The sequence below is a fragment of the Prosopis cineraria genome, unplaced genomic scaffold (genome assembly GCF_029017545.1).
Source record: "Prosopis cineraria cultivar Desert tree isolate PC_DT_omini unplaced genomic scaffold, ASM2901754v1 PC7, whole genome shotgun sequence".
Taxonomy (NCBI): Eukaryota; Viridiplantae; Streptophyta; class Magnoliopsida; order Fabales; family Fabaceae; genus Prosopis; species Prosopis cineraria.
Window position 1 is genome coordinate 21,187,939 of NW_026555338.1, and position 72,089 is coordinate 21,260,027.

The window sequence follows — 72,089 nt, forward strand, 5'->3', positions numbered from 1 at the left end:
TGCAATTCTTTGAAGAAAAGTTGTGATTCTTTAAATAAAAGTTGTGAATGGGGTTTGTTATTTTGAGAATTTATTTTTCAATAATAGAAATTACACTTAAAAAATTGTGATTTCTTGTTCACATCTTGCAATTTATAAAACAAAAATTGTTATTTCTTAAGCAAAAATTATAATTGGGTTTTGTTTTCCAATAACAGTTGAAAAGTTGTAATTTTTTATTTAACTCTTATGATTTATAGAAAAAAAAATTATGATTAGGGTTTGTTATTTTTAGTAAGAGTAAAATAGTCTTTCTTCTTTAAAATTTATTGACAAAGGTCCCTAGCAACTGCATTTGAATTATGGTATTTTGAGGGACTTAATTGTCATTTGTATAATTTAGAGAAATTTTATTATCATTTTTTCAATTAAATTTGGATGGAGCTTCGAAAGAGCGATCAAATGAAGCTGGTTGTGATGGATTAATTCATGATACAAATAAAAATGGGTGTTGGTTGGGAGAGTTTGTGAATAAAGTTGGTAATTTAGGTAAAATTTGATGAGTCAATTCAAATAAACTTGAAAAAATTTAGAGTCAGGCTTAATTCAAATAGGCTTGACAAAATTTGAGTCAAGTCTGATCGAGTTTAGGCTTAGCCTGAATGCCTGAATAAAATAATCATTTTCATAAAAATATATATAATGTATTAAATATTAATTAATTCTTTTAGTTTTAGTTCATTTTATCCTATGATACCATATATTTGAGTATATTATTATAAATATTTCTTAAAAAATAAAAATATTTATACTGTCATATTTTTTACTTTTTATTTATAAAATAATTCAAAATAATATTTAAAATTTATTTTAATATTAATTTTGAAATTTTAAAACCCACATATTTTTTTAAAATTTTGAATGGTCTACATCATTTAAAATAAAAATAATAAATTTTAAAGTAAAAATTGAACTAAAATTAATTTTAAAAATAAAAAAATTGATAAGCTAGGTATTTGGGCCAACCCAAAACCCGAAGAGATTTAGGCTAGGTTTAATTATTCATACTTTTCCATAAGTTTGGGCTTATTCAGCCCTGCTCAAATAAACCAGCTCAAATATATCTAGCCTGTCTGAATTACTGTTTCTATTTGTGAATAGACTTGGAAGTTGCACAACTTTTGAGGTTAAATTATGGGTGGATTTTTTGGGCTTTCACATTTTTTTAAATATAAGATTATAGAAAAATAAATAAATCAGGTCATATGAGAAATTATTAGAAATTTGTTGGATATTTAAAAAGTGGTCATCTTCTTCAAGTTTTTTTTAAATGTTTTTTTTATATTGCATCCAACTTGAAAATTGGCCAGGCTGACCTTGACAAGCAGAGTTTTAAGGGAGAATAATAGTTAGATTCTAGAACACTGAATTAATAACAGTTAGGCTCCCTAATATAAATTTCTACAAAATAAATTATAAATATCAATTTAAAAAATTATAAAAAAATTCTGTTTCAATATGAAAGTTACATTTGATATTTAAATACTTTTTTTATAATTGAAATTTCTAAATTTGTAATTATCTGAATTGATATTTTCAATTAATTTTTTTAAAAAAACTGTTGAGACCTTAACTATCATTAATTTATATTTCTTGAGACCTAACTGTCATTTTCTCAAATTTTTAAGGGAGAATGACAATTAGGTTCCAAAAAAATGAATTAATAACGGTTAGGTTCTAACAAAATTTTTTAAAAAATGAAATATAAGTATCAATTTAAATAGTTACAAACAAAAATTTTTGTTACAATTTAAAAGTTATATTTGATACTTAAATATTTATTTACAATTAAAACTCCTGAATTTATAATTATCTTAGCTTGATCGATATTTTTAACTTATTTTTTTAAAAAAATGTGTCAAGGATTCCTCTATCACTAATTCAGTATTTTGGGATCAAAACTATCATTCTCTCAAATTTTAACAAACTTTTTAGTTTTTCATAACTTGAGCCCCAAAATCCTATTCTTCTTACATTTAGTATTTAAAAAAATTTAGCTCCAATTATCACATCTACACTCCTAATTTTTTTCCCCACAAAATTCAGGATTCGGCTTCTCTCTTTTAAGAGAAGCCTCCTCTGCCTCTCTTTTGAGACAGAGGTAAATCTGAATGGTCCAAATTTAATTTTTTTTATTTTTTATTTTTTATTTATATTTTTAAAATAAAAAAATATATATTAGAAATTTTTTTAATAAATATACTTATTAATCGACAGTCCAGATTTAATATGAATGATCTAAATTTAATATAAAAAATTTAAATTAACTTTTCATATATATTTTGGACAGTGCAAAAATATTATGAAAAGAATAATAAATTTATTAAAAAATTAATATTAAATTTAAATTATTTATATTAAATCTGAACTGTTAGATTAATAAGTATATTTATTAAAAAATTTTACAATTTTATATATATTTTTATTTTAAAAATATAAATAAAATATAAAAATATAAAATTTAAATCGTCTAAATTAAATTTCTACCTCAATAAAGAGATATAGAAGGCTTCTCTCAAAAGAAAGAAGCCGAGGCCCAAAATTCAAGAGATCGCATGAGAGGGAGCAGCAATGGACTTTTCACCCGGCCTGTTGATACAATTGAGATCCGACCCGATCTAAAATGTGGGAACAATTTCAGCCAAGAAAGGGAATGTTCTAACTAAAAAATAAGCAAAGCATGAATAAAAGAGCTGACCAATAGTGATGGCCAAGGTTGGCCATTGTTGGGTTGAGCAGCTAAAGTCCAGCTCAGAACATGCTCATTGCCGGTTTCGCCCACCGGCGAGGACGGCGACCACCATGTACGGAGGTTGTTCACCAAAAGCACCGTTGTGTTCGATATCATCGCCACAAACAGCGACGATAGAAATTCAACCATTCGTTGTGCCATCTCTGCATTAAATGCAAATCTGGTGATGGAGGATTATTTTCTGGGCATCTGGCGGGTTAAATTTTCTTCTGCTCCTAATATTAACCTGCAAAATTTCTATGACCTATTTCTAAAGTAGGATTTCATATATTTATAAGAATTAGGGAACCAATTAGGGGTTCCCACTTAGGATTTTAAAATTAAGAAAAAGTTGGGATAAATAAAAATGTGGAGGTGGAGGTGGAGGCAACATTCCTGGGAGATAGACAAATGTTGGGCCAAAGTGAAAATGGTAAAGGTTTTCTTCTTCTCAACGGTGCATGCCTTTTTGTTTTGTTTTTGTTTTTGTTTTTGTTCTTGTTTTTTGTTTTTTGGTCTCCTCAACGGCTAGTAGGATCGTTTTGATTTTGACACCTCAGACTCAGCCCTTCATTATCTTATCAGCTCATACTATATAATAAAATACAATAAATTTCAAAAATAAAAAATTTTGCTAAAAAATAAATAATTTTTTAATGCTTGCATATATCTTTTTATTAGAGAAAGCTTTATTTGAAATAGGATCAAGCAAATATGCTTTTGGCATATTTACTCGAACTCGAGATTATATGATAAGTTGATTCAACTCTCTTGATTAATTAAACTAAACACCCCTTGGAATTAAAAGTGTTTTTTTAATATAGCCACATCAAATTTTTATTTTGATTGTGCCTCCTTTTTTTTCATGATCGCTAGAGAAAAAAATAAAGATTTTTTTAGTAAAATTATTGTTAATTTGAACAGAAAATAAACTAGCTGATAAATCTTTCTTTTAAATTAAATATTATTATGCATACTAACAATAGAAATAAAAAATTAATTATTAAAGTATTATTGAATTAATTATCTAAATTTATAAGAGTGCAAAATCTTATAACTAGCGGCATCAAAAAAAAAATTATAACACATTCATATAAATTTCACCAAAATGAGGGGTCGTCGTGTATCCTCAAATGTATGTCATTTCACAATTACACAAGGTATTGAAAACAGCATCGGTCGTTGAATCAGTCAAGACATTAGATCAGGAGTTAACAGTTCAATTAAGGTTGACTCGAGAGTTAAACTGGAATCAAATTGGTCATAATAAAATAATATAATTCAAATAAAAACACATTAATTCTTAATACATTCAGCCATATCCAAGACTTAATATCTTATACAACATAAAATAATAATTCAAGTGATAATAATATTAGGTAGAAAATATAATAGTGAAACACTTTCTTAAAAAATAATAGGAATAAAATTTTAAGAATTAAATATAAAATATAATTAAAAAGAGATATAAATAATCATTTAGAATTAAAAATAAATAAATATCTAATATAAAATAATACACTGCGTAGTGCGTAAAGCCGTAAACATATAATATAGTTTTAGATTATAAAAATAAAATAAAATATAATTTCACAATAAAATAGCCATGAGCACTTTTTTTAGCAAGTGGATTTCAACGTTGTTTAGAAAGATATAAAGCAGACGTGTAGCAGTAAAAAAATAGGAAGAATTATGTTGAAGTTCCACATAAAAAAATTAATTATCGTGAGATCCGTTAATAACTGGCATTAGATGATTAATGTCAGTTGTTAACGAACTTCACGGTAATTAATTTTCTTATGTGAGACTTGTATGTAATGTTCTCTAAAAAGTATCAGCTAAGAATGACATGATATGTACCATCATTTATTTTAATTAAATGAAAATAAAAAAAATCTCTTCTTTCCCTATTTTGGGATGCCAGTCACATCAAACCTGTTACTTATCTCTGCTTTGATTTTCAGGTTTCACTCTTTCCTCTTGTAGCTGTTCAGCATTCTATATTGTGTTTTCAGATCTGCTTCTTGCTATTTTTCTATCCTCAGTTCGTCGACTTGTAATTGTTTTACTACTCAGATTTGCTTATCATTTATATCTAGATAGAGCAGCATATCTCCACTGCTAACTTATTCTTCACCATTGCTCCTATTCATCATCATCATCATCTTCTTCATTTTCTGACATCGTTTTGGAGCTTTTGGAAAGAGGTAAAAGTGACCCGTTCAACCTGCCCAACTTGTGGGGTTGAATGGGTTTCTCTAAGTTTTTCTCAAGTCATCTAGGTTGATCCGAGTTAACCTCTGTCCGGTCTATATAGCAAATCAGACTAGACATGTGCCCAGTTCACCAGTCCACCGATCTAACCGATCAGTTGGTTCAATTTTTCAAACCATGCCATTATACCTACGTAACATGACAATAAATAAATAAAGAGAGAGAGAGAGAACACATGAACAAATTTTTCTCTAATCCAATAAAATATGAACAACCAATTCACCATAGGGCAACAAGTATTATAGTCTTTTGGCCAAAAAAAAAACGCATGTATTATAGTCTGACTAAATATTTTCATTATTCTTTTATCATACACTCCATGCACAAATTCCACTTCCTTCACATAATCTTATGGATTTGTACCCATTGAGTAATATAAATTTACTCACTTAAGAGTTCCTCGTATAGCATAATAATAACTATTCAATTTAATGAAATAATGATAGAGATTTTATCATATAATACTGAAAGTGTATCATATCTTAAATTTTTTGGGGAGATAACATGTGAATATTGCTTTTTGATCATGGGGAATTTTTTTTCTTTGATGGCATGTTTGGATTAATAAGGATTTAGATTTGAACCAAAATCTCATTTGGATACACAACAATTTATGATTCAAATTTAAATTCACTTCTTATCATGTTTTTTTATAATTTTAACCATTTTAAATATCTCATTCTCTTCATGCTTTTATATTCCTCTATGACTCTTGTATCTCGTTCTCATTTCTTATTGATTAAAAAATAGAGGTAAACTTACAACTTACAATTTTCTGCTTTCATTTCTAATCTCAACTCATATCTCTTCTTGAAGTTTTTTAAAATTATTCAAATAAAAAATTTTAAATACATAAATTTTAAATGTGGCATTGGAAATGTAAAATTCAAATCCAAGATCAATACTACATGAAAAAAATATCTTAATAATTTTTAATTATTAATAAAATTTAATAGCTATAATTCAGACATCTAGTAAGTGAACTTAAAATTATCCACCAAGCCTAAATCCTAATATGTAGCTCATGTGGGAGAAATAAATTAGGTCCACATGCATCTTGACTTCAGCATTTTAAACAGTCGCTTCTTTTTCGAATAATACTGGAATACCATTAAAACATCAGAACATACAAACAGAACGTAGAGAACCAACCAAACATAAACGTACTCTCTTTCAGCATCTTCCACTCCTTGATTGAAAGTGGATGATGATGAAAGAGATAAAAAGAGGTTACCATTAAATGAGCATGCCTAGCTAAAGCATCAGCTTCTATTCGCACATCGACCATTTCCAGGGAGTTTCTGATGAAACTGAAACGCATTTTCTTTCCTTCTTCTTTTTGGGGGCGGTGCAAAAATAAATCAAACACCATGAATCCCAATCTAATTTGAAATTGTAACGTTGAAGTTAAGTGGCTACGGTCTGATTGACAAAATGCCCGAAAATTTTAATTGGGAAACTTACTGAGAAGTTTTCATATAAGGATTTCAATTACCTTAAAATCACATGAAATATACAAATTGCAGCTAAGTCCCAAATCTTACACAATTACAACTTAACAAAGAAAAATGATAACTTAATATTAAACCCACACCCAAGTTATCATTTTCCTTTGCCAAGTTGTAATTGCATTGGATTTAGGATTTGAGAGTATTTTATACATTTCATAAGACTCTTGGTAATTAAAATCCTTATAAGGGACCATGGAGTAATTTTTCCTTATTAATTCAGTTGTTAAAATCACATTATCGTCGACATGCAACAATACAATACACCACCACCACCAAAAGTTTTATCTTTTTAAGTAGGGTGGACTATATTAATTAATTACACAACATTATTGTACCCTCTTCTATTAATGAATAAACTTTTTAAGTATATTGTTAATTAAAATGTCTTATTCAATAAATTTATTTTCTTTACCGGCAATTCAATAAATATATTGAGATAAAAACATAGTTAAATATTATCTAAAATATTTTTATTTTTATACATATTATTTATATTTTATTGTTTTGAGAACTGTTTGACCACACTCCATACATGTTCCATGACTAGTACTTCCTTTGTTTTTATTTATAGGAGAAAAAAATTATATCACATAATTTAAGAATTGGTTAACTATATTAATTATGTTTGAAAATAAAAAATTGAACTAAAATATTCTTCATTAATTGTTTCTTATGAATGTGAATGATGAAATTATGAGAGATAATTTAAAAAATTTGTAATAAATACCTATTAAAAAATGTGATTTTGTTTAAATAAAAAAATAAATTAGAAGTGACAGTTTCTCTCGTAAACAAACACAGAGGAAGTACCATGACGTCATTCAATGTTTCTTGATTAAATTACTCTTTATGTCATTTCTTCTTGTTCAAGAATAGTGGTGCAATCCTTGAGGAAGCATGTACTCTTCGAAACAAGTTTTTAATTAATTATCTCTCTTCGTAGGAAGTTGCATCATGAGAAGTAAATTTCATAAAAATAGAAGGGGGGAAAAGAGTAAAATGCTATCCTAAGTTCTCTGTGCAGCACATCGTGGAGTTAAGTCCAGTTAATTAATTAATATTATATCACTAGTAGGATAAGATCATATCACTAGTACTCATTAATGTCCTAGAGAGAGGATAAATTTATTTTATAGGATCCTGTAATCTCCATTCATAGGATCCAACTATGTAATCACAATATTTTGAGGGAACTAGGATTGCATAATGTCATCCCTTGTACATTCTTAAACTCAACCAAACGTTAGGAACGGCAAAAACGCATCCTGATGCATGGAATCGAACCAAACAAGCTATGCTTATTTTCAATTTTTTGAATTTTTATAGGCACCAACTCATACTCTCCTATCTCAAAACCCTTCATAGAGAAGGCATGCTTCACTCATATTTAATCCCCCCACTTGTTTAATAAGAAGAACCTACTCCCAATTAACGAGAGATCAATGCAATGATATAATTACCTTTCTTTGTTTATTAAAGTAAACTTTGTTATTAATAATATAATATATAAGAGATTCCTTTTTTCATCTCTCTAGTGTTTGGTGCGCCATCTTAATTACTCTTCCGTATTTATAGAGGTCCTTGTAGTGTTATTAGATTTAATTAATTTTACAAAAAAGCACCCTGATGACATCTCTCTAGAGCTACAAGGCAAAGTGACTACATGATCTGATTAAATGGTTTAGGACTAATCATGAATAAATATCACCAACATTCAATATATGTTTTTGTTAATTAATGTTCCACATTTTTAAAATGTGAATATGACGTGTAAAGGGATTTTTTTTGGCCCAGATCAATCAGACTTCCCAAAAAAAAAAGCGCCTCTTTGCGGTGGAGAATATTAATAAATTAAAGGGTCAAACACATGATAGTACAGTGTTGAGTGTTACTATACTAATTGCTTTTGTTTTGCTTTTTTGTTTGGCCAAAGCTATACTAATTGCTTTTTTTTTTTTTACCAATGAGAATTTCCATTAAAGGAAAGCTATACTAATTGCTTTTGAATTGTTCAAATACTTGAATCCATATAATGAAAAGCCAACCAAAATTATCAACGGCTAAAATTCCAAAAGTCAGGTCTTTGTCAATAATTTGAAGGGAAGAGAGGCGCCGGGGGGGGGGGAATATGGAGAGACTAATCTTTTCTGTAAATTAATGGCAATAACAATGATAAAAATTATCCCTCCGGATCTTTAGGATAAATTGTTTTGGAAGGTAACTTTAGGATACATAAGATTCTCATAAATCCTATTTAACATATCTTTTTTACAAAATTATCCCCCATGAAACAAACATTTTTACCTGAATTACGTGAGCTTTGATTCCTCACAAAGGTATGTAGGCTTTAGGATTTCATTTTAAGTCAAATCTAACTTATAAATAAATAAATTTTTTTTATTAAGGATAATTAAGATACTTTTTAAAATCATATAAATTGATATAGTTAACTTAAAATAATTATTCATATAAATGATATTGGAGGTGCCTAACACAATCAACTCTTGTGCTCTTTTCTCTATATATAGATCATATGTTAAAAAAGTTTTAAAAATTATCTTTTAAAATTTTGATGATAGACTCTCAAATGTTTCCATTTGACTTTCCTTCTGGAGAAATTCTGGATCAAGCACGACATAATCCATGTCTTTTTGTCCGCACATATACAAACCATATCCTGCTGCACTAAAATCAAAACTTAATATCAGTTAGTTATTAGTAGGTTTACAAGCCTATCCTTGTGACTCCTACGTAGATTGACTAGTGATGGGTGTAGATTAACCCATCAAAGTTATAATGTCACGGAGCCCATTATAATGAAGGGTACATCTCTTTTTGAGAAAAAAATAATATAAGTACAGGGCATGTAAAGTTGCGATTTTGTACCCTTCCTTTTAATATTTTATATTCTATAAACTAAATAAAAAAATATTCGAATTTAAAAGCTTACCAAATGTGTAATATTTTAATAACCTAGATAAAATATGAAGGCATTACTAAAAAAAATTAAAAATTAGTGACGAATATTCAGTAATGAATCTCCAATCTGTCACTAATTAGAGGTACTATTGACCAAAAATTTGTGACAGACTGAAAATTTGAGACAGCCAACTAGGATTTTGATCCTTCCCCCGCACACACACATGTTGATGCTACTATTTTTTTTTTTTTTTTACCTTGTATGGAGCATGTGGTATCAATGGTGTCTTTGGCCTGCTCCCCATCTAGTTTAGAAGATTTAATAGGACTCCTAACTAATTCAGATCCAGCCGGGATGTTTTGAGCGGAAGTTACCAATATTGCTGCGTTGCAAGGGCTTGAACTTGAGGTTTCTAATTAAGTTAATCAATACAACTTTCTTATAAGTATAAACAAGCATCCCGCGTGGTTCTTCTGTCCCATTAATATATAACATATACTAATTAAACAACCTATTAAAAAGCAAAGAGAGTAGCTTAATTAGTGAACTCCCTCCGGTCCTATCTAATACTTCTGGTAGATATTTTTGGTCCTTTTCTTATAATGACATGAGTGGTTGTAGATTAGTTCTCGTCTGGGAATTTATATTACCATAATAAGACCCATGAAGTTTACTGAGCAGCTTAAAGAAGCCACCCAAGGATAGCAGAATGAGGAAAATGGACCAACATGGAAGCTGAAGGATCAGACATATCAAAGTGGCCACAGTGAAAGAGCCAAACACAGACATGAGAACTCCAAACACAGAAGCAGCAAAACCAGGGAACATGAACTTAGCTTCACAAGTGAAGTAATATGCCACTGATCATTCCACAGAAGCCATGAAAGTCACAGGACGAATCTCAAACGACTGTGATGTGGGAATATTATTATTGTTCGTCGACGTCACTGAGATTCGTATCTGGGGGAAATTAAGAAGTGTAGAAATCATGGAAGTGATGAAGATGGAATTGAGGGGATAATAAGAGGCTGGTTGATGAGAGAAGTTGAAACACACATATTGAACGACACCACACAAGGAATTTGCCTTCGTGAATAAGAGTGATCATGGCTATGAGCAGTACCAATCCTCAACGACACTTTCTGTGTTCGCCGCTGTTTAATTAGAAAGAAAGACAAAGCTCATATTTATAACGGCGCTTGATGACCAAAAAAATCAAAACGGGACAAGTTACGTTCTTATTTTGAAAGGTCATTCTCATGGTCCCATCCAATTGAGGAATCTAAATACAAACTCTATGAAATAAGAGAGTTACTTGGAAGTTTCATACCCTTTATTAAATATGTTAATTACTGTTGGATAATTATTGTCAGTGGAGTTGTTTTGTTGACAAATTAAGAATTATTTAACAGGAATTAACAACTTCATCAAATGATATGCAACTTGTGAATAATTCTGTGATTTCATAAGATTTCACTATTATAGAATAGATTTTTTATATTAATTAAAAATAATTTTTTACATTGATTCTACAACCGGCATGTAGAAACAGTGTAAAAAGTATACAGGTTCTTTTTAACGTGTATGTGTAAAAAGTGTTTTTATAGTAATGTTTGGGATTTGTGAATTGTGATAAGTGATTTTTCCTCGTATTTTTTTGGTTGAGATAAGGTAAAAAAGAGAAAAAATATAAAATAATTGAGATGGGTAAGTGTTGAAAGAGTGTGCAAAGGAAAAAAAATAAAATACAAAAAACAAAAGAAGAAACGAAGAAAGGAGAAAATTGGCGTTGAGTGTGCAATGGGTAAACTCTAGCCTTGACAGTCAAAACGAGCTCCCTCTATAACTGGGCCCCATCCATTCACAGCCCAATTTAATCAATCTTTGTTCTTTTAAATTTACAATATTATATGTCTTATTGGGAGAATGATTGATAAACCTCAATGGATCAATTAATTTAAATTAAATTTTAAAATTTTAAATTTTAAAAATTTAAAAATTTAAAAGTTTATATTTTAATTTTATAATTTTATTATGATAAATTTAATATTTATATTGTTAAAATTTAAAATATAAATATTAAATTTATCATAATAAAATTATAAATTTAAAAATCAAACTAATAGATTTCTAAAATTTAATACTTTAAGAGTTAATTTAAATTAATTAATTTATATAATTCATTCTCTCTGTATTATATGAAACAATTCAGCTGGGAACTACTCTCTCAAGAAAAGGATGACAGATGTGTGAGAAAAGGATGACAGATGTACAGTGAAATTCAGAAAGTTCACGCGAAATTTGATGACTGAAGTCGTGGGTGCAATGGCAAAATGGGAAATTTGAAATTTGGTGATGTGATTGAGACAAGCTAAGTGTGCTATAGTGCGTGGAACCAAAAAAATAAAAAAAACGAGAGACAGAGAGATATGGGAATGTTTGTTTCTTTTGGCGAGTGCATTTGGTGACTGTGACATGTAGAAGTGTTGGGTTGGGCTGTTCTTGGTGTTTAGCTGGCCCAATATTGCCTGCTTGTTCAGGCTAGGCCCAAGAAAAAGAGGATACCTTCCGTTAAAAAAATCTGGTGGAAAGACCACTTGATGCTTAGTTTAACAGTCTAAACTGCTAAGAGACTAGTGGAAGGGTATCAACAAAAGTTAGTTGGCATCGACAAAAGTTAGTTTAGGTAACAAAAATGTAATCCATAACTTACAATATTATCGAATCAAATCACATTATCAATATAAAAATTTTATTGATGAGCGATTTGTAAGTATTTTTATAAGCGCTCTTTGAATCTAGAGACATATATCTTGACCATGTTGAGCTCTTGACCTAAACTTCTTATTATCAAAAAAAAAAAAATGACTAGCCACTTAAACACAAGGTCTCTATAAAATCTTCTTTTAAAAGAGCTATTTCCAAAGAGGTTTGATAATACTTAAATTTGACCTTGCTATATATATGACAAAAAAAAAACTAGAAAAAGAGTTGTATAGGTCCGGCTACATTTAAATTAATCCAGATCATATTAAATATAATTATCCCTCAACTCAATTTAGGATAAGTTTATAGTACTGGATGGTCCACGACAACATGAGAAAAAAAAAATTAGTGGAAAGGTCCACCTCTTTTTGAAAGGGTTATTTTTAGGACAAATTGCCTTCCCCTTTTAAATATATATTTTTCTACTTTTTTTTTAATATCATTTTTATTATTTTTTTCCTACTCTTCTATTTCCTTGAAAATACAAGAACAAAGAACTTCATCAACGAGAAGGTAAATGAAAATACCCTAAACAAAGGTAAGAACTAAGAACAATTCTAGTGGTTGAATACAACATTATTATATAACGGTAAGAGTGGTAGTGTGGCTCTTGGCTGGGGACGATGTCGAATATTGCCATGTACGCCATGAAGTTTCTTGAGAATCTTAAAGAACCCTCCGAGAAATAAGAGGATAAAGAAAATGGACCACCATGGAAGCTGCAGAACCAAAGATGTCAAAGAGGCAACAGCTAAAGAGCCAGAGACTGACATGATAATTTCAAATAGAGCAGCAAAACCAGGAAACATGAACTTAGCTGCAAAACTGAAGTAATATGCTATTGAACATATGACAGCAGACATGAAAGTGACAGGGTGAAGCTGGAAGGATGAGCTAGTACTTGCTGGACTTTGAATTTGAAGGAAGCTGAGTAGAATTGGAATGATGGGAGCAAAGATGAAATTGGAGGAAAAGGGTTGATGATGAGAGAAATTGAAGATATTGATGTTGAAGAAGAAGAACACAGGAGAAGGAAGTCGTCTTCCTGAGTAGAAGTAGCGGTTAGGGCTGTTGCTGTTAGAAGCTGTCTCCATCTGCTAAACACAACAAAGAGATGAAGTCATGTGATTATAGCGCTCATCACGTGCCCTTAACTCAGAATTTTTTAATTTTTTTCTTTTTATTGAGTTTTGTCCCTTTTTTTTTTTTACCTTTCAAAAAATTTTCACTAAAACAATTATCATTTTAATACACACACACATAGTACGTAGATTGTGGTTAGGATTCTAGGAAGGAAATTATTGCACTAACAAGTATTTGGTTCAATTGGTAAGAAAGTTGTATCTTTTTAATTAAATGATTTTGACCTAACTCAAATCAAATTAGTCAAATTTTTTGTTTCAGACACATACTACTACAAAGGAAAAAAAAAAAGGAACATTATTAAATTTTGGTCCCATAGAATTTTGAAACTTCTTGGTAGGCCCAAACGACTCAGTGAAATTTTGTCCCAAGGTAAAAAGTCAATAAAGATGGATTTTGGCAATTAAATATTTGTAATTGAGAAGTATATGTTTATATTTTGACAAGCTAATATATGATTATTTCATCTTTGTATTACAAACTATCCAGAAAGCTATCAAGTAAATAATGTTCAGATATATTGACATGTAAACGCTCATGTTTTCACAAGTAAATATCTAGTCATTGCATCCTATGAAAATACTTTATTCTTTGAAATACGTTAGAATTGTTTGTCATTTCTAAGTACAAGATGAAATTAGAATAATTATGTGTCCAGAATTGATAATAATTAGAGTACATGCTATTCAAAAAATTATCAACTACAAAAATTCTGATATTGATAATAATGTATCCAGAATTGTTTGTCATTTCTAATGTCAATATACAATCAACTCATTAATCCATTCATATTTTGTAAACCAAATTATAAACACTTTCTAAATTTACAAATACATGTCGTACATTAATAAGACAACATTCATATTTTCACAACATGAAATTCAATTATCCTCCAGAGACTTGCAACATTCCAAACAAATAATACTTAGTAATTTTACAATTACAATTTGAAAATCTACTACATATGCAACCTTAAAATATTTACATCACATAGATATTCCAGTTATTAGTTATTGAGCTTGGCGCGATTTTTTTTCTCCAAGTCATTTCTTATATATGATTTATGTACCTTTTTAAAGCAAGGTTATTTTTTACTTTTTAACTCATCAAAACACAATTTTACTTGAATCTTACAGGCTTGCTGAAACATTTTAGAGTTCTACAAGCTCAAAATGCAATAATGTTCCTTTTGAGATCGCCCCCAATGACAACCTCCCTATATACTCTTTCAGGTCCTTAATATAAAACAATGTTTGAAAGTTTTTTTATCCTAAATAGAAGATGAACTTAGAATAATTAATGCTTTTTTAAATTTTATCCCTCATTTGTTTACTGTCGTTTGATCAATTCCTAAACTACAATTTATGACGGCCATTAATTGCATAGATCAAGGGTAAAATTAGAAGTTATAATTTTTTTTTTCACAATTTAAGGTTATAAGGAACTATTTTTTTTAATAAGTGTGAAGTTTGTTAACTTCATCTTATATTAAAAATTAGAGTAGTATAATTTAAAATAGATCTAGATCGCTAAAATAAAATCAGTTTTGGGTGGGTTTTTTTTTTTTTTGTTGGGTCTGAAAGTTTTGCATGGTTCAAAACAAGCCATAACGATTTGGAAGTATTGAATTAATCCTTTCCGATGAAACAAATGAACCGAACATTATTGAAAAATCTCACCATTATAGTTGGCCGAGGACCGCCGTTGTTGGGTTCAACGGCTAAACTCCGGCTAAGCTCGTTCACCAAAACTGCCGCCGTGTTCAATACCATCGTCACAAACACAGATAGAACTTGCACCACTCGTTGCACCATCTCCACAATTCATGCTTCTTGGAAATTTTAGGGTTACATTATCTGGTTATTTATACTATCTTAATCTTGAAGTGACTGCCTAAAAAAACAGAGTGAGAGTTACATTTTGTCATTCATGCTAAGTTTGACTAAACAAGATCCCATGATCCTTTTTGCTCTGATTTTTTTTTTCCTTTCCCTCTGGTTTCATATGTTTTTTATTTAGATTAATTTAGTTGGCATGGGCATCTCTGGCACATCTCTTACTGAGAATTTAATGATCACTATTATATATTCAGGAGTTGAACTTGAGATTTTTAATTATGTTAGACCAACTTCCTAGCCATTTAATCCAAGCATCCAACGGGCTAATTTTTTTTTTTTAAAAAAACATATTTCCTTCATGGCAACATGTCTTTTGTTGTTGGTCAAACAAACATGTTTTTTATTTAAAAAATTAAAATAATGTGGATGTCGCAACATGTTACGGAATTCGGAGACAAGGTCCCGACCTACTAATTAAAGATTTTCATTATTTTTTTTTATCATATATGGTTCCCACCTTTTCACTATTGTAATTAAGGTCATATAAGAACAATAAGGAATGGGAACCGACATCGAAAGTCTATTTAAGCTTCCTCATTATTCTTTTATCATGCCCTCGACGTACAAGAAAAACTAAATAAAACATATGACTCTGGCCTGGGGATAATCAATTAGTTTAATCAATTAAATCGATTTTATGTATGGGTCTCCAGCGTAGCCTTAGAGTCAATAAAGTTTTGTATTTGATTTTACAGAATACGACTGATGATAGCTGGAATATATGAGTGGCACATACTCATGAAAAAGGAAATTTTAATACTTACTGATTGACTAATTAGAGTTTATCACAAGGATATGGATTATAAATTTTGAGTAAACCTCCTGAAGGTTTACTTAATTTACTGTATGAGGATAGATTGAGCTTGATTTGCTGGCGGTTGATTTTGGTGTAATTTTGTTTGGGCTTTGCCCCCTTGTGTACCAAAAAAAAAAAAGTTTCGCATTTGATTTGAAGAAGTACAAGTCAAAGATTAACAGTCAAACCCAAGAAGTTTCCATGAAAATTCCAGCGGCGCACATCCTCCCAATTTTATTTATAACTAAGAGTTGGGTTCCCAGACGCATTCTCCCAATTTTATTTAATATTTATTTTGGAATTCCACGTTATGTTTAACAATTCTTAATTAGCATTGCCAATTTATGAAGGATATAGTTTTCTAGTACTTTTAACATATTTTGTCAGAATTAAAAAAATTTAAAAGTAATTATTATCTATATTTAAAAATTTAATAAATTCTCAACTGTATTCTTAGTAAATATTTACGTTTTAGTATGCATTTTCTCCCACCAACATCTAATAGAGTGTAAGAGAAAAAATTGATAAAAATTTAATAATAAGGTTTATAAATAAGAGAAAAAATAATCTCTTTCCATCTTATAAATAGGACTAAAAGAGTAATTGAAATAACATAATTAATGCACTTGATGTATGCTTCTTGTTTCCCACTAAACTTGTAGGTTTTAATGTTCAAATATCAAATTTCACATGAATTTGAAAAGGGAACATTACTCTAAGATCCTACGTAAGAAATATAACTACACAAAAATTCTATGAAATCATAAGATTATTTTAAAGTATCATGTCATTTACTCAAATTGTTAATTTGTTATATTGAAATTGTCAATTTTCTTGCTAGAATCATTGATTTTGAAAGCCAAACCAAATCAGATGATATGACTAATAGTTGGATTGCTGGTCATTCATTGTCACAGCTCGATTTGAACAATTAAGTTATTTTAACTATTGAATCGAATTGGGCTACTTTGAACCAATAATTGAACTTGGAACTATTTTAAAACTACGAATCAAAGTAGTTCCTAGAGAATTGAGTGGGTCAAAACTTTTTCCTTCTTTTTTTTTCCAATTTTAACCCTAAAAAAATCCCTCACTTCATACACTTCATTTGGTACTGAGTTGTTACATTGGCCTATTAATTGTAATTAAGTTGGGCTTTGTTTTCAAGTTTTATAATAATTTTATATTTATTTTTTATATTTATTTTAGTAAGTGTGTATATATATCATATTTTTTTATTTAGTTATTACATTACTAGTTTAACTAGTCCAACTGATTGAATGAGAAACGTAACCATTAGTCTTTTTAGTTCAACTTCCAATCTAGCTTTTTAAACATTGGTTAGAATAATGAAGATAGAAAATGCCTTTGGGAAAGTTTCCTTCAATTGGACCCAATAATACTCAAATTTGACTCAATCAAATAACTAAATAAAAACTATTCAACAGCAATATAATTGACAATTTTAAGAAACATGAAACTTCAGAGTAATTTTATGATTTAATAACTCCTTTTTTTATATTTATATTGTTTATGTGTGATCTTTCCCATTTGAAAAATAAGGTTTTGAATAATTTATAATGGAGCTTTGGGTTATTACAAGTCTCATTATATTTTAGACTGAATATGTGCTTAGTTTGCAAAAGTTAAAAATACATTTATGAAACTGACTTTCAAAATGATAAGAATAACTCTTGCTTCCGTATATCAAACTAATATTTTTCTATAGCCATTAGGTTTTTACTATTTTAGATGAACTTTTAAAATATTTTTTACCAAGACAAAAAAAGAACTTTTAAAGGATGTTGGATGTGGTTGCAAATTCCAAACAATCACTTAAAAAAAATCAACAAAAATAAAAGAGAGTTCTTACTTGTCATTTCATTTTTGTTTTGTTTACCCAAAAAACACGGTTCCTAAGCAATCTAGTATACAACTAGAATAAGTTTTTAAAGAGAATGGGATCCACATCCTTTTGTTATAGTCTTAACGTACATAAACATAAATTTTGGAATATTAACATTTTCTGAATTCAATATTAAAATAATGCAATATTCATATAAATATATAAATTTAGACCATTAAAATTTAATCTCAACTATTTCAAAATAATTTTGTAAATGAGAATCTGGCTTAGCTATCTCCTACTTTAATCAATTAATCCATTTTATGTATTTCTTGGGTTCGAAGGTTACATACATAGGCAGCAAAATACACACACACACACACACACACACACACACACATATGAATCGAGTCTCCAGAGTATTTTTTTAAAATATATATAAACTTTATATTTGATTTCAACCATGCAAATCAAAGATTAACAATAGAAATTTCTTAGAAAAGCCACAAGATGTTGTAAGTCAGTTTAGCTTTCAATCAACACCTTTATAATTAATTATTTGGAAAATGGCGAAGTAGAACCGAGTCAACACCGACTTTGATTGTAATGAAATGTTCAAAAATATGAAAATAAATATCCATTCTTTTAATATCCAAAAATTAATACATAAAACCGAAGATAAAAATTATATTAATATTAAAATAAAATTTTTTACCTATTAATTAATATTAATATCAAAGGCATTTTTAATATAAAAAAATATCAAAGGCACGCATCAAATATAATATTGATATTGCTGTGAAATTGAACTAATGAGTTTTGATGCTTATCATTTATCAATTTTGGATCGTCAAAATTAACAATAGAAGGTCTATAAGCAAGATTTAATTCTTTTTGCCAAAACAAGCAAAATTTAATTTAAAATAAGAAACACTTTTTTAATTGTTGGTGTATGAAAGTATATTTATTATTTAAATATTTAAAAATAATAAACTTATAAAACTTTAAATCTAAGCTATCAAAATCAAAATTTAATTTAAATATAACCCTATATCAGATACTACCTGAGAAAATCTGTTAGAGAAGATGAAGATTCTGAACATTTGAACAGAAAAAGAAATTAATTAAAGATAACAAAAGTACATGAAAATACCCTAAATTAAGGTAAGAAAGAGGGAGAAATATGTTTATATCCCTCTCAACTGCATAAAGTTGTCTAAGGAGAGATTTGGATAATTCAAACATCTTGCCATGTTGTCAAAGAGCCTCACAAGTAAAGTGTAATTATAAATATGATAAGAGCTATCCCGCCGAACAGGTCCAGCCACGGCACTTTACTCCCTTTACCTGTCAGAACCACTTCACTTGTGAGGCTCTCAAATGTAAAACTAAACATCATCTTCATCCTCTAATGATTGAATCTAGCATTATATAGAGGAAGGAGTGGCTGTGTTTGTGGACGACATCGTATGTTGCCATGCATGCCATGAAGTTTCTTGAGAAGCTTAAAGAACCCTGCGAGAAATTAGAGGATAAAGAAAATTGGCCACCGTGGAAACTGCAGAATCAAACATGTCAAAGTGGCAACAGCCAGAGAGCCAGAAGCTGACATAAGCACTTCAAACAGAGAAGCAAAACCAGGAAACATGAACTTAGCTGCAAAACTGAAGTAGCATGCTATGGAACATATCACAGCAGCCATGAAAATGACAGGATCAAGATCGCATGGTGGAGTACTATTCGTGACTGAACTTCGTATCTGATGGAAGGCGAGAAGAGTTGGAATAATGGGAGCGAAGACGAAGTTGGAGGAAAAGGCTTCATGGGAGGAATTGAAGCTGTTGACGTTGAAGAAGAAGAAGAACACAGCACAAGGGATTCGTCTTTGTGAACAGAAGCAGTGGCTATGGCTGCTCCTATTAGAAGAAGTTGCGTTTGTTTGCTACACACAGGACAAAAGATAAAGTCATGCGATTGATGATTATAGTGGTCAGATCAAAACGTGCCTTGTTAGGGTAAAGAACTCAGAGAAACTTAATATATATATATATATATATATATAAACAAACACATATACGTAGTTGGCTTTAGCAGCTAAACTCCATATCAAAGCGTACTCGTTCTCGTTCTCGCCCTCCGAAGACGGCGACGGCGATCACCATGTACAGTGATTGTTCACCAAAACCACCGCTGAGTTCAACATCATGGCCACAAACAGCGATAGACCTTCCATCATTCGTTGTACTATCTCGGCATTCATATATATGATGGATTGGATTTGGTTGCTGTAATGTAATCGCTGAAGTGTTCATCACACACATACACACACACCAAATATACACACGTGTTTGTTGTGCGTGTCCTGGGAGTCAGTTCAAAGAGAGCGAGTGCATTTAATTTCTTTTCACTGCCAGTAAACTTCCATTGCTCTTCGTATAGAGCCAAACAAGTGGGAGAAATTCTTTATTATCTAGCTCTGAGTTGTACCATTCAAAATGTGATAGTGGAGATTAAATATTAATTATTTTTATGTCTAGATAGATTTTTATTTGGAATACAAGGAAAATTTTTCTTGAAAATCTTTCATCAATGCGTATCTTTAATTTTGATTGGCGTGATGTTATTTTGAGAGATTCAGAAAGGTATCATGTCACTCTAGGTTAACATTTGATCAACCTTTATTCTCAAAGTTAAAGGACAATTTTAGTCTAGAAGTTTTTTCTGAGTGAGCAATTGATATCCTATTTTTTTTAATTAGCACAATGTTTTTGATTTGTATATCAATTTTCAAATCATAAGAAAAATCTAACAACTCTTTATCATTGTTTAAAAAATGGTTCATATTTTCAGATTTTGATAAGAGACCTTGCCTATTGTTGCTTAATTAGGTGCAAAACCAACTCTACTACAAGCGCTTCATGAGCTTTCTCTTGAGCAAAGTCTAAAAATGGGTGTCTTTAAATAGATCTTAGCTTGTGCAGACATAGTTAATTATGAGCAAATACAGAATTTTTTAGACCTACTTGTATGTAGGCAACAAATACTACCTCATATTCTAACTTGGAGGCATTTACTGTAATTCAACCCAAAGTCTTCTTTTAATTTAGGTTTCTAACATATTATTAGCTCCTCTTCTAATTTGAAAGTTGACAATTCCAAAATATCTTCCCAATTGAAAGTTAAGGATACTGATTGTTCATCCAGACAAACAAGCTAAAATTGTTCTTTAATTTAACCTTCAAATTGACGATCAATGTTTGTATAATGTTTTTATAAAGAGATAATGTATCATTTTTTAAACTCTTAGATTAACATTATGACAATAAAAAAAATTAAAAATTCTAGTTGCACTGGATATAAAAATTTTCAAAGCAAATTGGATCTTTAACCCTTTTTATTTTTGATTGCTCACATATATCTTTCTATTGGAGGTAGTTACACTTTTTTATTTTAATAAATACATAATAAAGATAAAAATAATTTTTAATTATCACTATATTATAAAATAACTTTGATCTATTATTTAAATTGTAAATTCAAAATTATTAATTTAAACTATGCAAAGTAAATTTAACTGATCCAAAGAGCGAAAAACTTGGAGACTACTATAAACATCCAAGCAATTACCTGCTTAGTGCCTGTTTAGGTTTCTCACATTCTGACGTCATATTGCATCACCTCTTACGATTTTAGTCGGCCGTTTTTATTCCGGCGTGCATTTAGGAACAGTTTTGTGTGAGTCATCACTTGGTCGTGTGATTTTGTCATGTCTAGTTTTTATAATTTTATATATGATTTCATATTTATTTGTCTGGGTCTTTATTTATATTCATCCTTTTATATCAATATATTTATGTGTATAAATTGTAACCAATAAAGAATCTGTATAAAATTTATCAAAACGGTCATTTTGTGTATTTCACTTTTAAATAGTACTCTAATTTAAATCAAATTATAAATTATATAATGAATAATTAGTTGTGTTGATTTTTAATATTAACGTATATATTTTGACCTATTTAATACATCAAATTTTATATTTTTAAAAAATTATTATTTAACCTATCAAATTTTATGTTATTTGACATTGTTATAATATATATTTTTAAAATATTTTTAATATGAAACATTTTAATTACATAAATTACGAATCATGTTATGATATATAACTTAAATAACTTTCAATTTATCAAATTAAATTTTAAAAATAATATTTAAATATAAATTTTAATATAACAATTAATTTTTACTGAATTAATTTTTATTAAATGAGTTTTTGATAAACTAATTTTTAGTCAACAAAAAAAAAAAACCAGACACAGACGTAGGCCCATAAACACTTAACAGTCCCTATCTACCACTTTTAACCAATAAAAAATCACATCTCATTCTATCAAAATAATAATAATTAATAAAGAAAATCACATCTCAAATACTTTTATCTTACTTGTCAAGTCCCAGTTAATCGTTATCCTAATTAAGTATATTAATTTAATTTAAAAGCTTCTTCTAGAAAATAGTCCGTCTCTTCCCATATGCTTTTCTTTCATTAATTCCTTCACTGTGTCCTTTTTATTCTTTTTGGCCATCTCCTTCACCGTGTCCTAGACTCCTAGTCCTAGTACCTTATTCGATGGATATTTTTTACCAGAAACATTCATATAAATATTTAAATTTAGACCATTGAAATTTAATCTCAAGTACTTCAAAATAATTGGAAATGAGAATCTGGCTTAGCCATCTACTATTTTAATCAATTAATCCATTTTTATATATTCCTTGTGTTCGATTGTTACATACATAGGCAGCAAAAAAAGTATATGAATTCAGTATTCAGAGTATTATATATATATATATATATATATTTTATATTTGAAATGTCTTAAAAATGTCACAAGATATTGTACGTAAGTTTAGCTTTCACAAAACCTTGATAATTAATTATTTGGAAAATGGCGAAGTAGAACCAAGTCAACACCGATTCTGATTGTAATGAAACGTTAAAAAATGAAAATCAATATCCATTCTTTTAATATCCAAAAATTAAAACATAAAATCGAAGAAAAAATAATATTAAAATGATATTGTATTTTACTCTATTAATTAATTTTAATATCAAACGCACTTTTATAAAAAAAAAAAACAATTATCAAAGCAGCGCATCAAATATAACGTTGATATTGCTGTGAAATTGAGCAAATGAGTTTTGGTGCTCATCATCAAAATTAAAATTAAAAGGTCTACATTTAGTGTTGCTTTATTTCTTTTAATAGTTCCTTTTATTTCTTTTAATTAGAAAAAAATAAGAAAATATTTTTAAATTGTCACTGTATAAAAAATTAAATTCATTATTTAAATATCTAAAAATGATAAACTTACAAAATTTTAAATCTGAGCTATCAAATTCAAAATTTAATTTAAATATAATCCTATGTCACATATTATACCTGAGAAAATTTGTTAGAGCAGATGAAGATTCTGAACATCTGAATAGAGACATAAAGATAAGAAAGTACTTGAAAATGCCCTAAATTAAGATATAAGAAATAAGGAGAATTATGTTTAGACCCCCTCAACTGTATAAAATTGTATTATGAGGGATTGGGATAACTCTAAATTAATCTGTCATAACTCCCCCGTTGAGGAGCTTTACAATTGAAAGCGGAACTTATAAGTGTATGAGAGGCTCTCCTAATAGGCCACAATAGCTTCACTTTATGGCACTTTACTTTACCTTTTACTAGTCAAAACCACTCAAATTTATGAGGCTACATAATATGGGACTCATAACATCATCTTCATCCTCTAATGATTGAATATAGCATTATATAAAGGCAGGAGTGGCCGTGGTTGTGGACGACGTCGTATATTGCCATGCATGCCATGAAGTTTCTTGAGAAGCTTAAAGAACCCTGCCAGAAATAGGAGGATAAAGAAAATGGACCACCATGGAAGCTGCAGAATCAAGCATGTCAAAGTGGCAACAGCCAGAGAGCCAGACGCTGACATGAGCACTTTAAACAGAGAATAAAAACCAGGAAACATGAACTTAGCTGCAAAACTAAAGTAATATGCTATGGAACATATCACAGCAGCCATGAAAATGACAGGATGAAGCTCGCATGGTGGAGTACTATTCGTGACTGAACTTCGTATCTGAAGGAAGGCGAGAAGAATTGGAATAATGGGAGCAAAGACGAAGTTGGAGGAAAAGGCTTCGTGGAAGAAATTGAAGGTGCTGACGTTGAAGAAGAAGAAGAGGAACACAGCACCAGGGATTTGTCTTCGTGAACAGAAGCAGTGGCTATGGCTGCTCCTATTAGATGTTGCTTCTGTCTCCTACACACGTAACAAAAGATATCATGTGATTAATGATAATAGTGGTCATCTGATCATAATCATCACGTGCCTTTCTAGAGTAAAGCACTCAGAGAAACTTAAAAAAAAAAAAAAAACAAGAGGAATATACATGATGAGCTTCGGCAGCTAAACTCCACATCAGAGCATACTCGTTCTCGCCCTCCGAAGACCGCGGCGACGACCACCATGTACGGAGGTTGTTCAACGCTGTGTTATTCAATATCATGGCCACAAGACTATCTACCACTGGTTATACCATCTCGGCATTCATATATGATGGATTGGATTTGGTTGTTGCAATGTAATATCACTGCCTCACAATGCGTTCGATGTTATACATACATGCATACACACACACACACCCATACACGCATGAGTGTGTGTGTTGTGCTTGTCCTGAGAGTCTGATCAAAGCGAGAGCAAGTACATTTAATATTTCTTTTGACTAACAGTAAACTTCCGTTGCGCTTCGGAAGGAGCCAAACAAGTCGGAGAAATTCTTAGTTGCAGCAGGCTGTGAGTTGTAGTGTCCAAATCAAGTGTGAACAGTGGACATTTATGAAATTCCGAGTTTTTTTTCAATTTCCTATTATATTTTATTATTTAATTTTTAATTTAATTTGAATATCTTTTCTTACCTATATCACCTTTTTTATATTTATATTATTTTACCAGCAGTATTTTTCAGAAAATTGTACTTATTCACATCCCATGTTCTTTCTATAAACCCTCTCTCAAAGTCTCTCTCCTCTTTTGTGATCAATTGATTATATCTAAGATTGTCAAAATCAAAAGTTTAAGTAAACTCATGACAGAAATGTAAACTTAAATCACAAACTCAGATTATAAACTCGCAAAAATTTATTTTTACTAATAAATATTCATTAAAAATATATGATTAAATAATTAAAATATAAAATATATAACCATAATTTAATTTAAATATATTTCAAATATACATCCATTTATTTTGATAGATTATCATACAAAACATAAAAATTTTAGAATAGGGTAACTTATTTTTGGTATTTTTTATTTTATTTTTTTACTTTAGTTTTTGATTTTTTTTTTAAGTATTTTTCTCTTAGAACCAAGTTCTCTCTCTTCTATGAATTGAGTTCTACGTCTTACATACTTAACTTGCTTAACCTGGTAAAAAATCGACGACCTTAATGAATTTAATCAAGTTTGTATTTAATCCAAATTTATGACTTAGTTGATATGATTTTGTTGGCTAAAAATGTAAAAACTGTAAACTTAGAGTTAAACTCGCAAGTTTAATTAAGTTTGTATTTAACCTGAGTTTATGAGTGAGTTGATATGATTTTATGAGTTAGAGATGTAAAAATGTTAAACTCGAATAATCAAGTCAAGAGTCCGACAACTATGACCATAACATCTCTCTCTGCACACATCTGCTTGTTTTTCTCTTCCTTTAAAGAAAAATACTATCCAATATTATCCAAAAAAGAAAAAACAAAGCATAAAATTTCAAGATAAATTATAGTAAATAAAAAAATAAAAATTTATGAATAAAAAAGAAACTTATATAATTAAGTAGAAAAACGAAAGGATGAAAATTGAAGGCGTCCATCGAAAGTCCTAAACGCGTTGAAGGGGAAAAAGAACGCATATCAGATGTTGATATGTGTTGGCCTGTGTGGCTGGGAGAAAGAGGGAGGGACGACGTGATCATCTAAGTTAAAATAGGAAAGAGAATTGAGAGAATGACAGTTGGATGCCAACATTGGTAGCATTATTCAAAACAATAATATTGAATATATTAAACAAGTAGCATTATTAAAATAATAAATTAAGTTATGGTTTTAACAAGTGGATGTCATAATAATAATAATAATAATAATAATAATAATAATAATAATAATGACTATGCAAAAAGTATTATTGTTATTAACCAGTTTACTTTACTAAATTAACAAGTTAAATTATTGTTTTAACAACTCACTTTATATAATTATGAATTTTCAAACATTCTAATTTATAACTTACAATGACAAATGAACAAGTGAAATTAAAAAATGACAAGTTTTTTTAGGCTCTTAATAAGTTGACTTATTATCATAATAATCAAGAGGTTTGGAAATATATATATATATATATATATATCAAGTGGAATTAAAAAATGACAAGTTTTTTTAGGCTCTTAATAAGTTGACTTATTGTCATAATAATCAAGAGGTTTGGAAATATATATATATATATATATATATAACCTTTATGCACTATATTATTGTTAAAGAGATTCAATGACTTGCTGATCGTTGGTTTTTTGGTGAGCCAATAGGTTCTCTAACCACTACTGACTATCATCGGCGAAGCTTCAGCTAGGGAGTTTTAAAAAACAATGAAGGACATGTTGGTGATTTTCTATAAGAAAATAATTTCATTTTAGTCTTTTGGTCCTGCTGTATATAATTACAAATTTTTTTGGGTTTGATTTGTGGATAAATCAAATGTCTAGTTCTAAAATGAAATTATTCCTAAAATCCTAACGGGAGATTAGTGGTTTTTGTTTTGTTTCTAAGGATTATAAGAAAGGTTCATATAAGTTTTAAAAATAAAAAAATATGTATATAGAATTGGGTAAAACAAGGGAAATTGATATATTTTACTCTTAAATTGAATTTATATAACGAACAAAAGTTGGGTCTAGTCAAGGGAAAGAATCCATCATAATGTGTCAAACCAAGCTAAGGTTTAAATTATTGTTGAAAAATGTGCCTATATTTAATGCCCGATAATGCTTCAAACAAAATTATTTCAAATAGAATGATATCTATGGGTAATCAAAAAAATTAATTTATATAACAACTTTTCCTTTTTACCTTTCATTAAATATTGGCAAAAGAAAATATATTATTGAAGTATGATTATTTAAGTAAAAATATTACTTTTTGGTCCCTATACTTTTAGCGTGTTTTGATATTAGTCTCTATTTTTTTTTATTTCATTATTTCAAGTCTCTTAAATTTTTTATGTTTGTAATGTTAGTTTCTATATTTTTAAATATGATCATAAGAACTTAGCGGTGACTAACATGTACATGAACTCTATTACTCCTTGCACTGGCTTGTTAAAATTATGATGAGCTGTATGAAAAAATGACTGGAACTCAAAGGAAAGAAAACAAGAAGGACATTAAATCAGAATCCTTAATCATACAATGGATAAAGCTCCATAAGGAAGAGAACACATAGCTAGAGCAGACTGGTAGAATGATTAGTAGTCATTTTTCTCACACAAAGTCAACTCACCGACATCATTAAACAAAATCATGTACACATCAGCAAATTTGATTCCACCAGCAATGAGAAGGACAACTTAAAAGACTAATACCAAAACAAAAATATAGGGGCTAATACCAAAATACATTAAAAGTATAGGGACCAATAATTATATTTTCTCTATGTTTAATAAAAAAGTGTTAGTAAATTATTAAATTTTTAGATAGGATTAATAAATTTTAAAATTTTATTTGATTTTAGTAAAATATATTAGAAATCACTTACAGTACAGAGATGAGAAGGGATTGAAACTATGAATAGTGATAGATAAAGGGATAAATGTCCTGTAATTCAGTAGCCATTTTGTGATTTAGCAACCTACGGCCTCCATCTCTCTTTATATAAGATTGTGAACAAGCCAGGTTATATTTTTTTTAATACAAGGTCATAAAAAAACCATGCAAGTAGAGGGAATTAGGTCAAGTACTCTAGACTCATAAGGAGTCAACACCCTGGGAGTTGATAATCAAAAATCAAAGTATTTGTATTATCGCTTGTAACATGGCAAGCAAGCCAATTTGCATATTTGTTTGGATTCTCTATATGCGTGGTTGAAGATGATAACCTAATTGTTCATGGCAAGACATCTGATCTTTTTTATAGTCTCATTATAAGGATGGTTCAAGTTGTAATCATACTGGATAAGCATCAAAGCATCTAAGGAATCAGTGTGAATATTAATGTGTTTGAAGTTGCTCCTCCAATAAAGATTGAGTCTCTCAAAAATACCCAATAGCTCAGATGCAGTGCTAAAATCATAACCCAGGCTTTTAGCAAAACAAGCTAGGTTACATTAAATAAAAGGACATAAGATTGCGAAGCATAAGTTAGAAATTTATGATTCAAATTCTGAGTTAAGATACATAAATGAAATCGATGTCATATATACCTGGGTTAATGAGCAAATAGGACTTTAAACTATTGCTCAAAAATCGACCTTAACCCTGAACTCTTAAAATATACAAAACACAAACCCTAAATACAATACCTACATGGGTGTTAAAAAGTTAATAATCAGGGTTTATTTTGCTATGAATTTAAAAATTTAGAGTTTATTTTGTATATTTTAAGAGTTTAAGGTCCAAGGTGATTTTCATGTAAGAATTTAGGGTTTTATTTGCTCATTAACCCTATATAATTTATTTGAACATTAATCTACTTGGCATAACAATTACATTTGCTTTATTGAAGTTGGGAATTGATTTTGACTTCAAGACGATCAAGGTCAAAACTCTCTCGTTGGTTAATCTAAGATCTCTAGGTCTCTACCAAACTGAGTCACAACTATATATACCCCACAAATTAAACTCACAGGCATAGCAAGGAAGCTATTGGCTAGCAGAAATGTCTCAGATGCTATCGTATATGTGCAAAATGTAAAATTGACGATCTAGGCAGTTTTTGACAAACTCAGAGAACATACCCAGTATATAAAAAAGTGTTTTCTAAAAAAGGAAATGAGAAATATATTTATAAAGAAAATAAGATAGGTGCATTTTTATTTTTCTTTCCAGAAAATACTTTTTTTACCTATTAAACACTATCTTAGTCTTAATTGTTATATGATAAACTCAATAGCAATGTTTTGAAAACCGGACTGGTCCGACCATCGACTGGTCTAGTTTCTGGTTTAGTTCAAAGGAAAAAATTATTTTAGGATTTGAGTTGGGTTGAGCCATTTCGAACCGGCAGTCGGACCGGGAATCGGATCCAGTTTTCAAATACCGGACTGTTAAAAAAAATTATTTTTTATCAAATTTTTTAAAAAAATGACTAGTGTTTTTAATTATTTGATATTATATTGTATCATGTGGCTTGTTAAGTCATGATAAACTTAAAATATTTAATTTTTTTAAGTTAAATAGAAATTTCATATGTATTTCTTATATTTAAATTATTATATACATATATAATTTTTTTAATTTAATTATTACGTCACCGGTTGAACCATGCGAACCGTGAACCGCTGACTTTTCCGGTTCAATGTTCGGTCCGGTTCTAAAAACATTACTTAATAGTAAACAATCTAGTTTTTACAATTAAAATCAGCTGAAGTTAATTCTAATTTGTAGTTGGGTTTAGAAAGCTCAAAAGTTAACAATCTACTGTAATGATTTGAAGGAATAGTAAACTGTGAATGTCGTTAAGTGTATATATATATATATATATATATATCTTAAGCCCAAAATGATATCACTTTGAAAATCCGGTTATCTGTAATTTCATTTGTTCAATTAATCAACTCCAACATAATCACACTCATATGTTGTTATTTATAAATCACTTTTAATTTAATATATTTTATCAAAATCAAGAAAAGTCTTAAAATTTACTAACTTTATTTAAAAATGTAATAATTTCTCAACTTTACTTCTATTAAATATATATATATATTAAAAATATATTTTATCTCTCTAACATTTAATAAAAGGTAAATAAAAAATTTATGATAAAATTTAATAAAATAACTTATAAATAGAATGAGAAAAAAAAATTATAGTGCATATTACAGACTTATAGTTTTGGACTTTTGGGGGAGTGTTTGATAGAGGACTTTGTAAGGGTTCCACAAGAAAGGGAAAGGGGCAAAAATTCAAAGCTCATTTAATGCAAACTGAATACTAACCCAACATGTATCACGTTTGGATATGAACAAAGCATAAGGGAGCTTCGTAACCTCAAACGCTCGTTCAGTGCATCAAGAAGCTGTCCCTTTTTTTGATGACATAACAAAAACATGTTAATACTCGCACATCCCATTCTCTTTTATTTTCTCTCATTCTTAAGTATTTTAATTTTGACTGTATTATTATTATTTATCAATTTATTTTAATTATTTGTAATTTAATATTTATAATTTATTAATGTATTCAAGATTCTTATAATTTATAAATAACACTTAATTACATATAGACTTTTTAAAAAAATGTAATTTAAAATTTCAATATTTTTTTCAAAAACATCAAATTTGAAACGAAAATATTTATCATAGAATTCATGTCCTTCCTGTCGTTATTCATCTAAACATGTTTTTGAAATTTATAAATAAATTTTAGTTTGTTAGATTAACCTTTTTCCAAAAGTATTTAAACATAAATCATGTTAAAGCTACTGATTTTTTTTTCTAACCTCAGTTTAAGTCTCAATTCATTCCAATTTTAGTTTTGTCACTTCTAAACCAAACACACTACTCCAAGTATATCCAATAAAATTTGAATGGGCTTTTTACACCTAAACTAAGGTTTGGCAACCCAAATTTCAATTGAGGTGTTATCCAAATGTACATTAAGCTGAGGGGGTTAATGCACCCCTTGTTTCAACTTTAGTATCCGGTTCAAAACATGAACAATTTTTTTTACAATAATTTGCATACTGATCAAATCTATGTTCCCATGAAATTATATATTTTTTATTTTCATCTCAAGTTCTAATTTATGATGAATGAGAAAAAAGGTTATAAATTCACAAACATAAGAATTTAGATTACTAAATACAAGAGATAAAATGAAAAACAAAACTTTTTTTTTAACAAATGTTAAGTTGCTTATATTTTAGACTAAAATTAATTGGAAAAAATACTTATATTTTGGATCCAAGAGAGTATGCAAATTTAAATCACCCTACTATTCAAAAATATTCGATTCCTAGTGGTGTGATAACACTCTAAAAATTTAAACCACTTTGTTTCATTGAATGAGGAATTTATCTCAAGACTTTACTTTTAAATACTTATCATGTTAGAATAGTGTCTACTATAGTAGAAGGGATTAACAATATTTTTGAAACCTCTGCCATGAGAATAAGAAGTTTACCATGGTAGCGAGAATGAGAATTTTAATTAAAACTCTACTATAATAGAAAAGAATCTACCATGATATAAATTAAAAGCTAAACCAACTTAGAAAAGTACTATCATGGTAAAAAAAAGGATTTCTCTTAAATATTACAACAACTTACAACCCACTACCATGATAGAAATGAGTCTATCATAATAAAAAAGAGTAGACTAAATAAATAATATCTACCATAGTAATAAAAGTTTTCTAATTCAAAATAGTGTATCAAATGGGATCCCACAAAAAAAAAATAATTTCCAAAACCAATTCGTTGAAATAAATCCCATTAATGTTGAAGCATGGTTCAAAGGGGTTTAATTGAAAAGAAATAAGTTTCCAAAGGTAAAAATGTCAAATAGGACCTTTTTGAAAACAAAATTTGTTAAAAGAATATTTTTGGAAAAGTTTGAGTCATCCATCGCATCCAAGGCCTCTTATGTCGCGGCGCGGTGGATGACACCATAGAGGCAAGCCACGACCAAAAGATCATTAGTTGTGGCCAATGTTTTATTGTGCCAAGCACTACAGCTAAATGACACAATGAACAGTATTTTTAAACTTTAAAAGGGCATAACATTTTTTATAAATATTTAAATTGAGTGATTCAAATATTCACATGGAGCTTATAATATAATCTAGGCACAAGAATACCTCTATATGAAAATTTTATTCACAAAAGTACACTCAATTAAATCCCTAAATAAATATAACTCTTTAATTAATTCCTACTCAAAACTTAGGGTGTTACATCGTACACATGCATGGGTCCTATTGGGCATGTAATTTGACCACTCTTCTTCTGTACTAAAAATATATTTGTCAAATTTTCTTATACATTTTATAAAAATTTATTCTTTTAACCAAAATACCCCTAATGCACAAAACATATACACTTAGACAAATTTTTATTATAATACAATGTGTGTGCACTTTGGGATAATAATTCATTAATAATAGTTCTAATTGACATAGAAAAATGTACAATAAATATGTTCTATCATAATGCCAAAAATATTTTGTGGTGGTTGCACGCAGGCGTAACAAAGGAGCGTGTCCTCAAACAGTGAGATTTACCTGACTTTTAAATTAGACAGTGAGTCACATTCTTGAGGTTTTTTATCACAATTTTCCTGAATGCAAGTGCTTAGAAATAAAGGAAATGAATAAATAAAGATGGAAAAAAATGGGAGACTTCCATGGTAAGAGTAATCATGATATTAATATTGATAAAAGAAAAATTATAGAAAATATAAGATAAAAAACTAAAACAAAAATACTGGAATGCTCTTACTATTGTTTTGCTAGGAGCCACATGATGCTCTATTGGTTGTTAGATAACTCTCTATTGTTTCCAGAATGTGTTGAAAGAGGAAGTGTCTGATTTGGTCAACAAAGTGTTGAAGTGATTTGAATGTTTGAGTTTATTAGAATTGGAGTTGTTGAAGAGATTGGAAAGAGCCTCATATGGTGGCTTCCCTCTTTTATAAGCACAAAGTGATAGTTCTCACATGACTTCATGTTTTTCTAAGAGACATTAGCCGCAGTTTTCTCCATAATCCTCCATTTTCTCTCTTTTTGAAGAGGTGGGCTGGCCGGTTAGGTCTTTCTCATCAACAACCCCTTTTAGATTATTAGGTGGGCTGGACCAAATTTATTATTTTTAGCCCAAATAATTGGGCTTGGGACAAAAGTCAGATTTTGGCCCAAACAAAAAACAATGGATATTCTACCAAGAAAAAAGGAATGGATAGCAACAAATATGTGTGTATTATTTTATGCACAGCAACAAATTATACACATACATACACACGAAACAACTGGTATTAATATATTTTGGAGAAAAATGTTCCCTTGGATCCTCTAGCAGGCGTGTGAAGTAGAATGGTGCGTTGCTTTGCCTAAAGAAATCTATCCCGACGTGGGCATCACCTGTACAACGATTTTGGATGGCGTAACTTTGAACACGCATACATACATGTACATAGAGTATATTGCTTTTTTTGTTGCTTTTGTTTTTTTTTTTTGGGTAGATTGATCCACCGGCCAAAAAACAAAAATCTTATACCCAACAAATATAAACTAAATTTTTAAAATTTAAAAGTATGGTCAATTTACATTAATATACAAAGGATTTATTATTAATATACAAAAATTTAAAAATTTATAAAGGGTTTATTATTTACAAATAATAATATATCATTGACAAATATAATAAATCGATTATAACGTAAAATAATAAAATGTTAAATTGTTTATTTGATTTGTTTTTATAATATGAGCTATATCTGTAAAAGCTTCTCTTTTTTTTCATGGAATACAGTTGATTGTAGTACTTAACTGGAAAATCCTCCATGCGATTGACGGGATTGAGGAAAAAATCACCTTTTTCTGCTGATCATCTCTAAAAATTGTGTAGTTCTCTTTTGGTGCTGATCATCTGCCAACGGGCTGATTTGGGCCTTCTATTTTATTTTGAAATGATCCATATTGTTCACTTTAAATTATTTTTAAAAATTATCAAAATAAAAACTTGTAAAGATTTAAAAAATCAATATTAAATAATATTGTTAATATATCTGGATAATTAATTTATAAAATTATAAGTTTCTTTACTATTAAACATAAATATATATTGTTCTGATTTGAAAAGCTTTATAATATGTTAAACTTTACTGAAAATGTTATAATTCATAATTCCCCTCACTTTAGGGCAAATTGAGTCAAAACATGGATATACTTTCACTTTCATTAAATTTTAAAATGCCAACTTTATGGCTTATGAATTTTAAACCAAAAACTTTTACCACATAACTGTTTAAGGCATTATGTGGTTTTAGTTGCTCATAAGTCATTAGAAAACGACATTTGTAATATATATATAATATATATATATATATATATATTGTTTTTCTAAAGGCCATGAAAAGATTTATTGTCCATTTGGAAAATGCATGATAAGTTATTTTTAGTAACAACTTGTCATTTTTTATAATTTTATACTCTTGAATATAATAAAAATACAAATATCTTGTTTTATTGGAAAAAATAATCATTCAGTTTTTATAGTTTTAAATTTATTATAATTGAGTCTCTAAACTTGAGCTCGATACAATTCAGTTTTTATAATTGTTGGTGAGGGATAAAATGGATGGTTTTGGGTGGGAGAGACAAACATATACAATAAGCAAGAGAGGTTCAAAACAGAGGAATGCATTTTTATTGTATGACCACTGTTAAGCAATAGTGCAGCAGCGAAATGAATAGGAAAAGAGTAACAAATGTAAAATCATAGCATAAAGGATAGATTTGTAACCTTCATCAAATACTTCATAATCTGCATGCAGAATTATAAATTGTATCATAACTCATGCACACAATGGTGGCCTTTTGTGTTGTGAGTACAAAATAGTAAAACACATTCTATTTTACACTATTTTATAATTATAAAATAGTATAATTCCTTTTTCAACTTTATTTAAACTATTTGACATTTTATATAAAAAAATAGTATAAAAAATTATTAGATAATTTTTTGTATTGTAGAAAGAACAGTGTTTTCGTCAAGGTATTAAAAATTGAACTATTTATTAAACTGGTAGAGAAACTAGTATAAGGGTTGGTGGTTCAATTAGAGGTTAACCCATAGTTAGATAAGTTATTATTAAACTAATATATTTTAATGCAAATATATACAAATATTCATATTCAACTATGAAAAATAGTAATATTCAAATAAAGAGGTCATTAGTTCTCAAGTAAATGAAAAAACCCATCCATAAAATCTTATATATGTTTTATACAAATATTAATGATAAGTTTCTAACAATAATAAAACAAAATAACATTAAAAATATTAATTAAGATATTTAGATTTTATTTAAAGTTTAATATTTATAAGGGAAAAGAGAGAGAAAAGGAGGAAATTACAATAACTCGAGTCAACCTACTAACCTAGTTGAGAGTTGATTGAGTTGAAGCCGAGGTTGGCCGAGTTGACTGGTTTGTAGCTTCTTCAGTTCAGCTCATCAACTAGACTAATCTATTGGTGGCTAGTCTTACTAGCCCTTGTTTTGAAAAAATTTCACTAAAGATCCTTTGACTATATATATTAAAAAAGAAGGCCTTAAAAATACTAATATACCATTGCAAGGTAGAAACATTAATTTGAAATTAAATTTTACATCCAAATAATAATATTGCCCCTCATTGAAAGAAAAGAGGTGGACATAGATAAAAAAAAATGGACAATACATGTAGCGAAGCTAAAGATCATAGACATCTTCATCATTAGCAATGAATCTCTCTAAGACTTGAACTAAGGCATCTAAAGATTAGCGAGACCTCTGTCAACTTCCAAGGCTTAAACTAAAGGATCAACTCTTATATATGGCAAGGATTATTCATCATAATTACAAGTCTAAAAATACAAAAAATATAGATAAAGATTCAAATCTCTCTAGAACTTGAACTAGGGCATCTAAAGATCAACAACACTTCCATCATCGGAGTTCCTGCATAAGAATTATTCGATGAAAGAAAAATTGTGGGTGACGTGAAAAAATAGACAGAGAAAACATACTTGTCATACTGGTATGTATTTGATATATCAGTATATATTTAAAAGAATTTCAAGTAAAACATGCTCATACTGGTATGTCTTTGATTTACTGGTATATGTTTGAAAAAATTCCATGTAAAACATACCGGTAAAACATTCTCATACTAATGTCTCTAATATACTGGTATGTATTTGAAAAAATTTCAAATAAAACATACTAGTAAAACATGCTCATATTGGTAGAGGATTTCATGTTTGAATGACTTGTTCATCGCCTTAATGCATGTGGTTAATTACATTACAATAGTTATTAATTTTCTTACCACACTTATTTGTTACAACATTGATTGAAACAATTTGAAGTAAAACATACCGATAGAACATGCTTATATTGGTAGGATTTCATATTTGAATAACTTGTTTGTTGCCTTAGTGTGTGTGGTTAATTACCTTATGATAATTGTTAATTTCCCTACCACACTTGCTTTTTACAACACTGATTGCTAACCAAGTGTTGGTTTGGTGTTTGAATGACTTGCTTGTTACCCTACTATATAGTGTTCATTACCTTACTATATGTTATTAATTTCCCTACCTCACTTATTTTTACAACAAGAATATATGGTAGAGGAACTGAAAACAAGGTATTGATATGTAACACATATATCGATAAGAAGCACATCTACCAATATGAGAGGGATAAACTAATGTCAGTCTTTGATATTCACAGAGGAGTAGTTGAGAATTAGATACCAATATGTAACACATATACTGATAAGAATGACATATACTAGTATCAAACGCTTAACAGAGCCCTCTTCTATGTCTAAACTAAGGGAAGAACAACACCAACCAACAGAAGCTACAAGGTTAAAGGTAGCACTTGACAGGCTAGTGACTCAATCAAAGGAGATCCTTGGGTAGGAATTTTGATGATAGAGGTGTCATTGATCTTCAAACTTGAGAGTTTGAGAAGCTTAAATCAAAGAAGTATGTAATGATGGGTGAGATGAGAATTTCTCTGAGTTGTTCTTGTTATGATTGTGCATAAATTAATGTCTTCTTTCCTTCATTCTAGTGGAAATGGAGGAGGTATTTTATCATAACAACAATTGTGTCTCTACTCTATGTATGCTGGAATAACATTTTATCTAGTTTATGTTTCTTCCAATCTCATTCAACCGCCAGACCAAAAGGATAGTTCTAGTTCTATACAATGTAAATTCAACAAAGTTTCAAAACATATATGCTTGCTTTGTTTTAAATTTTTCAAAGTAAAGGCTACCATGTTTAGGACCAAATTATTGATGAAAGACACTGATTAAAGCAATATTTTTGTAGGATTTTATGGATGAAAATTCCATGTTTGCCTTCGTCTCTTTAGGGAGAGGTTGAAGAAGAATACAAGAGGGTAGAGGGAGTAGCACTAATGACAGAGGCGAAACAAATTCCAACATATCACAACATGAAGATCCTTTAGAAGTTATTAACTCAAACACTAGATGTGTTCAACCACACTTGCACATATCTGGAAATGGAGATTCATATGTTTATGTTGATTTAAAAGTTTTGTTAAGATTTTTTTCTTTTAATTTAAGCAAATTTGTCTTTATAAGTTCACCCTACATTGTGCAATTCGTGATATCACCAAAATAATCAAAAAGTCATTTGTTGGCCCATGACCTACTTGGACTTCAGAGATAAATGGTTTGAACAACTAAATGCATGTTATGATATTATTATTTTTTGTTCTTAAATTTGTAGATTCAATTATTGGAAAAGTTTGGAAAGCTTTGGTTTTGTTAATTTCATTATTATTGTAGAGATTATATCATTGGGAAGAAAATGACAAAGATATAGTTAAAGGCACCTTTAAAGTTGTGGGCTCTAGAAGGCTCTATGACACATTTTGTAATTTGAAAGAAAAGCTAAAAGATAAAGAAGATTATATTCCCAATTGGATTATTGTAGACCATTGGAATGAACTTAAACAAAATTGAAACACTGCAAAGTTCAAGCAAATTGCAACCACTAATTCAAAGAATAGATTAGTGAATCCTTTGTTGCATACAGGAGGATCACGTCCTACCCATGAACATGCTTCTAAATTGGTAAGGCTTGAATTATTGAGTTGTAAAACTCTTATATTGTACCATTACTGTTTTGATTTTAAAATTATACTAATGATTATTACTTTTGTAGGAGAAAGAGAAAGGAAAGAGACCTATGCTATCTAAAGTGTACAAGGCAATGCACAAGAAAAAAAAAAGATGATCAATATGTTGATGACAAATTCAAAAAATGAATATGTAAGTTTAATGTTAAAAATGATAATTAATTTAGTTCTTCATTTATATCTATTTACTAATTAGTTGAAATTTGAATTTTTTAGATTAAGTATAAACATAACATTGAAATCCATCTATCTGGACAATCAATTAAAGAAGATGAGCAACATGGAGAATTTGAGAATGTTGTAATGTTTGAAAATGAAGGTGGAGGCCAAGATGTAAATGTTGATGATAAAGACTTCATTGAAGCTCAAGCTTCTCTCTCTCAAGATTAAGAGGCTCAAGCATGGTTGAAGGCAGTTGGTAGGATGAAGAAGACGAGGTAAAGTTTATGGACTTGGATCACATGCTGCTATGATATGTGAAAATCATGGCAAGACCACTTGTAACATTAATATTGTTCCTCCTATTCCTCCACATCCTACACCAATTGTAGGAGATATTGTTTAGACGCCTGCATTTAAAGAAGAAGTTAACCGTGCAATAGAGGAGAAGATAGAACTTGTATTCAACCAAAGTTATTAGAGATGAGATTTTCTATCACATCCTAAAATTTTAACATTGATTGACATGAGATATATGTACAAATTCACATCCCTAAAGCTTTAATTAAAAAAAGTTCTGAATTAATGTATCCAATTTTTTTAATTTTTACATAAAGTCAAAATATCAAACTTTTTATGAAATTTCTGTAGCACCTCCCCTAAAGGTAGGATCTTCCGAAATCTCTTCAACAGAAAATCTACAACATATATCCAATAATATAAAGCTTTGCTACTCAACAGCAAATAATTAACATAACAAAAAATTGCAGGACCCTAATTATAGTTAATGTGGAGCACTCTAAATTGGACTTCCAAAAGATACTATATAGGTTTTCAAATTTTACATGAATAAGATGATATTCTCAAAAGTAATCTTCTAGTCAATTTAACAATAAGCCCATCAGAGATTAGCAGGGAGTACGAAATCAGCTTTGGTATCTGAGACCCAATAAAATATTTTTCAGTGAATAACGTCCCAACAATAAATAATTAAACATGATTAAAAAGGAAAGTTTGAAATAATTATGTAAGTCAAATAGACAATAATTTCCATAAAAATCTAATAAACTTCAAAATAAAATGACTCTATAAAATTTTAAATAAAATCTTAAACCATTGAACTATCATAACAAATGTTTTTATCACTTGATTTCCAGAAAGCACATAAATGAAATAAATGGTTGTAAATAATTTACTAGATAAAAATCAATAGAATATAAAATCACCAAATAATCAAATTTACAAATTTTTAGGAACTTATCAGAACAATAAATAAACGTGGACATACAGTCCATGAGGGTAAATAACCGAATGTGGCTTATGCCGCTGTTGCTCACTCCAAGTGTACGAGTCACAGCAAGTAATTTAAAATGAGTAAAGTATCATTCTCTCGAGGATTTATTTAAAAACTATAATCAAGCAAAAGACTAAGTAAATTCGATCAAGTTGAGCTACACAAAGTTAGGTGAAAATGATTTTTCAAATGAAACTAACACTAGAAAATAACCAAAAGTGAGTGATTCACAAACTTCTAACACAAGTTAGGACCTAGGATTATTTATCCCCCTTATATTTCATAACACCAAAATTACCTCCTCTCATAAATGCTTTTAATGAAAATAAGTGCTAACCTAGGGTTCTAAAAATATTTGGACAAGCTCTCTCAAGTCATGAACAAGTGTTTAGTTAAATTAATTACCTAATCTCTTGTTACAATTAATAAAACTCAATTTTGAATACTAACCCTAATGTGGCTATACAAGGCTAGCAAGTATATCTCTATCTTACTAGCAAAACCATTCATTCAACATGCGAATATCAAGTTCTTACACAATTTTACCCAAGTTCTACACTCAACGTAATCCTCTCAAGCATCAATTAAGTGAACCCAACGTCTAAATGGTGGCCAATCAAGTAGAAGCATTAAGGAAAGAGTAAAATAAACACATATATATCATTAATCACAAAAAGAGAGGAGAAATATAGTGTTAATCCATACAAGGGTTCCAAATAATCCTAGAACAAAGGGTTTAGCTACTCATAATCATCCACAAGCTACAAATATACAAAATAAATGGACCCATTTCAGATTACAAAAGAGGAAAGGGAAGATGAATAGAAAAACCGAAGAAAATGAGCTCCAAATGTCTTCAAAGCTTCAATCTCTTGATCCCAACTCTTCCAATGCCCAAACCCTAGCACAACCAAGCTCCAAAAGTGTTTAAAAGTCTCAAGAATACGTTCTGGGTTGAGCTCTCAGCTTATATGTATCCTAGCCAACTAATTTCTGATAAATGAAAACAGCATTTTCCTGACAGTGGCGAAAATCACGAACGAAAGTCACGACTTTGGGATGACTTTGGCAATTTTGCACTGTTTTTATAGCTGACAAAAATCATTCATTTTGCTCTTGATTTCTTCATCCAAAAGCCTTCCAAAAACATCCATAAAGCTCCAGAAATGCTTTTAATCAAAACTTCAATTAAAATAACATGAAATTAGGCTAAAAATATCAAATTAAAGCCAAGAACACAAGCCCAAAACAAAATGCACATTTTCCTAATTTGGGCAATAAAAACATATACAATTAAACCAAAATGGATTATAATCTAAGAAAAATGTGATGAAATAACATGAACTTCTAGAGGTTAATAGCCATGAATACAAATGTGGACACATAGTCCATGAAGGTAAGTAACCAAACGCAGCCGAAGGTACGAAACAAACATGGACACAGTCTACGAGGGTAATGCTAATCAAACGCAGCTTGAAGCCACGAAACAAACATGAGTACAATGCTCACGAATAACTATCCCTTCATTCCACGTGCGTTGGCCATCGCATGAGGCTAGCACCTCCTATAAACACCCTGCTAGCTAGGTGTACCATGGCGCGCTAAGGGCTAACGAAACTGCCATTAGCAACCAGTGTTTTATATAAAGTCCCTTTCAAATTCAATTTCAAACATGTGAGAAATTGGTCATTATTTAATCAAATTTTTCTTTTCAATGTCAAACTCGCATGAATCATTTTTCCGTAGCAATTCAATAATTTTCAAAATGAAATTCCAAAATTAGAATTCAAACTTGTATTTACTGATTAACTAAAATGATCAATTCTAGTAAAATAATTTCATGAAATAAAGTAATTTAATCAACAAAATATCTCATAATCACATTGTTGTAAAAATAATTTGCATAAAAATATAATATTCTAAGAAAATTTTATTGAAATATCAGTTGGGATGCTATCCACTTACCTGGTGTGCTCCCACGTAATGCTACTTATTTCAAATAGGCCTCTTTCATGAAACTTTCACTCTAAGATTCCCAATGGGTCAAACATTCTGCAATCATGAATCGAAGCTGTCACGTCCAGTAGAGCAACGAAGAAGAAGAAAGATTCTATGCTTCTCCCAACTACACACATTTAGCAGTGGCATTTGAACTAAGACGAAGAAGAAGAAGAAGAAGAGTAGCGACATTACAGGGGAAAGTGGAAAGACCAACAAATCGAACATTTCGCACCCATGAACCAGCTTCCACAACACAAAATGACAGAACTTACTACACGACTCCAATAGGGGAGAAGAAAGAACAGTCGGTGATGGATAGTAGAGGGAAGAGCGATGCGAATAGAGGAGGAAAACTAGAGAATCTAGTAACCCAGTCCGTTGTAGCCGACGAACATGGACTGAAGGGAGAGCGGCGGACGAGCTGACGGCGATGGGAGGGAAACGTGCAACGGGGAATAAGAGAAAGGCGGTGAAGAACAATCGTGATCTCTCCTTATGAAGTCGGCCGAATGACAGAGAACAAGAAGAGAAAATATAATCTAAAGCTTATGGGAAAAATTACAGAAAAAGGCCCCATCAGATTTTATGATTATTATAATATTTTTATAGCAAGAGACAAATGCACATTCAATAATTTCCTATAAAGATAAAATAAAACTAACATTTAATTTAAGTAAGATTTAAACTCTAGACTTTCATATAAATAACTAATATAAATTCAATCAGGACACTACTCCTTATTTGTCATAAAACTAAAATATTAATTTGGAGAGAATTTATTTAATTTAAAATTTAAGATCATTGTACTCTTACTAGATCAATATTTCTTCTTTCTTTGTTTGTTTGTTTTTTTTTAAATTCATACAAATACAATTAAAACTCATCATTATATATATTTAAAATTTTACTTAAATTCATGGGTTATTACATTTTCCATACAACATGACATTTTTAGGGCCATTCATACTTTGGGTGAGACAGCCCCAACTCTAGGGCAACATGCTGGCAGTGCAAATTCTACCAAGCAATTAGATCCAAATGGGGGTGAAAAATAACTATTAGTTCCTCAGTTTTTCCTTTATGTTATATGCATGAAATACTTTTAGAACTCTTATTGAATTTATTACTTTACTATATGATAATATTGTATGACTTTTAATATGTGGTTAACATATTAAACCATTATGTTATGACTTTTTATATATGATTAATAGATTGAACCACTTATGTTATATTGTGTACTTTAAATTTTATTTTCTAATCAATTGCTTGATTGAACAGGATTTATTTATGATGAAAATTTTGATTCTTACAAAACAAGTGTAAAATTTAGCAAGGAATTAATTCCTCTCCAATTAAACTGATTTGAGAGGAATTAGCGAGGAATTAATTCTTCTCCAATTAGTGAGGACAGAGTTCCTCGCCAAAAGTCCTAGCAAAAAATAAGATTAGCGAGGAATTAGCAAGGCATTTTATTTCCTCACTAAAATTAGAGAAGAAATAATGTCCTCGCTAATTTCTATCTAATTAATGAGGAATAAATTACGCCTCGCTGAATATTAGCGACTTGTCATTTAACTACGAATTTAGCAAGAAAATTATTTTCTCGCTAAATTGTTATTAGTGAGGAATGTATCTGATTTAGTGAGGAATATAAACCCTGATTTTCTTGTAGTGTTGGTTTAGGTCTAAAATGAAGGTATCATTGATCTTTTATGTGTTTAGAAGACATGTGCATTGTGGTTGAGTTAACGAGCAATTTTTTCTTTGTTTTTACAATAAAGGACAATATTGTCATTTGATTGTGAAATTTAATATCAAATTGGTGCCCCTAGCTAGCAGAGTTGCAATGATATATCAATATTTTTTAAATTTTTTTTATTAAGTATGGTCAGGGGATTCTTAGTAAAATTTCCCTTTTTTTTATTTCATGTTTTCACTTGGTAAAGAACAGTAATTTCAAAGGAATTTACAAAAAAATAAAATTACTTACCTAGACCCCACGCATCCCGTTGGAGGTATGACGAATCAGATTCCCGTTACCAAATTGGCAATAAGTTGGTTTGATACTTTGATTCTGGGAACTTAATTAATAACTAAATAATTTTAATTGGATGAACATGCGCGGTCCTGATCTTGTCTCGATAGTCGTGAATCACCCTCCTACACTTCCCTAATTATAAAATAATTTTTTTAAGAGATTTTAGCATATAAAAATATAAAATATTTAAATAAAAATAACATTTTATAATAAAATAATATTTAAATCACCCTCCTACACTTCCCTAATTATAAAATAATTTTTTGAGAGATTTATCAAATAAAAATATAAGATATTTAAATAACAATAATATTTTATCAATAATAATTTTTAAATATTACACTATTCTTAATATTCTCTCTTCAAATTGCTTCCCTTCTGATGCTCCTTTAGTTAAAATAAATGATCAATTTTAATGATCATTCACGTTTATAAAGGAGGGAAATCGTGTGCATGAAGGAAAAGGGTGTCCTTTTTTTTTTTTTTTTTTACTTTAACTTTCCATTTCCCTCCTTTTGTTTCTTTTTTATCATTTGTTAGATCAAATTTTTTCAACAGTCCAGAGTTAATTTTTCATAAATTTATTATTATAATTTTACATAAAATATATAAATAAGATATTATAATTGTAAATTATTTAGATTAAACTCAAATTTATTTATATATTTTTATCTAAAATTAAAATAATAATTTTCTCAAATATAAAATCAGAACTATTTAACCTGTGAGGGTAAAGAAAACGACAAACCTTACCCTACGGAAAAGGGTTATGAAAATGAAAATAAATTATCTTATCCGTTAAACTTTACAGTTCACCCGCGTTATCTGTCTTGGCTGTCATGGGAACCACTTTCTCAGAGAACAAAGTCAAAAGAGCCTCCAATTTCATCTAAACGTTCGTTGTCTTCTTTCCTTCTTCTCCCTACCTCCGAGTATCTCAAACTGCAGCTTCTCAACATTTTTCTACCTGATGGCTTCATGGTATATATCGTAGTTTTTCTGCGAAATGTCTTCATTTCATTATTTTTTTTTTTTTAAAAAATCTCTTTCATCTTCTTCATTTCTATCTTCTCTCTCGTCCTTTCCATCTGGTTCTATTTTTTCTAGATCCCTTCTTTTAAACCGGCCAAACCGGTTAAGCTGTCGATTCTTACGTATTTTCGAGTCCGTTGACCGGTTAACCAGTTGAAAAATTGGATGACATGAAAACATCCTTTTATTTAATTAATTAATCGTTGATGATATTCACATCACACTCTTCCAAACCGCCAAGGCTAAAACTGTGTCTCCAGTTTTCACTGGTCAATGTGACCAGTTTTCTGCTCGGAGCCGTGGTATTTTATTTTTTAATTATTTTTTCCCAGATATGCCACGCTAAAAAAATTGTTTGATAAAAAGAGACAAGGGGTGAAGGAGACACAGGATCTAAAAACAACAGAGCATAACCTCGAGTTGAAACCAGGGAAGCCTACGTTACAGAAACCACCTTGGAATTTCCTTATTGGCTTTCAAATCCTTTAAACCAAAAAACAAATCTCAAATTCAGCTTGTGATTCTCTGTGGGCAGCCAAGTGGGCATGTCTTCTCCGATTATATATAGCTTTCTCCGAGCTCTGCTTTCCCACATCTCAACAACTTTCAACAATTTCTCACTATCATCGTCGTCCTTCATACTCAGTGCTCAGAAACTATCATGTCTAGCACGGCTGGTCAAGTTATCAAGTGCAAAGGTCAGCCTTCATGATTAATCTCTTCTCTCCTCTGTCTTTCTCTATCTTCTTCACACATAAAATTTCTTCTCTCTTCTCAATTCTGTATTGATCGTTTTGTGTGGAATTGTGAAATGTAGCTGCGGTGGCTTGGGAACCAGGGAAGCCACTGTCGATCGAAGAGGTAGAGGTGGCGCCGCCGCAGGCCGGAGAAGTGCGTCTCAAGATTCTCTTCACAGCCCTTTGCCATACTGATGTTTACTTTTGGGAAGCCAAGGTAATTCTTTCATTACCCATCTTCTTCCATTTGTTGAATCTCAATCTTACTATTATTATAATTTTTCTCCTATGATAGGGTCAAACTCCATTGTTTCCTCGTATATTTGGCCATGAAGCCGGAGGGTATGTTCCTTCCTTTTTTCCCCTTCCAATTCTGATCTATTTCACATTGGTTATAAATTCATTTGGCTTACATGAAACTAATATACATGTGGCTGATGATGATACTGTTTAATTCAGGATTGTGGAGAGTGTAGGAGAGGGAGTGACTCATCTGAAACCAGGAGATCAGGCTCTTCCAGTATTCACAGGGGAGTGTGGAGAGTGTCCACACTGTAAATCAGAAGAAAGCAACATGTGTGACCTTCTAAGGATCAACACGGACAGGGGAGTAATGATCAACGATGGCAAGTCCAGATTCTCTAAGAATGGACAACCAATATATCATTTTGTGGGGACCTCCACATTCAGCGAGTATACTGTTGTGCATGCTGGATGTGTCGCCAAGATTAACCCTGCTGCTCCTCTTGACAAAGTTTGCATTCTTAGCTGTGGAATCTGCACAGGTTTTTCCTTAGTTCAACATTATGCATATATATTCTTGTTGGATGAAGCCGCAATACTGTTTTCTGATAATTGCTTCCTTTATTTTTGTAGGATTTGGTGCTACTGTAAATGTTGCAAAACCAAAACCTGGTTCCTCTGTTGCCATTTTTGGACTAGGAGCTGTTGGCCTTTCTGTATGTTTGTAGCTCTGTGAGGTTCAGTTTTTTTAGCAGTTCTTCACGAAATGACTGTATTATGTCCTGATCATATTTCCTAATCTAAATTTTAGGCTGCTGAAGGGGCAAGGGTTTCTGGGGCATCCAGAATTATTGGAGTTGATTTAGTTTCCAGCCGTTTTGAGAAAGGTACTATATTCATATTCTCATAAAATACTCTGTGCATCTAATTAAACCCCAATATGTGCGTGCGTGTATTGATGGTAGTTTATGTTTTTATTGCTATTCACAGCCAAGAAGTTTGGAGTTAATGAGTTTGTGAACCCAAAAGACCATGACAAACCTGTACAAGAGGTTAGTGAATACGCACATAAAAGAGGTTGATTGATTGATAAATATAGCCACTTATCTCATCATAGTAACATGGTTTTAGCTGTTAACACTTAACAGGTAATAGCGGAAATGACAAATGGAGGTGTGGATCGTGCGGTTGAGTGCACTGGGAGCATCCAGGCTATGATCTCAGCATTCGAATGTGTCCACGATGTACGTATTAGAAATTCACATGCTTTCTATCTCTGCTAAAATGTCATCAGAGAGTAGATTTATAGGTTACCAGCAAAGCCATAGCTAACGATATGAATGGTTATGGGTGTGCAGGGATGGGGTGTGGCTGTGCTGGTTGGAGTGCCGAACAAGGATGATTCATTCAAGACCCATCCAGTGAATTTCCTGAACGAAAAGACTCTGAAAGGCACATTCTATGGCAATTATAAGCCTCGTTCTGATCTGCCTTCTGTGGTGGAGATGTACATGAAAGGGGTAAGCCTACTTGTGGAATGAAATGTGGCTGTGATTTTGTGTAAATTCTTAGTCATGTTAGTGATGGGTGGGATCTTATGATGAAATTGCAGGAGTTGGATTTGGAGAAGTTCATCACTCATTCAGTCCCTTTATCAGAGATCAACAAAGCCTTTGACTACATGCTCAAAGGAGAGTCCATCAGGTGCATCATTCGCATGGAAGACTAGAACAATGTGAAATAGTGTGCGGTGTCAGGATTCAAAGTGTTATTTGTGATTGTGAAAAAGGAAGAATGAAGTTTTGTATACAGCCAATCCTCATCGTATTTTATTAATTGTGAGTGTCAGCATTGTGAGTGTTATTAATTGTTGAACGTGATCTCTTAATTAATAATATTTTTAAAAGCTTAATAAATGATAGAGCACAATGGCGTCTTGCAATCCATGTAGCCGACCCCACCTAGTGGGATAAAGGCTTGTTATTGTTGTTGTTGTTGTTGAGTGTCGCATTGTAATGAACTATAGAATGTTTGTTACTTGAAATTAAATTTTGGCGTCTGTGGCATCCAACACACATGAATGTGATATGGTAGTATTTGTTTTATAATTTTGTTTACACATCTTAAACTTTGATTGGAGGATGCTTGGACATTCGTGGCTAGGAGCCTGTGAGTATTGGCCTCTGATTGAAAAACATATACCGGTTTTAAATTAACAATAGTGAGAGGGACTAGTATTTTTTTTTTTTTTGTGCTAAATCAAATTCAAATTCTTGTTGCGAGAGGCGTCTATATTAAGTGCTCGACTTAATAAATTGCTTAAAATATTTTAAATTTTAATTTGATTAAATGATACGTTTTGAATTTTAATAAAATTGAATTATTTTTGCTCAAAAAAAAAGAATTCTTTCTCATGACAGCTAATATTATAGAGATAAAAGACCTAATTATTTAAGATTCAAAAAAATAAGTTCTTTTTAAGTAATATATTTATTTTGTTGAGATTTTGGAAAGATTAGAAATTAGTTCATGTTTGGTTAGAAATTGTTTTGCAACTTATCTGGATAAAATGATGTAAAAATGTTTTTTTTTAAATTACAGTTATCAGCATTTTGTTAAATTACATCACTAAAATCAAGCCAAAATTAGACATCGCCTACGGCCAAAAAATGTAACGAGAATTATAATTAGATTCAAAAAGATTGAATTAATGATAGTTAAATTTCTGATAAAATTTTTTGAAAAATGAGATATAAATATCAATTAACATAGTTATAAATAAAAATTTCTGTAACAATTTAAAAATTACATTTCATACTTAAACTTAAATACTTATTTCTAGTTGAATGATTCTTGAATTTGTAATTATTTAGAATGATATTTTTAATTTATTTTTTAAAAATATTTTATTTTTGACTTAATAAACTGTCATTAATTCAATCTTTTGGATCTTAACTATCATTCTTTCAAAAATATTTGAATGCAAAAGGAGGGGATGGAGATCAATTGGAAAGCAAGTTGGTTGTAGATCACCAAGGAATCCAGCGAAAATGTAAGAATCAAGATTTCAACATTCATATTAAAACAGATGAAGAGCCGATGAAGCTTTTTAGCCACTAGACATTCATGAAAGAAAGAAACCAAGGATAGCAATTACTTTTAGCATTTTTACCGAAACTAAAATAAAAAATTAAATCTTATTAATTTTGTCTAAAAATTTAATAATTTTTTAATTTTATTTCTATTAAATATACATACTTTAATAATAAAATAATCTAACATTTAACAACCTTATTAACATTTAATAAAAGAAAAATAATAAATATGAATACAATATTTAATGAGGTATCATATAACTAATATAAAAATAAATACTCTATTTATCCTATAAATAGGACGAGGAGTAGAAACCTAGAAGTTCATTAAAGAAATAATTTATGACTAATTAAACGTGTTATTTAGTTCAACAAGGAAAAATTGTATTCCTACTCATTGGCATATTTTGCTACATGCAGGCTGATTATGTCTATTTGGCACTACCCTTCCCCCCCGGGTGATTAACGAGTAAAAATATTTATGATTTTTTTTAAAAAAATTATGAGTATCTTGATAGTAATGTTGCTTTGGAAGTACTAAAAGTGGCTAACCCATCTCTAACGTTTGACTAATCATGGGAGTGAGAGAGAGTATCAGTGGAGGAAGAAGAGGGAGAAGCAGAGTCTCAAGAGGAATCTTGTCTTGAGGAATGTTGAAAACATGGTGGAGTGTGATTTATATTTGGGATCTAGGTTTCAATTCCTACTTTTATTTGAGTTGGGGTAGTGATTAATGAAGCCTCCTCACTTTCCTTCTCAACATCACCAAATCTAAGACACATGCAATTTATTTCATGGATTTGGGTTTCAATTCCCTCTCCTCTTCTATCGGGATTCCCATGATTCAATCAATTTTTGTTGGGTTATGGTGAACGATAAGGATTCAAGTTAGTTCTTGGTGTTATCAAGGGTCCGGATAGGTTTGAAGAGAGAGTTTGCATTTTCTATGTAGGCGTAATTCGAGATCTGTGGATCTTTAGGATCCATACTAGCAAAAACAAAAATGGGGTTTAAGATAGTCCTATCAACAAGAGGTCCAAGAAATTCGGTTCCTCTAGGGTTCAGAGAGATGAGTAGAATTGCGCAAGGCCTAGAGGATTGATGTTGTCAAACCCATTGTTTTGGAAGAGGTCAAGGGAAAGCAAGTAAAGGCTGTAAAATTAAAAACACAAAATTAGAGGAGGTAAAATTATTTTTGAGCTTTGATAGAGTTGATGATAGCATTTTGGTGAAATGTTATTAGGGAATAAATGGGAAAAATTGCAATCGTCGCACTAGCCAATAGGATGATATTAAACCCCCATTCTTTGTAAATCCAACTTCCATTAACTTCTCTCTCTTTCTCCCTCTAACATGATGCTCTTGTTTCCTACTTCCTCTATGTAACCTCCAAATAAGAAGATCACTATTAAGCCGTTCTCTTTTGCTTCTGAATATGCTCCATCTTACCGTATCTCTTAGAAACAGGGGCTACGGCTACTATGAATATAAATTCATCCTTCGATGGATTCTGGATTCTTCTAGCATTATTTGCTATTGTGGATTCTTAATGAGTTGGTCTTAAAGGCCTTTCAATCCGTTTTTGGATTCAATGTTTCCAGACGAGAAGCAAGGGTTCACAATTAGTCAAGGACAAGAATGATGGCAAATCTTCAGAGGTTATTTTTTTCCATTAGCCAACATTAGTAAGAAGTTAGAAAAAGGTAATATTGTTTCACTTTTAACACTTCAGAACCACAATTCTAGAGTAAAAATATTTAGGGAGAATTATATTAAATTCTTGCATAATGAAATTAATTATTATAAAGTTCGTTGATAGTTGAATTAAACTGTATTGACAATTAATTATGTTATTAATGCAATTTTCATAGTAATTAATTTACTTGTGTGGGGCTTGATTGTAATTCTTTCAAATATTTATAACTTTTTTCTTAACCTTTTTTTTTCACAATTTGACTTGACATTGTGCCATGACTTTTTTTAATATAATAAACTCTCACTATTTTTTAATCTATATTTTAAAATACATTAAACAAACACATTAAATATATAATTAATACATCATATGTTTTACAAGTCTTTAATTTATGTTCAATGTTAATATAATTTTAAATGTATAAATTTTTATTTGTCAGAATAAAAAAAAACTAATGTAAATAAATTTTAGTTTTTAGATAATAAATTCATTTTAGTACAGAGTAATGGTCGGATGACTATGTTTAATTTTAAATTATGTATATATTAAAATAAAGAATAAAATTGTCATAAAATAAATAGGATAAAAAAGCAAATTAACCCCTGCAAAAATAATGAGCTAGAGAGAAAGAAAGAGACTTTTGTTCATGAGTTGATATAGTGAGTGGCTTGTCTGAATATATTTATAGGAGACAAAAAAGAAAAGACAGAGGGAAATGAAAGATAATGTGAAAGCAAATAAAGCCAACATAGCAGAATGTAGTATATGTAGATTAAATTAATTATAACTTAATGTGCTTGACATCTTTATTAATAAATTTTATGTATCATGTTGACATGATGGGTTTATTTAGGATTAAAGTAGATTTCGAGGCACATTTTCAAAAATATAGGTAATGGTAATATTATTCATACGGCTTCCTATAATATATATATATATATATATATATATTTTATGTTAAATGAATCAAAATTACTCAAAAAAATGGATTAATTCTAGAATAGATGATATAAGAATGAAGAATATTGCCATTCGTTATCTGTTATATATAAAAGATAAACACAGCCACTTGCATTTTAATGACGTACTTTTATTCCTAGAACTAGAAAGTAGCCATGTCAAGACTTCTTGTGTTGGCACTTGGCAGCATCTTTATAATGTCTTGCTGTGGGAGCTTGTGATGTTAACTATATGTATAATTTATGTAACCAAGAAATTAGTTTAATAATTAATCCTTGATGATATTTAGCTCACGCTCTTCCAAACCGCAAACGTTGAACGCCTGAACCTGTTTCTCGTTTTCACTGGCCAACGCGACCAGTTTTCTCATGGCCGTGGTATTTAATTTTTAATTATTTTTCTCAGATGCCACACTAAAAAAGTCTGTTTAATGAAAAGAGGCTAGGGATTAAAAAGACAGAGGATCTAAAAATAACAAAGCATAACCTCGAGTTGAAACCATCGTTGAAGAAACTCCTTTTGAAATTTCCTTGTAGCTCCTATTAGACGATGCTGCAAAACCAGTGTTATTATTGCCTTCCAAACCCTTTAAACCAAAAACCAAATCTCAAATTCAGTTAGTGGTTCTCTATGGGCGACCAAGTGGGCATGTCTTCCCCAAGTATATATAGCTTTTGCCAGGCTCTGGTTTCCCCCACATCCCAACAACTTTCAACAATTTCTCATTGCCATTGTCGTCCTTCATACTCAGTGCTCAGAAACTGCCATGTCTAGCACGACTGGTCAAGTTATCAAGTGCAGAGGTCAGCCTTCATACTTAATCTCTCCTCTCCTCTGCCTTTCTCTATCTTCTTCACACATAAAATTTCTTCTCTATTCTCAATTCTGTATTGCATCTTGATATAAGTGTCCGATTATACTGATTGTTTTGTGTGAAATTGGTGAAATGTAGCTGCAGTGGCTCGGGAACCAGGGTAGCCATTGTCAATCGAAGAGGTAGGGTTGGCGCCACTGCAGGCCGGAGAACTGCATCTCAAGATTCTCTTCACAGCCCTTTGTCATGCTGATGTTTACTTTTGGGAAGCTAAGGTAATTCTTTCAGTACCCATCTTCTTCCATTATTGAATCTGAATCTTACTATTATTATAATTTTTCTACTATGATAGGGACAAAAATCATTGTTTCCTCGTATATTTGGCCATGAAGCCGGAGGGTATGTTCCTTCCTTTCCCTTCAATTCTTATCTATTTCACGTTGGTTAAAAATTCCTTTAGCTTACATAAAACTAATACACATGTGGATGGTGATATTATTTAATTCAGGATTGTGGAGAGTGTAGGGGAGGGAGTGACTCATTTGAAACCAGGAGATCAGGCTCTTCCAGTATTCATAGGGGAGTGTCCATACTGAAAATTGAAAGAAAGTAACATGTGGGACCTTCTAAGGATCAACATGGACAGGGGTGTAATGATCAATGACGGCCAGTCCAGATTCTCTAAGAACGGACAGCCAATATATCATTTTGTGGGGACTTCCACATTTAGTGAGTACACTATCATGCATGCTGGATGTGTCGCTAAGATTAACCCTGCTGCTCCTCTTGACAAAGTTTGCATTCTCAGTTGTGGAATCTGCGCATGTTTTCCCTTTCTTCAACATTATGCATATATTCTTGTTGGATGAAGCAGCAAATAGCAATACCATTTTCTGGTTGCGTCCTTTATTTTTGCAGGATTTAGTGCTACAGTAAACGTCGCAAAACCAAAACCTGGTTCCTCTGTTGCCATTTTTGGACTGGGAGCTGTTGGCCTTTCTATATGTTTGCAGCCAGGTCAGTTTTTTTAGCAGTTCATAAGGAAATGACTCTATTATGTTCTAATCATATTTCCCAATCTAAATTTCCACCTGTTTTGAGAAAGGTATTGTATTCATATTTTCATAAAACACTGCATCTAATAAAACCCCAATACGTGTGTGCGTGTGTTGATGGTAGTTCATGTTTTCATTATTATTGACAGCCAAGAAGTTTGGAGTTAATGAGTTTGTGAAACCAAAAGACTGTGACAAACCTGTACAAGAGGTTAGTGAATACGCAGATAAAAGAGGTTGATTGATTGATAAATGCAACCACCTATCTCATCATAATAACATGGTTTTAGTGGTTAACACTTAACAGGGATTGCTGTCCATGCTTCAGGGAAAACCTATACAACAGAAATCAAATCTCTCAAGGCTGTAGATTATTGCTAGGCAAAATACTAACAGTCACTAAGAGCAACAAACACTCATATAGAACTCTACTATTGAACCATTCCTCTTTTTTTTTTTTTCTTTTTCTTTTTTTAACAATCAAAATCAGCTGCAAGTTAATTCTAACTTATAGTTGGGTTTAGATCCAGAAGATTGGAAAAAATTTGTCATTTTTGTAGCAGAGAACTGGTCAGATCTAGAAAACACCTGAATTGTGTAAACAATGAAGATTAATAACGAAGTTAACAAATATGTCATTTTTGTATTCAAAATTTGAACTGAAGGAAGCAAAAGAAACATTAATCTCTTGCCTGGTTTATTGGTGCCACTTTATAGGACCTGTTGCAAGGCCTTTGGAATCAGAATAGTATAAAGAGCTATGTGCCTTTGCCATAATGATTCATTAACAAAGCTGGCACTTACAATCCCACCAAACAAGAACCTTGCACTTGCAAAAATATAGCAGTTTGTTTGCATCCTAGTCCAACGAAACTAGAAAAAGAAGAATGCCAACATGAATATTGCATCACATTGACTATAATATGATTGATCTGTGAAATGCTCTTTAGTTTGTACTAGAATTGGACTATAATTCTAAATTCTAGACTTCAAAATAATTTAAAATTTCATATTATGAAAACTATCTGATAAATCTTGCTTACCATGTGTATTTTAAATCCAAATAAATATTCAGATTGTTACAAAAACTTTTAAAGGATAAAATATAAATTATTCAGTAACAAGGTCATGAAAGTAGTTATAGCCAATAACATGTTTTGTAAAACATCATTATTTCCAACATGATTTGAAGTTTTCACATCAACATTAAGAAGTTACAATCTGGTTGAGTTTCTGCTTGAAGGTAAACACAATAAAATCTCCACACACACACGCGCGCACGCAATCCTAGGTCATAAAAAACATTTAAAAGACACTGAAAAATTCAATTTGCGTGCATTATCACTGAACATGCAACCAATTTGTGTGCATTATCACTGAACACGTAACTATAACCTAAGGAAATGAAGTTATAATTTGGACCTTTGCATATGAAAAATGAAATAATTCAGATGGAAAAATAAATGGGTTAGAAAATTGCTACAAAAACTAAAGCAGGTGAAAAAAATTAAATGGACAAAGAGGCATCACTGTACAAATAAACAGGAAAGCAATGAGTATAAGTCAAATGTCAGTTGAGAAGATCTCCATATCAATGAAACGATGAAATCCTTAAATGGAGGAGTAACAAAACATAACATGTACAGCAAATTATGCCCCAACAAGGGAGAAGTAATATATGGAAGAACAAAAATTAGTTCAAGGAACCATGGTGATATCATAATGATCTAATGATTTCTTACCAAAGTATTGTTATCTAATCAATATAATTTTTCAAGTATGGCCTCTAAGAATAGATCTATTAGGACTAAGGGTACATATACGAATATTAAAGATCAAAGAAAAGAACTCATGAGCACTATGATTCTGATCACTAACTATGAAATTTCATTAGTTTAAGCAACACTTAGTGTAGAGAGAAAGGGAAAAAACATTAATAAATGATGTAGTGGAGGAAAATGAAAAGGAATAAAGGTTCAATGAACAAAATGCAAGACACATTAGCATTGGTGTTAAAATGATGAATAAGAGCTCTGGAGGAAAATGAATAAAAAAGCCTCAGGATAGAAATATTAGCTTATATGAGTTCATGTCCATGATTTTCATTAAATGTGAAAAAGTACAAGAATATCAATTATAATGGGGAATGCAAGTCAAAACTTGTTACAACTTGGCAAACGTAGAAGATGTACTCTTCATAGCTAATATGAGAATTGTAAGTGCACTTGAATAACAGCTATATAACTGAATATCGTTACTAATTAACTCTCACTTATTTCTATAAGGAGTTAGTTCATTAGTAGGAAGAAACATTAATTGAAGTTAGTCATTAATTCTTCTGTTCTCTCTTCTTTCTCTATTTTGTATTAGTTATCTAGACTTACTCACATCAAGGTCTTCAAGCACTTGCTGGCATTACACTTACTTTTCCTTAGAGTTGCTACAAAACCTGCAAGTTTTGGTAATGTAAAATCACCTACATGCTATATTATAAAGTTAAAGAAAGAAGTTAATATACAGAAAATAAAACAGAGGGCAAGGTAACTTCAACTCAACTAGAGCTCAATATTCCGACATGCAAATAGTAGTCACTTGCTAAGAGGAACAAACGCTCAGAGAAATAGGGTGTGAAAATAAAGTATCTGTAAGTGGAAATGTAAGTGCAATCTATTATGAATGTCAGACATAGATATGAATCCAATATTGAAATAAGTGTACTTCATATGTACCTTATGTTTGTTCAAATTTGAAATTTCAGTTAGTAATATCTCATATGTTAATATATGTGCATAATCTAAAAACATCTACAGAGCTTTAGACATCCTCTTAACCATTATCTAGTCAACTCAATGGTTAAGAGTCTACTTTATACTATCAAAATTAACTAAAGTTAATTCTAATTTGCAGTTCAGGTTAGAAAGCCTAAGGTTATTCTCAGTAACAGAGAAATGTTTAGATCCAAAAGACACCTTAGCAGAGCAAACATAATGAAGATTAATAACATAAAGTCAATGAATATTTTGGTTCTATATTTAGAATCTCAACTAAAGAAAGCAAAAGCAACATTGATTTCTAATCCCTCTTGATAGACCTTCCATTTCATACTTGGTTCGCTAATGCTTGCCTCTCATAAAAACCATCGGGCAGAGAGAACGGGTTGTCAGCCCTTCAATTGGAATCAAGCAAAAGTTCAGCAAACATGAACCATGCACATGTAATAACATAGCAGTCTGCTCGCATTTTAGTCCATGGAAATTAGAAAAAGTAAGACTAGCCAAACATAAATACCATATTAAGTATAATTTGATTCACATGTGAAATGCTCATATGTTTCTATCAGAAATGGATTATGATTCTAAATTCTAGAGTTAATTGAAATGTCCATAGTATGAACGTGAATCTCATTAAATTATATGTAATGATCTAAAATTTTAAAATTTAACAAATTTTCTCTCACTTGATATTTAATTTATTTATTTTAATTTACGGACAAATGAGGAGTAGTAGCTTAATAGAATTTATAATAGACATTTATATGGAGACTTAGAATTCAAATCTTACTTAAATTAAACTATTTATTTATTTATTTATTTTTACATGGAGTTTGCCTTTTATTATAAAATATATTAATAATAATCATGACAATAAAATCTGGTGGGGTCATTGTTTGTAATTTTTCCACCAACCTTTATATTTTATTTTCTTCCTTCTCCTTTTGTCGGCGAGCTGCGGAGCAGAGCAGGGAAAGAGAGAGCTTGGGTGATTCTCTATTTTGCTTCTTCCTCCTCATCGTTCACTCCTCCGTCTTCTTCCTTCTCTATCCATCGCTTATCACTGTCGTTAGTGCTCAGGATTGTCGTGTTCCGCCACTGCTCTACCAATTATTATCCGAACAGAGGCCATTCATCCTCCCCTGCCCTGTGCTCGCTGTGAACTTGCTATTTTTGAGGAATAAGTCGCGAGTTCGTCCCTCTTGGTTTTGTTGGTTCTTTTCTAGTTCTGCCTCAGATTGGTGATGCTCCTTTTCTATTCTCAGTTCGTGCTGTAGCATGGGTGCTCGAAACTTTTCTCCTTCCTTGCGTCGCTGTCGCTCTCACTGTTCGGTGTGGCTGTGGGTGCTATATTTTGTTCGCGATCTTCCTCCTTCTCTATTTCTGTTGACTAATTCTTTCTTTTTACTTTCTCTATCATTGTTGATTCAGGGCAGAAGCTTAGAATTCTTCTCCTCCTTGAATTCCCTGCGTGCGTGTGTTTTAGTGGTTGAGGTTGTAATTTGTTCCTCTCTGCTGAATCTGTGTGTGTGTGAGAAGTGATTAGTGTGAAATTTCCACTTCTTTCCCGTTCAATGTGCTGTGTGAATTTATTTGACAATGGCTATAGTGCGATTTAAGCAAGTTAGAATTTTAGTCCATTGAAGAAGTAATATGGGCTTGAGTTGTATCTAAATTAGATTGATTTTATAAAAGGAACGAACTTGGGATGTTGGAACAAGTAATGTATTGATACTGTACAAGTGTTTGAAGGAATTGTGGGATAGGATATGAAGGAAGAACTTAATATTAAAAATTTGAATCGCGGTGCCTATAATATGTTTGAGGAAATGTTTGTTAGGGAGGAGTTGCTTGATCTTGGATTTTCAAAAATTCATTAAATTTTTTGAGAGACATAATTGACTTGAATGTTATTATTTTGTGAATTGAGCTTACTATTATGTAGAAATTTGCTTGTGAAACTTGTTGTGAACTATTTGAATTCTTGAAAATTATATAATTATTAATAAATTGTTAGATAGAGATGGAAGCTTAAAAAATTTTAATCGAATGGTTGAAAATAATGCACTTAAAGTGTTTGATGCAAAGCCTAAGAGAGAATTATATTTCAAGTAAATAGGTTGGCATGTCTGAAGAAATATAGAAGAAATTGGTGATATAAATGATAATATTTTGGCAAACTCTAAAACATGAATTTTGATCTTGAAATTTTAAATGATGGTAGTTGATTGAAATTGTATTAAGAATGTAAAGAAGTCTTTATAATTTATAGAAAATTTATTAAAAATTTCATTTATTCATATCTTTATAGGATGTGTGAAAGAAAATGACCTTGATATGAATTGAAGAAACAAAATATTTGGAATTTGGAAATTCAACACGTAAGTAAATAGAACTTTAGTTAACTTATCAATAAAAGTTTTTCATTGAAATTGTTAAATTTTTATGTATGTTATTTTTATTAACAACTATGATAAATATTAGTTACTATGTTACTTAAATTATCTTATTTTTTTATATTATAGAATAATGTAAGTGGATAAGTCTTAATTAATTTATATATTTGTAAATTTTCTCTTATCAAATATTATTTTTGACAATTTATAACTATTACTATATGTTTCTCTAATACTGATTATTATTGTTAATTAAATTGCCGCTTTAGTTCTTGAAGTTGTCAAGATATATACTTACTCCCTCCGTTTAAAAATATAAGGCATTTTTTAAAGAGTTGAGTGTTTAAAAATATAAGGCATTGTTTGTCTTTTGAGATGTAATTATTGCCTTTTTTTAAAAGTGTTGTATTGATGAATAACTATATATTTATCATATGATATTTAATAGAGATAAATATAAAAAGATAGAGTTAGTTGAAAAGTATGTAATTACTTTATCGGGGGTGAGATTTGGTTAAAAATATCTTATATTTTTTAATGAAAGGAATATAAGATTGACAAAAATGCTTTTATAAATTCTAATATTTTTTTATTCAATAAAGACAATCATGAAAATTGGTGAAGAAGTTTATGAAACGTTTGTTGTGAATTTTCATATTTAAAAAGATTGATGTTTTAAACAGTTTCTGCAAGTTTGATATTGAGAAGAGAAAATTTTATTTTAAAAGTAATGATTTTCTTGCATGTTTGAAAATGAATTTGAAGGGAACTTTATACAGAACACTTGTTGCTAACGGCAGTTTCGTTAGCCCTTGGCGCGCCATGATCAATGATTAGCTAGTTTATTTTTATGATCTTTGTTCTTAGATTTGTTATTCATGAATCTCGCACCCACCTTTATTTTTGTGGCTTCAAGCCGCATTTGATTAGCATTACCCTCATGAACTGTGTATTCACGTTTGTTTCATAGCTTTAACTGTGTTTGGTTACTTACTCTTATGGACTATGTGTCCACATTTGTTTTCGTGGCATAAGTCGTATTTAGTTATTTACTCTCGTAGATTATGTGTCCACGTTTATTTCTTGTTCTGTTAAATCCTCAAAATTTTAAATTTTTAATCAACTTGTGTATTTAAAAATTTCAATGGTTTCACTTAGTAAGTGTGCTACTTTTATTTAAATATGAATAAATTATTCTCCTTTAGCATATTTGAATTAAGTAATTTTAATTCATTCACATTTTATTATTATAATTGATATCCCTAGATTTAGTAAGTTATTATACTAAATTATTTTCTTTTCAATTATTTTATATAACAGGGCAATTTTATTATTTTTCTCTTTTAAACTATATCATTGAAGATACTATTTACTGAAAAATTATTCTAATCTCAAATACATTAGTTGAAGCTAAACCTCCAGCTGATCACAAAAGGATTTAAAACTATGCTGGGTGAATACTTATTTTGGAACTGCTTTTCTTTTTGAAGTAAATTCTAAAGTCTATGTATTATGCTTTAGAAACATAGGTTATGGCTAGGACCTTTAATTTATTATATGTTCTATCTGCTGGCTGGAAGAGGCTAAGTTCCTGATAGATTTAAATATTATGCTTGAAATATTGTATTGCAAAATTTCGGAAGATTATATTTACAAGGGAGGTTATGTCAAAATTTAAAAAAATAAAATAAATATTGAAGTTTTGATTAATAAGAAAATGGTCATGCATGTTATAAATTAATATAAACACAAGTATGTTTTAACAATGAAAAGATTTTTCAATTTAAGACTTAAGAGATATATGATGTGATTCATATCTCGTGTCGGTCATTTTTTATTTTTAGGGCATGGTATTATGCATGCTGCATGCATTAGTAATCCAAATAAATATTAAAATGGAACCAAAAACATACACTACAAAGGGCTAGATTACTGCCTTTCACAGGATAAAATATAAATTATTCAGTAACAGGGTCATGAAAGCCATTATTGCCAAGTGGCATGAGACAACATCATTCAATTCAATGTGATTTGAAGTTCTAACATCAAGAAGTTATATTCAAATAGAGCTCCTCATTAAAAATAAACATAAGTAAATCTCCAAAGTCATTGATCCAGATTGTAAGAAAAATTTAAAATAAGCCAAAAAATCCAACTTACATTAACACTAAATGTCCAGCAATAACTTTATGGAAATGAAGCTATATTTCAATAAATTAGACATTTGCACATGAAAAATGGAATATTTGGGTTACAAAGTTACTTTAAAAAATAGGTGAAACAATGAAATGTACGAAGATAACATTATTTACATAAAAATAGGGAAAGCAACAAGACTCCATATCAATGAAATAATAAAATCCTTAAAAGGAGGAGTACTAAACCATAACAGGTTCAATAAATTATGCATCTTGAAGGGTGAAGTAATGACAATATAGAAGAATAAAAATTAGTCCAAGATAACTTAGCGGTCACTATAAATTTCTCAAAGGATGCATAATGACCTACTGCTTTCTTACTAAAGTATTATTATCTAATCAACAGAAGTTGTGGATCTTTGTTTATCAAACTTGTTACATCAATGCAAACATAGAAATTGTACCCTGCATGACATTGACTCTGAGTTTGTTGATATCAATTACTTAGATTTACTCACATTAAGCTCTTAAAGCATTGATTAGTATTGTACTTAGTTTTCCATGGACATAGTTGCTTCAAAACCTGTGAGACATGTGAAAGTAAACTTGATTGTATCCTATAATGTTAAAGAAGTTAACAATATATAACAAAATGGGAGTAAAACACAGCTAGCTAGCATCTACTCAATAATGGCTCAATATTTCAAAATGCAAATAGTAAAAGCTAGACTAGTTTTAGGTATATATAAAAGTATAGAGAAACTAATTAACGAAAAGTCACTTGTTGAATAGAAATGTGCTAGCCGATTAACTAAACAGGTACAACAAACTCATATTTGCATTGAAATTTTTGTTTTCACTTTTAACAACAACGACGATTTGAAGGGAGATCAAATTGTCAATGTCATTAAGGTTTACATATCTTAAACCATCAACTAATAAAAGTTTGATCAGTTTTAGATATATGTGAAAGATATTGATAGACTTATAAATATAAATAAAGAAATGATAGAACCTTCATTGAAACTAAAATAGATTACATGACACCATCATCTTAGAAGTAGATGTTTTAGTTTAATGTCTGTGATTATTCTATAATTGTGCAAGTCTCTCAGAAGTTGTTGACGTAGAGCTAAATGGGTTTCAACATAGATAAATGAGTAGGAAATTAGCATGAAAATTTCCATTTTATTAGACCATCTTTCAGTATTCATAGTTGCAGAAAATAGATTTGATCATAAAGCCAGAAAATAAAAATTTTTGTCATATACTGCTTGAGAGATTTTGAACAACGACCATTGCTTAACCATTAAGAAAAGATGATGAGCTTTAGTTCCCATTTTACAGCATTAATGAACACATCAAGCGAAATCTCCCCTACCAAAAAAAAAAAAACACATATAGTCATACACACAACATTAGATAGGGCACCAAAAACTTTTTTGGAGCACCTTCATTACAGAGTTAGTGGCCTTGTTGAGTTCAACCAAGGCACTACTCCATAGTCCATTCTAAGGTTCTTCTATTACGAAAAAATGACCCCCATTCTACAATTGCTAACAAAAGGCCATTAGCATATTGGAGGATACTATTTATTAGCTCCTCATAACCTCTCGTTGGAAAATTACACTTGAAACAGAAAGATAAGAAGGTACATGAAAATACCCTAAATTGTTAGCTCCCCATCCTCTAATGATTTTATATAGCCAGAAGTTGTTGTACTGTTCATGGCTGTGGATGACGCATATTGCCATGTATGTCATGAAGCTTCTTGAGCAACTTAAAAAACCCTCCGAGAAATAGGAGGATAAAGAAAACGGACCACCATGGAAGCTGCAGAACTAAAGATGTCAAAGAGGCAACAGCCAAAAAGCTAAAGGTTGACATGAGCACTTCAAACAGAGAAGTAAAACCAAGAAACACGAACATAGCCGCAAAACTGACATAATATGAGCAAATGACAGCAGTCACAAAAATGACAGGGTGAAGCTGGAAAGGTGAGGTATTGGCTATTGAACTTCGAACATGAAGGAAGGCCAGTTGAATTTTAATCGTGTGATCAAAGACGAGGGCTTCAAGAGGGAAATTGAAGTTGTTGAATTGCCTTGCTGGATAGAAGTAGTGATAACGACGGTTGCCGTAAGAAGCTGTCACCATTTGTTGAACAGGACAAAAGATAAGGTCATTTATTATGGTCATAACTTCAGTCATCAAATGCATTTTTTTTATTAAAGTATCAATTTATATCAATTTAAAATACCCAAAAATAAAATCGGAGGGGGAAATTCTTTTCTTTTTTAGAGTAAAGCGCTCGAAAATTTTAAAAAACACATCGTGAATAATAAAAATGCCATCTTCTTCAATTTTTTTTAAATTTTTTTTGGGTCTTGCATAGAGGTTAAAAACTAAAAATGGGTCAGGCTAATCTTAATAAGCAAAGTTTTAATAAACTTTTTAGTTTATCATGACATGAGCCCCAAAATGTTATTCTCCTTATATTTGGTACTTTTAAGAAGTTAGCCTGAATTATCACGATCTACACTTCTAATTTTTTTCCCCAAAATTCGAGAGGGTGAGAGGGAGCAGCAAAGAGCAAGAGACAAAAATGGGTATAATGGACTTTTCATCGGACCTATCTAAAATGTGGGCGCAAAGTATCAAATATATAAAAGCAGTTAGCAAAGTTCCAAATTGATAAAGGGAGAATCATATCCAGCCTCCTCTCAAGAGAATTAATTACAGATAAGGATTAATAACAAGTTTCATTTGAAAAAAAATAAGTCATGTTCTTATTTTAACAACAATCCATTCCACATTGATCTTTATTTGTAATTAATTTCATTGAGAAGGGGTTGGATGTGATTTTCCCATAGATAAAGTGCTTGTTTCGCAAAGCAATCAAAATCAATTAACTGTATGAAAGTAACGTTTTGATGAAATTATCCAAATACCTATATTATATGTTAAAATTAATTATGAATTTAAAATCATATTTTCTTAAAAATATTCAAACACCCATTACACAAGCTAAAATCAATTATGAATCAAAAATCATAATTTTCTTAAAAATATCCAAACACCTCTTATTATGATAAAATCAATTATGAACAAAAAAATATGATTTGTAAACTAATATATATAATTTTTAGATAAATTTTTAGAAATATATAATTGAAAAATTGAATTGAAAAACAGATAGTAGTAGCTTATGAGATAACTGTAATTTTGGGTTCATAATTGAATTTGGCACGAATGGGGGTGTTTGAATATTTTTAAGAAAATCATGATTTTGAGTTCATAATTTTGGCATCTATAATGGGTGTTTGGATTTTAAAAAAAAACATAGTTTTTAATTCATAATTGATTTTACCATGTAACATACTCCCTCCGTTCAAAAATATAAGACATTTTTAATTGAATCTCACCTCTTAATAAAGTAGTTATCTTCTTTCAAACTAATTCTATTTTTTCATATTTACCCCTATTAAACATTATACAATAAATATAAAATTATTCATCAATAGGGGTACTTTTGAGAAAAAAAGACAATGATTATAATGCCTTATATTTTTTAACATTCAATTTTTCAAAAAGTGCTTTACATTTTTAACAGAGGGAGTATATGCTTGAATACATTTTCACAAAATTATGATTTTGCTTTATTTTCAATTCTGTTTTTCAATTTTACTTTTCAATTCTGACTAAAATCAGTTTTATTAATTAATTTTATGAATCAATTATATGTCACATGATATAATTAATTATATTCTAAATTAATCATATTAATTAATTTTTTTTATAATTAATTATATTCAATTGAAATTTAAACATATTCAAAAAGCTGGAGTTTGAACAGGGGTAAATATATATATATATATATATATATATATATCCAATATATCAGCCAGGAATGGGCACGTTCTATAAATAAACAAAGCATGGATAAAAAGAGGTCACCAGTGGCAGTGCTGGCCAACGTCGGCCATTGTTGAGTGGAGTAGCTAAAGTCCAGCTTAGAGACTGATCGTTCTCGGTTTCGCGCACCAGCGACTGCAACCGCCACGTACGGAGGTTCGCCGTGTTCAATATCTTCGCCAGCAACCGCCATAGACCTTCCCCAACTCGTGCCATCTCTGCTTTCAATATCTATCGGCAAATGTCAATCGATATATATATACACACACGCATTTGTTGGAGCCCATCATATCCAGGAAAGTAAGAAAGTAAAAGTACGACAAGACAGTGCGCACCAACAAACCACATGAGACAAGACAGTGCACACAAACAAACCACATCAGATCAATTGCACGCTATTGTTACTCCTCCTGACAAGTTTATAAAACACTTCTTTTTGAAAATAAATCAGTATTTCCTCCCATGCGTTTTAAAAAATTTATTTAATTATATTTATAAGTTATGGTATAATTTTTTAAATAATATTTAAAAAATATTTTTTAGATTATCTTTTATAAAAAATAAAAAATAATATAATATTACTTTTTAAATTTATTATATAAGAATATATTTAAAATTTTATACATTTTTATTTCTTATATTTTTGTGTATCAATATTAATGAGGTTGGTAGAAATGACTTATAAAGAGGATTGAAGAGTATTTTCCAAAATAAAACCTTTTTAGTTCAAAATATAAATACTTTTTATAATAATCCATACACCAATGAAATTTTTATATTCATTAAAATATATATTATTTTTTTATCCTTAGTTTCAATTTGTGGTGAATAAGATGGATGTCCTACGTTCACAGTAAAAATAAGAATTTAAATTAATAAGTACAATGGGTAAAATATATATATATATATATATATATTTACAAACATTAAGGTGCTTTGCTTATATTTTATAACTGAAAAAAATATTTATATTTTGCACATGATGGAGTGAGACACTATGATAAAAATACAATTTCATTAATTATACTTGTTCAAATATTATCTTTCATTTTTTATTATATTTTTCTTTCTCTTTGATATTTCACAAATAAGGTGAAGATTATTTTTAAACATTTTTATATGTGTTTTAAAAATTTAAAATTATAAAATATATTTAATAAAATTTATATTAATATGCGCATTTGGTCAAAATATTTTATATATACTGGACGGATGCAGCCATCATCGATTGAGCATCTTCTCCGCGGCTCTTTCACGCGCTAAGAGTTTTAATAGACTGTCAACTCGGACTGGGGAAGCAGTGGACAGCGGCACGAAGGCAACTTCCTCGAATTTTCCCATGAATTGTCTTTGGTTTGATTTCGTGTGGATCATGTCATGGAATTTAGATCATTCAGAACTGATTCAAATAATTAACATTTAAAATTTTTAACCAGTAATTTTTATAAAAAATATTTTTTAAAGTGATAATTATAAGATTATCTTTATTTTAAATTATATGCCTCTTAAAATAATAATTTATTAAAATATAATGAAATTTTATCAAAATTTAGATCGTCTAGTCCTAATCTTCTAATTCTACTGCTCATTTTATCTTATCTAACTACTGGCAAAGAATGCATGCATAACCTAAATTGAGTATAAATGAATTAGATTGTATGGTAAAAGGATAAAAATACTCATAAAATGATCAACTATGGATACCTAATATCTTAAAGTGAAAAAAAAAGGATATAAATACTCATAACATTATATGAGTGGATGCAAAAATAACCAAACCATTAACTTTGCTCTAATGTTATTAATTTTAATCGTTAAATGCTGACTGTACATGTCACATATCAGTCTTAGCTGACATGGACTAATAAAGGAGCAAAAATACTTATAAAGTAATCTTCCAGGAACAAAAATACTCATAACATTACCAGAGTCATTGCAAAAGTGATCAATTCATTAAATTTCTTAAATGTTGACTATTTAGCTGACACTTAAGCAGAAGTTGATCATTTTTTCATTGACATGGACAAAAAAATTTTCAGATGAAATTTTCAAGAGGTTAATTGATTATCGCATGACTATCATGTGAGAAAATATCATTTTGACCGAATTTTAAATTAAATCATTCATTTCTTTGTAGCAGTGGCGAAAAACTATTTGACAATTGAACATATCATGAATAAAATTACTTAAGATTGAGACAATGTTCTTAAGATAGGGTTATGTAGGAGGTGGACTCAGCCTCGATCTTTGATTGCATACAACCTATCTCACTCTATTGAATCTCAGCTTTTGCAAACAAGAAAAATGAGTAAAGAGGGAGGGAGGGAGGGGTGGGATATGTAGTGATGGAAAGAAACCTTGTAGCATAGATTTTGACAGATTGTTCACTATTACACTTACTAAAATAACATTATGGGTACTCATATGATGATTGATTAACCTCCATAAAAATTCATCTAGGAATTTTTTGTCTACATCAGCAAAGAAATAGTCAACTTCTATTTAGGTGTCAGCTAAATGGTCAACATTTAAGAAATTTGATAGATTGATTACTTGCAACGACTTTGATATTTATGGCTATTTTTGCTCCTAATTGATGACTTTGTAGGTATTTTTGCCCCTTTATTAGTCCATGTCAGCAAACACTGACATGTGGCATGCACAGTCAACATTTAATGGTCAAAACTAACAGCGTTAGAGAAAAGTTAATGGTCTAGTCACTTTTGTACCAATTCATGTAACGTTATGGATATTTATGCCATTTTTCTTACTTTAGGATATTAAATGTCCCTAACTAACCACTTTATGAATATTTTTATCCTTTTATCCTAGAATGTACAAAGAACAAATTAAATGACACAGCGGTTTGCTTGCATTATGGAATCTCAAAATCAAGAGTACATTATAATGACCCTAAAATAGTCAATTTTTATTTAGGTATTAGCTAAATGGTCAATATTTAAGAGATTTGATCGATTGATCACTTTTGTAATAACTTTAGTATTTATAGGTATTTTTGTTCCTAACTGACAACTTCATAGGTATTTTTTATCCTTTTATTAGTTCACATTAGCACAGACTAACATGTGGTATGCACAATCAGTATTTAATGATCAAAACTAACAGTGTTAAGGCAAAGTTAACAGTCTGATCACTTTTGCACCCATTCATATAATATTATGAATATTTATATCATTTTTCTTACTTTAAGATATTAGGTGTCCCTGGTTAACCACTTTATGGTTATTTTGCCCTTTTATCTTGAATGTAAAAAGAACAAATTAAACGATACAGTGATTTGCTTGCATTATGGATCTCAAAACTAAGAGTACATTATGATAATCCTGAATTTTAGAGTATTTTTAATCTCGACATACATTTTAAAAAATTCAAAAATTCTACATACGAAAGCACCTGCACTTAGAATATGTTTGAAACATTCTGAAAAGATAAAAAACGTACTTTCCCTCATGAGCTTCTCTTATTGTAATACACGTGCACCTGTCTAAAAGAGAAAGTTGTTAGCTCTAACCTCAATTGAAGTAAAGGGTAAGTATGTAACTATGAAAGTGTAATGGATACATATGTGTCACATTTTCTTAATAGAATCGGTTAACATGAGTGTAGGTAAAACATAAAACATTGTTTGGTGCATATTCAGTACATAGACCAAAACACACCGTTTCAGTATTATCATTATTATTTTTTTGGCTCACTGAATGTAAGGCAATTTATTCAACAAGTCCAACGGTCCATACAACACAAAGCTCAATCAATAGAAACAATTGGGTCCAACATAAAACCATAAACATAAAACACAGAAAGAAAACGTGAAAAGAAAAAAAAAGAAAAAGAAAAACTAGCATTGGATTATTGATCCAGCATGAGGACTTGAGCATGCGGAAACACTTGCACTATAAAGAAATTGGAGATCAACCGACTTGAATGCATCCACTGGAATAATAAATGACTGCCTTAACCATGAGAAAAGGTACCGACAAGATACAAAGAAGAGAAACTAAAATTCTCAAAGATATCGAAGTCGGTAATCAGAATCATCGTGCTCTCGACATCCCAAGGATATCGATGTTCTTCATATTCGCAACTTCAAGGGAAGATTAAACCAAGAGCCATTATGTAGAAACTTGATAGGAATTGAATAAAACTACAACAAACATGATTAGCTTGAAAGGTGGGTGCGAGTCATGACACTACCGATTTCATGACCCACAATGATCCCCCGTACCATAGTGCAGCAATGCGAGCTTTTTTGTAAATAAATTTGTTTCATGACATCTACACGTAATTTTCTCTTAATACATAGTTTTGGTAGATCACCCTATAAAATAGGCTTTACATCTATTTTTCTTATAAGTATATTATAATCATTGAAAGCTTGAGATATAAATTCACCAGCATTTTCAATATGAAATGTATTGATGCATACTCTAAAAATTATGCACTCAATATAATATTTTATTCAAACAATCTTGCAAACTTCAAGTTGTAAATTATAATTAATCACATATGTAATCATCTTATATATGTATCAATCAAATTTCATAAGTTGTATGGTTCACATGATATCTACCCATATATATGAATTAAATATATTTTCAGAAATGTAGAGATTTATTTCCAATCATAACTAGTGATATTCTCAAAATCAATTTTCTTTAAGAACAAGTAGTACATACTAGTTATCTAGTTACATAATATATATATATATATATATATATATATGTTAGTTATTGGTGAATCATATATTTTTTTTAGTGAAACCTAGATACTTCATTCAAACAAGAATGTGTACAAAAGATTATGAAACTACAGATAAACTAAAAGGAAAAAAAAAAACCAACCAAATCAAAAACTAGGAGGTTGATCATACAAGTTTAAATCATTTGTAAGAATAAAAGCTAACTTAGCAAGGTAATTAGCCTTTGTATTTTCTTTCCTATGCAAAAAATGAAATTGGACATCCCAATCCTTATTCAATAGTTTCTTGGTTGAATCAATAATGTGTTGTAAAAGATGATAATTATGGTTGTTTTTTGTAATCGTAAAAATGGCATTCGCACATTTACAAAAGACCTAAAACCTTTCTGCCAATGGATCATATGTCATTATATATTCTCAATTATTATTTATATATGATTTACTATGTATCTATTAAGTATACTTTTGGTTTGCTGTAACATTTTTTAACTAGTAAAATTTCAATTTTCATTATTTGTGATTGATTTATAATCTCAACATGATATCAATTGGGGTCATCTATTGTGCTTTGAAAGGAAATATATCAATATACAAGTGGAACTTCATCCAACATTAACACACATTTATATTCTAACAATCTTTCCCTCAAATGTGTGAATTAAGCAAGCATACTTCTCTTATTTCTATATCTTTCAAATTTCAAAGACAATTGCTAGCATATAATAACCAAATAATATGTCCTTCTTTTAGAAGCCCAAGTGATTTCCAATTCACAAACAACCATAAATTTTGCTTTAATTGAGCTATCATCTTCAACCCATTGACAAAACGAGATTCTAATTTAGATGTATAGGTTATATTTTTTATTATTAATCATTTTTTTCGTTAAGAAAATATATTCATTAGTTCTTCAAGAACTATATTCAATTCTTCAAAAACTACGCACTAATTGCATGCATAAGTATACACATAAATATAGGTTCTCACTACTTAAAAATAACATATTCAATTTAATTTACTTCTTTTGATGTACATTCAAAGTATGAATATGTTACAAAGCATGAATGTGGAATATTTTAATTTTTTATCACATATTTTCTCAAAAATCCCCTTTTGAAAACATAATCAATATTCCTTATGTATAATTTTTGAAACATCCCAAAATTATTTCTTGAATTAATGAATAAATTCATAGGAGATTGAAAAAAATCCATAAAGACTAATATATATATATATATATATATATATATCAAAATTCAAATAATTTACAATCAATTTATGATGTATAGGGATTAAAGCTTAACAAAGAAAAGTTAAGAAGAATGTAAAAACAAATAGAATTCAACATATCATCATAAACATTATAACATGGAATAATTCAAATTAGCCAGACTATTTAAACTTTCGTGAATTTGACTTGCAATACACATATATAGTTCCAAAATATCACAAAAATAATTTTGCCCATCAATTATTAACTAATTATAATAAAGTTTCTCATAAAATTAAACATATTCTCATTCTACCAATTCAAGTGTGACACAAATATATAATTTTCTTTTCTCAAGTGTCATATACAAGTTTAATTGCAATATATATGTATGTATATACTATCATGATAAATGTTTAAAATTCATGCAAATAATATTTAATTTTCAAATTTTTAAATTTGAAAATAAATTGATACAACATATTAATATCATAATACACCAATAATTGCCCTTTGCTTTGTCTATTTGATTTCATTCCACTCTAGGCATTTTCTTCAATATCTCTGTTTTTTTTTTATTCCATAACCACTTTGATACTTGCTTTCAATAAAATTGATACCCATTTTCTTAAATGGCTTATAGTCATATTGTAACTATTACTCATAATTTTAATAACATGGCAAAATATTATTATTTTAATATACATGGAAAAACATTGATGCCTTTAATTCTCAATCATTGACCATATGTGATGTGATCATAACAAAAAAAGAAAAATCAATATACTAATTAGTCGTCAGAAACATTATTTTTTAGTGACTTAATTCTTTATAAGTTATTAGTCTTTAGAATTATAATAAAAATATTTTTTAATGCTATCAGAGCTTTTTGGTGTCATAAAATGTTTGAATCCTTAGTCTCATGGACTATAGTATCTGTAGCAACAAATTTTTTCATAAAATTTATTAGAACCACAAAATGAGTTTTTTTACAAAAAGACAATTATCAAAAAGTGGCTTAGTTTTTGGCTATCTAATCGCAAAAATCAAAAGTACCATAGCTGTTTGCCATTTATTCGTGCTCAATGTCTTGCTTTTAATACAACAATCAACTAACATTAAATTGATAATTACAGTAATATTATAAATGAAAATAGACCTTAGTAATAAACCATGAAATATAAGAATACTAAATCATGACAATATAAAAATATTAAGGAAAAATATCAAAATAAAATTTTTATACCTCAATAGAATGAATGAGAATATTCACTTATTCATAAATTAATTAAATAAATACCTCATTTGAAATTGCAGCATCATGTTGGGCAAAAAAAAACTTCACCATCAACACCCATTCCAAAGAAATCCAAAACATTTTGCCATGCCAAATAGATGGACCTATCTTGATGTGACTAAGAAGAATCAACAAACTCCTTAGGCTTCATGCTTTATAATGATTTAGTAGAATATTGTGTTGATTACATCTTATGAAAAGAAGGAGAATATAAAAAATTGATATGAAATGAACAAGACAAGAAATAATTAGGAGAGAAAATAGAGAGTAATTCTCATTCACTTCAAGCTTATAATCACTCAATACATGCCCACAATTTATACACCAAAAGTCCTTAAATTTTATTACAAGAGTTAC

At 29.9% G+C, this 72,089-nt stretch overlaps 1 protein-coding gene and 1 pseudogene across 1 annotated transcript; both read left to right on the plus strand.

Annotated features, from left to right (window-relative positions):
* Positions 1-45,223: 45,223 nt before the first annotated feature.
* LOC129316012 (alcohol dehydrogenase 1-like) lies at positions 45,224-47,715 on the plus strand. Its single transcript, XM_054960241.1, has 10 exons — positions 45,224-45,384; positions 45,504-45,640; positions 45,719-45,765; positions 45,883-46,208; positions 46,300-46,382; positions 46,478-46,553; positions 46,657-46,718; positions 46,815-46,910; positions 47,025-47,186; positions 47,279-47,715. Exons 1-10 carry the CDS (start codon positions 45,348-45,350, stop codon positions 47,393-47,395), a joined length of 1,143 nt encoding a protein of 380 aa, XP_054816216.1. The 5' UTR covers positions 45,224-45,347; the 3' UTR covers positions 47,396-47,715.
* A 4,335-nt stretch (positions 47,716-52,050) lies between these two features.
* Positions 52,051-53,428, plus strand: LOC129316013 (alcohol dehydrogenase 1-like; annotated as a pseudogene).
* The last annotated feature ends 18,661 nt before the right edge of the window (positions 53,429-72,089 follow it).

What these genes read in the sequence shown, in the direction of transcription:
- LOC129316012 (XM_054960241.1), top strand. Translation starts at nt 45,348, where the DNA reads ATGTCTAGCACGGCTGGTCAAGTTATCAAGTGCAAAG. An exon ending in TCAAGTTATCAAGTGCAAAG is followed by an intron (nt 45,385 to 45,503) that starts GTCAGCCTTCAT and finishes TGTGAAATGTAG; the next exon opens with CTGCGGTGGCTTGGGAACCA. An exon ending in ATGACAAACCTGTACAAGAG is followed by an intron (nt 46,719 to 46,814) that starts GTTAGTGAATAC and finishes AACACTTAACAG; the next exon opens with GTAATAGCGGAAATGACAAA.